At 36.7% G+C, this 72,089-nt stretch overlaps 2 protein-coding genes across 2 annotated transcripts; both read left to right on the top strand.

The window, feature by feature from the left end:
• The first annotated feature begins 23,280 nt into the window (after positions 1 to 23,280).
• Positions 23,281 to 26,537, top strand: LOC114273118 (protein Brevis radix-like 3). Its single transcript, XM_082885026.1, has 3 exons — positions 23,281 to 23,355; positions 23,464 to 23,865; positions 26,523 to 26,537. Exons 1-3 carry the CDS (start codon positions 23,281 to 23,283, stop codon positions 26,535 to 26,537), a joined length of 492 nt encoding a protein of 163 aa, XP_082741152.1.
• A 4,083-nt stretch (positions 26,538 to 30,620) lies between these two features.
• LOC114289169 (E3 ubiquitin-protein ligase XBAT33) lies at positions 30,621 to 45,368 on the top strand. Its single transcript, XM_028232842.2, has 10 exons — positions 30,621 to 31,046; positions 31,179 to 31,238; positions 31,638 to 31,709; positions 31,964 to 32,148; positions 32,707 to 32,867; positions 32,960 to 33,018; positions 33,102 to 33,148; positions 33,248 to 33,391; positions 36,938 to 37,029; positions 44,437 to 45,368. The coding sequence occupies exons 1-10, from the start codon at positions 30,870 to 30,872 to the stop codon at positions 44,976 to 44,978; spliced, it is 1,539 nt and encodes a 512-aa protein (XP_028088643.2). The 5' UTR covers positions 30,621 to 30,869; the 3' UTR covers positions 44,979 to 45,368.
• The last annotated feature ends 26,721 nt before the right edge of the window (positions 45,369 to 72,089 follow it).

Here is a 72,089-nt window from a genome sequence, read left to right as displayed (position 1 = left end):
ACATTTACATAACTTAATTTGAATAAACAATTTATTCAAAGTGGCAAAAACTGAAATACAAAAATTATATAAATAAATAACCATAACTACGGTAAAGAACAGAACAGAACAGAGGTCACAAAAGTGGCAATCAGAACAGCAGTCAATAGATCCATGACAAACAGAGGACCATAAAGTGGCCAAACAGAGGCCAATGGTTATTTAAGTCCCCTAAGGCATGAGACTCTCATGTTGGTACTTACAGAAAATAATTATTTATAAAACCATTGTCAAATAATTTTTAAAAGTTAAAAAAACTATCCATGGGTTTCAATTTAAGCAAATTGAGTTCAGAAAATAATTAATGTAATCAAAATATTAATATAATTTATAAAGCATAGATTGCGTAAAATAATTTATGGTAACTCAAAATATACGTAAAATGTATTATGGCGACTCAAGGTATAATATAACTCACCTTAATATTGACCCTTAGTCTTTACTTTTCTATAACAGCCTCGTTGTTAGCCACAAATATATTCCTTTCTTATCGAAAGCTTAGCGTTATCAACTACTAACGTTGGCTATTTATAGAAGAGAATGAGGCATGGTTTTTTTGAAGTTTTTTGTATTTTTTATTTGGCCACCTGTCCTCACAGGTGGCCTATTCTCATTGTCCCTACTTGGTGATTCACCTAGGCTACATGTGCATAGTCACCACCATATATGCTAGGGTGGTGACGGGCCACTGTAACCAAAAAAAAAAATATTATTATTTAATATATATAATTTCTAATTAAATTTCATTTTATCATAACATTTAATACTTTATTTTGCTTTTACGGAATATGTAATTAAACATTTAGGGTGTCAAAATTTTTCTCTCCTAAATAGAAGTTTGTCCTCAAACTTCACGTATCTTGATTTTCGAAGAGGTGTGGGTATTTGGCTCACATTTGACTTTTAGTTGCTCACGTCGCTTCTTCGATTCGATGATTTCTCCATAAAACTTTCACAAGAGGTATAGTCTTGTTTCAGAGAACTTGATCATGACGATCGAGAATCTGCACTGGTCGCTCTTCATAAGAGAGATTCTCTTGAACTTCCAGGTTCTTATAATCAACAACATGCTCTGGAATTCGAAGATATCGTCGAAGCATCGAAACGTGGAACACATTGTGGACATTGGATAGTTCAGGTAGTAGTGCAAGGCGATATGCTATAGGACCAATCTTTTCTAGTATCTCAAATGGCCCGATGTATTGTGGACTTAACTTTCCTTGCTTTCCAAATCGGATAAATCCCCTTGTTGGTGAGATCTTGAGGAACACATGATCCCCTGCTTGAAATTCCAAGTCTCATCCCTGTGTATCTGTATAACTTTTCTAGCGGCTCTAGGCAGTGCGAATTCGCTGCTGGATAAGTTGGATTTTATCACTTTTGATTTGCACGATCTCAGGGCTTAACAATTTCTTGTCTCCGACTTCTATCCAGTATAGAGGTAATCGACGTCTCCTTTCATACAGAGCTTCGTACGGTACCATTCCAATGCTTGCTTGGTAGCTGTTGTTATAGGCGAATTCTACTAAAGGTAGGTGCTCATCCCAGTTACCTTTGAGGTCTAGCACGCATACACGTAACATATCTTCCAACATCTGGATTGTTCTTTCGGATTGCCCATCAGTTTGCGGGTGATAACAGTTCTAAACTTCAGAGTAGTCCTCAAAGCCTCCTACAATTTGTTCCAGAAGTGAGACACGAAGCGAGGGTCTCGATCAGACACGATTGAAACTGGGGTGCCATGCAAATGAATAATTTCCTTGATGTATAAAGTGACAAACTTATTAAGGAGTACATGATTTTGATAGGCAGAAAATGCGCCGACTTCGTTAATCGGTCTACTATAACCTATATTGCATCATTCTTCGAAAATAACTGTCGTAGCCCGACCACGAAATCTATAGTAATGTGGGGAGTGATTGCAGCATTCCTGCAGGTCTCTGATGTTCTGCTTTAACACGCTGACAATGCAGACATTTGGAGACATGACTTGCTATGTCTCTTTTCATTCATGTCCACCAGTAGTGTTCCTTTAGATCCTGGTACATCTTTGTGTTGCCAGGGTGGACTGCAAACCTCGAGCTATAAGCTTCCATCAATAGCTTCTTCTTGAGTTCCGGAATATCAAGTACACAGATTCAATTTCGAAATTTTAGCACTCTATTGCTTAGAGTGAAATTAGGATCAGGCGTACTCCTTTGCTTTTCATACTTTTTCTTTAATAGTTTATCTTTACATTGGCGTGCTTTAATTCTTCAATCAAAGTGGGTTCCACGGTTATATTGGCGAGTAGTCCATTCATTTTGCGGGAAACGATGATATATGCCAAACTTCTAGTCGTTTTTCGGCTCAGTGCGTCTGCCACCATGTTAGCTTTGCGTAGATAGTGATGGATTTCTACATCATAGTCTTTCATAAATTCTAGCCACCGTTGTTGCCTCATATTTAGTTCATTCGGTGTAAATAGATATTTAAGACTCTTGTGATCGGTGTAAACCTCGCAGGTTGCATTGTAAAGATAATGACGCCAGATCTTGAGAGCGAAAATCACCGCAACTAATTCTAGATCATGAGTTGGGTAATTTTTTTCATGAGTCTTTAGTTGGCGTAACTTTTTCATTTTGCATAAGAACACAACACAAACCATTGTATGAGATATCACTATAAATTACGAAGCCATTTGCTCTTGTAGGGAGTGCTAGTATAGGAGTTGACACCAGTTGACTTTTTAATTCTTGGAAGCAACGCTCCTGTTTGGCAGTCCATTCGAAGAGTGTGTTATTCTAAGTTAGCTGGGTCAAAGGTGATGCTATTTTTGAGAAATCTTGCACGAAGCGTCGGTAATAACTAGCTAGACCTAAGAAACTTCATATTTCTGACACATTAGTAGGTCATGGCCAGTCCACGATTGCTGTAACTTTTTGAGGGTCAACCGAGATGCCATCTTTGTTAATAACGTGACCGAGGAAGTGTACACTAGTGATCCAAAATTCGCATTTCTTCAACTTGGCATAAAGTTTGTGATCACGTAGTGTTTGGAGAACCGTTCATAAGAGCTGCTCATGGGCCTCTGGTGACTTGGAGTATATGAGGATGTCGTTAATGACGATGATGACAAACTCATCAAGATAGGGTTTGAACACTCGGTTCATAAGGTCCATGAAAACTGCTGGAGCATTTATGATGCCAAAAGGCATGACAAGAAACTTGTAATGCCCATAACGAGTTTTAAAGGCAGTCTTTTCGATAATTTCCATTTTGACTTTTAGCTGATGATAGCCAGAACACAAGTCGATTTTTGAGAATATTTGGGCGCCTTAAAGTTGATCAAACAAGTCATCGCTTTACCGATTCTTGATGGTGACCTTGTTCAGCTCCCTTTAATCGATGCATAACCTTATCGTGCCATCATTTTTCTTCACGAACAATACTGGAGCTCGCAAGGGTGAGGTACTAGGTCAAATGAAGCCTTTGTCCAATAGTTCCTAGAGTTGAGTCTTTAGCTCTTTCAATTCTGTCATCGACATACGATAAGGAGCTTTTGATATTGATTGTACCAGGTTAGGTTTCAATGGTGAATTCGATTTCTTGATCAACCGGGATACTAGGTAGATCTTCAAGAAAGACATCTGGAAATTCTCAAACCACAGAAATTGCATCAACGGTGGGGGCCTCTTTTTGTGTATCGATCACATAATAGATATAACTACAATATCCCTTTCTTAGCAGTTGTTGGGCTGTCATAGAGGATATAATATAGGGAGGGGCGAAAATTCTGATTCCATCAAAGACGAGCTCAAGTTGGTTTGGTAGCCGGAGGGAGACCTTTTTGGCTTTACAATCGATAGAAGCGTAGTTGGCAGCCAGCCAATCTATCCCTAAGATCACATCAAAGTTTCCAATGTAGAGGGAAATCAAGTCTACGCATAAGGTTTTGCCTTTTAAGGATATAGTACATGATCTATACACGTCAGTACTAAGAGCGGAATTACCAGGAGGAAAAGACACAGACAGTGTATATCCTAAGGGTTCGGGTGTTAATGTCAATTTGGAAGCAAAGTGTGGTGCAACAAAAAAATGAGTTGAACCGGAGTCAATAAGAACATGAGCTAAATGACTACAAACAAAAAGTGTACCTGACACAACGTTTTTGGTAATTTTTGATTTTCCAGGTACCAAGGCAAAAGCCCTTCCTTGGCGTTTTTAGTCCTTCCTCTCTCCTCCAGGTCCTGCTGGTTTTCTGATTCGTCCAGAGGGGCTGGCGATAGGATTGGTAAGCTTTGGACAATCTCTCAGCAAGTGGCCAACTTGACCTCATTTAAAGCATGCTCCCCTGTCTCGATGGCATTGTCCCTAATGAGCTCTTCTACACGTAGGGCAAGTTGGAATGGTGCCACCTCTGGAGTTAGTAGAACGTTGATTACCTAAGCTGGTTGTGCCCGTATTCACCTTCTTGGGAGGCGTAACACCGGATCTTCTGTTGTCTCTTTCCCAGAATTGCTTCTTTTGGCTTGGTTCCCCGGAACGCGAGGTTTTAATCCTTTTTTCTGCAATGTATGCTCGGTCTACCACTTCCGTATAAGTTGGCAGTTTCAAAACCTTAAGCCTATCTTTGATTTCAGCATCCAATCCTACTTCGAATTTTCTTGTTTTTCGAGCTTCGGTAAGGATGACCTATGTCGCAAACCGAGCGAGTTGTGTAAACTTGCTCTCGTATTCGGCCGCCGTCATGGTTCCTTGCTTTAGATTTATGAATTTCGACACTTTCTGTTCCCATAACGAATTTGGGAAGTATTTTTCATAAAATACTTCAAAGAATCTTGCCTAAATCACAATTTCTTCTTTATCTAGAGTGAGAAGCCACCATTTCTGTGCATTATCTTTAAAAGTGAAAGTGGCGAAAGTAACCTTTTGTCTTTCGGTGTAGGGTAGGGCACGGAAAATCCTTTCCATGTCTTTAATCCAAGCGTTTGCTACCATTGGGTCTGAGCCATCGGTAAATGTGGTGGGTTTTAGATCCTGAAATTGTTTTATGGTAACCAAATCTTCTCGCCGTTCCAGTATCCCATTGTTGATGTTAATCTGCAAGGTTTACAAAAAGCTAATAACCGCTCTTTCTATGATTCTTTCCATCGACTCAGTGCCACTGATTGATGACTCGCTTCCGTTACCATTATTGGCCATTCTACAAAGTAATAAACGAGACATTACATTTATAATGCAGCATATATATTGCATGTCTAAAATACCAACTTTGTTATTTTTACAAATATAATATTACATCGTTATTCCAAAAATCAAAAATTTGTGTTAGTGTCTCATCCCTGTGATACAAAAACAAAAGAGGGATCAGAACTCATCATGGTTAGCTTACAAAAAGTTTTCTTCTACCAAATCTAGAGTGTGGGTCAAACGGGTCAAACAACCACGGGAAGTAGTGTTGCATAAAAAGCTTAAATTCCTAACTCAACTATACCACACCAAAACGCATCTATGCTGTCTGGACTGTGTAAATGGGGACGACTTGTATGTATCCCCAAAATGCTCAATCGACTATCCATCCCGGTTGCTCAATGTATGATAGGTCATTACTAAAATCAACACTTTGAATATTAATAATTTCCAACAGGTTAGGGACAATGGTAAAAATGCAGTTCTCGGGATACACATTTTCCCTTCTTGCCACAAAATCTGGGGGCAAAGGACCAACGATGTAGTGCATGCGGTCATAGCTTGAGGCAAGGCCGAGGACATGGGTGGATCCGAGAAATTGTTCGCACGTATAGGCACGGCGTTGCCTTCACAGTAAGTATAGTACATCAGTAGGATCAATCTGTATATAGATTGGTCGACTCATCAATTGGGCAAGGTCGGGGTGTAGTTTCCTAACTATATCCTCTGAGTCTTTCCATCCTTCCGGTAAGGCGGGGACGGGGTGCTCTGCTAAAATATCATCCAAATTGATAGCCCCAAGCTCCTCCCAAAATGCCTCATCCAAGTTAATCTCGGACATTCTTACATTATTAGAATAAATGTGAGATTTTATAGAAAAAGACTAACATCGCAAGTAAATATTCAGAAAAGGACTAATGTCGTAGGTAAATATTTATTTCTTTAATATATCTAACCGTTGCTCTGATACCACCTTTGTCACGACCCAACCCCACGGGTTTAGGGCTGGAATCGCAACTTACTAAATAATTCTAATCGTAACAAGTTAAATAGCGCAAGCGGAGGTAAAATGGAAGTAAGAGATAATTAAATAAAAAATTTATTATGCTGATAAAAGAAAGTACATTTATAAGCTTTTATTATTTTATTATTCAATGACCGGCCCTTAGTAAAAAAAAAAAAAACAAAAGGAAAAAAAGAAGAGAAAAAAAAAACGAAAAAACAGATCAACATCAAATTCTTGTGCGAGTTCCACTACACGAGATTACGGGTCTTTCTTACAACTCATCACCTGAAAGGGTAACAACTATAAGCACATAGCAGAATGAGAAATATTATGCCAAGAGTATAGGGAATACAAAATAATCATGTATACTTAGTTAAACTAAAACATTTACATGACTTAATTTGAATAAATAATTTATTCAAAGTGGCAGAAACTGAACTACGTAAATTATGTAAATAAATAACCATAACTACGATTCAAAACAGAACAGAACAGAGGTCACACAAGTGACAATCAGAATAGAGGTCAATGGATCCATGACAAACTGAGGACCACAAAATGGCCAAATAGAGACCAATGGTTATTTAAGTACCCCAAGGCATGAGACTCTTGGGATGGTACTTACAAAAAATAATTGTTTATAAAACCATTGTCAAATAATTTCTAAAAGTTAAACAAACATATCCATGGGTTTCAATTTAAGCAAATTGAGTTTAGAAAATAATTAACGTAATCATAATATTAATATAATTTATAAAACATAGATTGCGTAAAATAATTTATGATAACTCAAAACATACGTAAAATATATTATGGTACCTCAATGTATAATATAACTCACCTTAATAATGACCTTTAGTCTTTACTTTTCTATAATAGCCTCGTTGTTACCCATAAATATATTTCTTTCTCATTGAAAGCTTAACGTTATCGGCTACTAACGCTGCCCATTTATAGAGAAGAATGAGGCATGATTTCTTTGAAGTTTTTTGTTTTTTTTATTTGGCCACCTGTCCTCACAGGTGGTCTATTCTCGTTGTCCCTACTTGGTGATTCACCTAGGCTACATGTACATAGTCACCACCCTATATGTTAGGGTGGTGACGGGCCACTGTAATAATTAATTAATTAATTATTTAATATATATAATCCCTAATTAAATTTTTTTATCATAACGTTCAATACTTTATTTTACTTTTATGGAATATATAATTAAACATTTAGGGTGTCATACATTGGTCTCTGACTTTTTAATTGTGACATATTTGACCTTAAATTTTAATTCTTGTTCTAAATAAGAACAATTGAAAATGTTATTGTTCAATTTTAAGTGGAAAATTGTCAATTTGATAAAATATAAACTAATTTGACAAAAATAAATATCAAAAAAATATTTTTGAATTTTTAAAAATTATTTTTACTCACTAAAGATAAAATTATGTAAAATTAATAAATCCTTTAGACATCTATTTATTTATTTTAGCAAATTCATTTTTATTATGTGTTTGGATGATGATCATGTAATGAGTGGTTATTTTTATTTTCATTAAATTAGTTTCTATTTTTCCAAAAGTCAAATATGGTGACAACTTTGATATCATTATTAAACCAATCTATTAAATCAAAAAATTCAAAACTAAAAACATTTCATATATTAAATATATCAATTACACATTAAAAACTTAACAATCATCCATTATATGATCATCATCCAAACACATAATAAAAATTAATTTAGTAAAAAACAAATGTCTAAAAGATTGATCAATTTTACATAATTTTATCTTTGGTGGGTATAAATAATTTTTAAAAATTCAAAAATTTTATTTTTGTCAAATTAGTTTACAGTATATTTATCAAATTGACGACTTTGTCTTTGAAATTGAGTAATGATATCTTCAATTCTCTTTATTTGGAACAAGACTCAAAATTCGTAGTCAAACGTGTCACAATTGAAAAGTTATGGACTAAAGTGACACGAGTCCCAAATTATAGGGATTGTTAGTATAATTCGCCATTTTTTCAAACATATCAACGTAACATTCAAAAAAAATTTCTTAGTATATTTTTTTCAAACATAACACTCAATCAATGTAACACACAAAAACTCTTCAAAATACTTTTTTTCAAATATAGCATTCTAATGTAACACTAGAAAACCATACTAACAAAAATGTAATTTTTTATGCTCGATAATCAACATTTCAACCACCGATTCCCCTCAAAAGAATCTTTCACACCTCACATTTTCATTCCCATTCCAAAAACAAATTAGAAAATTGAAAAAATGAATCACAAAAAGGGATTCACTTTAACTCAAATGACACTAAATCAAATAAATATAATTTTCTATAAAAAAAAAAAGACTAATTAGTTCAGAAGAAAATTCTTAAAATTAAATGGATCAACATTCCATCATATAAGATTTATAGATAAATTTTCCAAGAAATAAGGAGTAAAAAGTGAAAGTAACAACATGAAGTGAAAGAAAAAAAGAAAAAGAAAAAGTATTTTTTTATTTGGTTATAAAGAAAATTTTGCAAAGAAAGAGAGGAAAATGAAGAATTCTAATTATCAGTAATCACATTTTAATAAACAAATTTAATTTATATATATATATATATATATATTTGCAAGAAACTAAAAATTTAATTACAAGCTATCATGGATGATAAACAAATTTAGAAAAAAGTTCTATTTTTTTTTGTCACATTTCCCTCAGTTTTCATCATTTTTCAATCTAACCAAACTTGACCTATAAATAAATAAGTCAAACCATAAGACTGTTATGTAACTGTCTATTTTTTATTTTTTTGGAGAAAAATCACAAAAGTGGTATTTGTAAAAAAATAATTATCAATCAGTAGTAAACTTTATAAATATTAATAATTAAAATCATAAATTTTTTCATAAGTTTGTAAGTATTTTCTTAAACTATCGCTGAATATTATTGTTATTTTTTTGGTATAAGAAAATAAATTTAATGAAATCATGTTTGACATAGTGAGCTCACATACTCTGAACTGGATTGGTTCAGCCCATTAGACAAGCCAATCTTTTATTACTGTTATGGTTATTATTATTATCAAAGTAAATTACACTCATCTTCTCTAGAGTTTGAAGCAAATACAATTAATTTTATATTTTTAACCTAATTATATTAGATTTTTTTGATATTTTAATTCACATAATACTTAAGTTTTTTTTATCAATAATTCTTGAATTGTATGGATAAAAAGATAAACTTATCATCTCTTTCTACTTACACAATTATTTTACCTATTCACACCCTCCATCTCATTACACCACTAAAAAAGATGTAATTCTCATTACACTTGTAATATATTACCAAAACTAACCCAAATTAACTATTTCATATCTTTACACCATTAATTTTTTGAGGGAAAATAGAGAAACATTAGAGGAAAAGAGAAGCAGAGAAGACAAGGGGTTCAATGGAGCCCACAGTGAGGTGTTTGTTCGATTATACAGTATTAGACAATTTACATTTTTTCGGTATTGTGTTGCCCGAAAAAATAGGTCTGTCCAGCGTTTTGTTGTTATACATTTACAAAGTCACTTTATTCCAAGCAATAATTTAGATATGTTTTGTAATACAATGCTAACGAATTTAAATTCATCTAATACCATGTTACCAGACAAACTTTTTTTTTCTCAGCAATATTTTTCCGTTCGATTGGATAATAACAAGAAATTAATTCCGATTAGTTGTGAAGTGTCTGTTCCATGATATATTGCTATACAAATTAGATTACTCTAGTGTCATGTTGCTAAACTATAATAGATTTGATTAGGTATTTGTCGTTGTACATTGAAAGATTGACTTTTTCCTTCAAACATCCATAAATCAAACACGCATCCATAAAATCATACATAAAAAATATCCATAAAATTATTCATTAGAAAATTAGTGTACGAATATCTATAAAAGCATCCATAAAATCTGTCATTGTTTTCATCTTTTAATCAAACATGTTGAAAAATCTAGAAATCCCCTAGATGTTGATTTGTGATTATGTATCAATTTTAAGCAGTGTATAACAATCCCAATCAAACAATCAAAACAAATCGACACAATGATTTTACGTAAAAAAACCACAATTGGACACCTCCAATTGTGACAAAAAAAACCACGGGCAACAGCCACAAAACAATCCACTAAGAAGATATAAAGGAATTACACAGGTATACTCTCAATTACCTAGCGAATCCACGCCCGAATTGAACCAACCTCTATGTGTCTCTTCCAACCCCGTCTTCACCTCGGAATTGTCTTGATGATGAGCCACTTCCGGAATCTACCAAAGTTTCAGGCTCGAATTCTTCAGAATCCACCGAAGAACAACTCTCTCTCTTTTGTGTAGAATAAACAAACAAACCATTGATGTATGCTTCTTAAACCATGAGTTGAATACTCAATAAAAAAACATCAAAGAAAACTAGCAAAATATCCTCAGATATAAACCTTAGAATCCAAAAAGAAGATCTGGAGGACTTGTCCAAGTTTTGGGAGAAGCCCAACTACTTATAGAAAACCAAAGTAATCCTAGTTCTGGAAGAAAACCAATTCCTTATAGAAATCCAAGAATCTGTGTTCGCAAGGTCCACTCGAGCGTGCTAATTCCCGCTTGAGCGGAGGCTTCAAAATTGTGTGATTCATATAGGGTTCACGCTCTTTCACGTTCGAGCGGAAGTTTCCACGCTCGAGCGTCGAATCATACCATCCAGTACTTTTTCAGGCAAAACAGAGATGCTGTGAGCTTGCAATCCCCGCTCGAGCGTCACTGTCCCCGCTCGAGCGGGACGACCAAAATTGAAAAATCTGGAAAACTAGATCCTATTACAACCTCGATTTTGATCCATGGAAATTGACAAAGGCACGATTCGGGTTAGATTCGCATCTAAAAACTCATAGCCTCACTGAAATAAAAATGCGAAAACAAATACAACTGAAAGGAGTTTTGTCAAACGGGATTGCCAAGAATAAAAACCTAACAATCTCCCCCTTTGGCAATGCCGTGACAAAACACACCTAACAAATATATCCTAATCACCCCAACCCATTACAGCCAACAAAAGCCAACTTCTTTCTCAAGGTCATGATCTGCAAAACAGTTATTAGTGCCATAATCTCCAAAACAACTATTAGTCCCACAAGAGTATATGAAAAAACAATAGACATATGACACGATTATCTTGAACCATGAGATGGAAAACATGAATAGATGAAAACTAAGACTCATGAAAAATAACTCTCAAACTACAAAAGCACGATCATAAACCACACAAGCAATGATATGACGATGTAAATACCAGGAACATGCAAGAAGGAAATAATTAGCAACCAGCGCATAGAAACATGCAAAACAACTATAGCCAATCTCCCTTACCAAACAAATCAAAGTGTACATGCTAACAAACTCTTGTAATGATAAACCAAACTCCCCTTCACTAAAAACAATGAACCAGAAGAAAAACAACAAAAATAATATGGTGGAACAAGCAAGAAATCTCAGATTTGTTCCTTAAAACATACAAGATTATCCAAGAACCACAATTACTAGTAAACACAATGTGCACAGTCTGTAGAAGATTCCTCATAAAAGAAAGTGCTGCATTATGTGAAAAGCATAGATCCCATGAGAAAAGTGTGTGTGTGACTCTTGGAGTTCGACAAACACTAGATTCAATCCTAGTAGTGATCTGAAAGTTGGACCTCCGACAAGAGAATCTAAGCACAACAAAGGAAAGTCAAACCACTAGGAATCAAGGGGTATTTGGTGAGTAAAAGTGGAGGCTCCCCCTCAATCAATGAATCTTTTTTTCTTTTTCTTTTTTTTCACACATTTTTTCTTTTCTTTCTTTTGCACATTTTTTTTCTTTTTCTTTTTCTTATTCTTATTCTTTTGCACACTCATTGGCGGCTAACACGCTCAAGAGTATAGAAACCGAACCAAAGAAGCATGGATATAATAAAGATGGCCTGGTTGGTGACTCTGAGGTAACCTTTTCCTCATAGCTGGACTACAAAGAATAGAGGGGAAAGCCGTGGAGATGCAAAAAGATGGAGGATGGTTAAGAGACTCAACATCACCCATGATATACTAGTATAGGTCAATTCCTCTAGAAAAGCAAAAGATTAATGACAGAAGTTTATAGAAAAAAAATAATCACTAAGGCGGAAGACTCCAAAACTTGCTAATCCAAGAGTGTGTACAGAATGAGACATACTAATCAAAAAACACACACTCCAAAATGAGTAATAACCACAGAAAACACACATATATTAACATGTAATGGATATTCTCATCAAATCCAATATGCACCAAGGACCACTCAAAAATTTCAAGCTTGCAAAACCATACTAAGAAAATCTTTTTGGGATTTTTTTTTTCAAAAATAAAGCAAGACAAAAAAACGAACAAGCACACATTTTTTTTTTCATTAAAAACAACACACAAAAACCTAAAAGGTAAAACAAATAAACAAATTAACACAAGTCAAATTTTCTCACCCAAACTGCTTTAGTACGAACAAAGTTGTGAGAATTGCAGTTCTTGGGTGGTGTCTTGACGTTGTGGTTCCTTTCCCCTGCAATAGGAACCCGTCTCGACATGGTTTCCAACTTCCTATTCCTAGGTCTAGGCAAACACACTTTCCCATGCAACTTATAACAATAAGGGAGAATATGACCATGCATACCACAATGATGACAAATAAAAACAGGGTGTACCTTCTTTTCTTTTACCTTACCAACTCTAGGAAGTTTAAGAAGTCCATCCTTATGTTGAATTTTTTGTTCCCCCTTTCCTTGAGTTCTTGAATCATAAGATGTGGAAGCACCCTGTTTTTGCTCTTTCTTATCACCAAAGCCAATGCCACTCTTGTCAGAACAAATTTGTTGAGACCCAATGATATTGTCCAAAGTCTTTGATCCTCTGTTCCAAAGACCAATGGTAGCCATAGCACACTTGTGCTTTTCCTCTTTTTTGATTATTAGTTCTTCCAAAGCAACTCGAGACATCTCGAGAGTTTCAATTTTTTCTTCATATGTTGCATAGATTTCCTGTAGCTCATTCCTCTCTGTCTCACAAGTCAAGAGTTTTGCACAAAGAGCTTGTCGATCATTAGAAATCTTGATGACTTCAATCCTAGCCTCGGAAATCTTCTCCTTTAGTTTGACATTCTCACTTTCACATGCTGTGAGTTTCATAGTGAATTTGCCATTCAATTTGGATAGCTTAAGAGATTCCTTATACAACTTTTCATAAGCTTATTCAAGCTCTTCATCATCACTTCCCGAGGATTCATCATCAATGGCATTCTCAACTAGGCTCTTCGGATCCTCTGTTCGTCCTTCAGTTTCAGAAGCCACCATGAAAGCAAGGAATTGTTTATGTCCCTCTTCGCCTTGATCTTCATTGTCACTTTCATCTTCATCAGATTCTGATTCATCATCCCAAGTGATGGCGAGGGCTTTCTTCTTCTTCAAACGAATGGGGCATTCTGAAGCAAAGTGGCCAAATCCTTGGCATTCATAGCATTGGAGTCTTTCAGAGTTCCCTTGTATCTTTCCTTTTTCCTTCTTGGCTATGGAATTAATTTTAAGTTTATCTTTGCCTTTGGATTTATGAGTATGAGTAGATTCCAAAAGATTAGGATTCTTTTTCAAAAAATATTTTTTAAATTGTTCAACAAAAGCAGCTATAATCTTGGAATCTATCTCACAATCCTCATCAGAATCATCTCCAACTCTATGAGCACTACTAAAAGCAATATATTTTTGTTTCTTTTTGAAATTCCTATGTGCCTCATAAGTTTGGAGATTTCCAACCAACTGATCCAGCTTGAGGTTGTCAACATCTTGAGCCTCCTCAATAGCCGTAACTTTTGGTTGGAACCGATCGGGCAAGGATCTCAAAAATTTTCCCACAACTTTGGATTCTGGTATTTTTTCACCTAAATTGAAGCTGGAATTTACAATGTCACTCAACTTCGTATAAAATTCATCAAAGGTCTCACTATCTTTCATTGAAAGGTTTTCGAAACTAGATGTGAGCCTTTGAAGTTTTGAGCGTTTCACTGAAGGAGTGCCCTCATGAATAGTTTGTAAGATATCCCAAGCCTATTTTGCGACTTTACAATTGCAAATACGACTAAACTCTTCAGGTGTGACAGCGCAAAAAAGAGAATTGATAGCTTTACTATTCCAGCTACTATTTTGGTAATCAATTGTGTCCCACTTTTCAATTGGTTTGGGGAAAGTTACTTCATCAACGGTAATTGTTGGTTCAGTCCACCTATTCATGACAGATTGCCAAACTTTTTCATCTATTGATTTAAAAAACGATCTCATCCGAGCTTTCCAAAAGGAATAATTGGATCCGTCAAGTAGGGGTGGTCGAACCATAGAATTTCCCTCACGAATTGAATCTATTATCACAAATCAAACAAGATCTCGTTCTAAAAGAATATTTTTTTAAAAAAAAAATAAAACGACCTGCTCTAATACCAATTGAAAAATCTAGAAATCCCTTAGATATTGATTTGTGATTATGTATCAATTTTAAGCAGTGTATAACAATCCCAATCAAACAATCAAAACAAATCGACACAACGATTTTACGTGAAAAAATCACAATTGGACACCTCCAATTGTGATAAAAAAAACCACAACAATAGCCACAAAACAATCCATTAAGAAGATATAAAGGAATTACACAGGTATACTCTCAATTACCTAGCGAATCCACGCCCGAATTGAACCAATCTCTATGTGTCTCTTCCAACCCCGTTTTCACCTCAGAATTGTCTTGATGATGAGCCACTTCCGGAATCCACCAAAGCTTCAGGCTCGAATTCTTCAGAATCCACCGAAGAACAACTCTTTCTCTTTTGTGTAGAATAAACACACAAACCATTTATGTATGCTTCTTAAATCATGAGTTGAATACTCAATAAAAAAACATTAAAGAAAACTAGCAAAATATCTCCAGATATAAACCTTAGAATCCAAAAAGAAGATCTGAAGAACTTGTCCAAGTTTTGGGAGAAACCCAACTACTTATAGAAAACCAACGTAATCCTAGTTCTGGAAGAAAACCAATTTCTTATAGAAATCCAAGAATCTGTGTTCGCGAGGTCCGCTCAAGCGTGTTAATTCCCGCTTGAGCAGAGGCTTCAAAATTTTGTGATTCATATAGGCTTCACGCTGCTTCACGCTCGAACGGAAGTTTCCACGCTCGAGCGTCGAATCACACCATCCAATACTTTTTCAGGCGAAATAGAGATGCTGTGAGCTTGCAATCCCCGTTCGAGCGTCACTGTCCCCGTTCGAGCGGGACAACCAAAATTGGAAAATCTGGAAAACTAGATCCTGTTACAACCTCGATTTTGATCCATGGAAATTGACAAAGGCACGATTCGAGTTAGATTCGCATCTAAACACTCATAGCCTCACTGAAATAAAAATACGAAAACAAATACAACTGAAAGGAGTTTTGTCAAACGGGATTGCCAAGAATAAAAACCTAACACATGTTATCACAATTCGTCTATATCAATAGTTTCAGTAGTTACTACATCAAAGCTGACAAGAGTACGGAATTGATGAATACGAATAGTATATGCTTTCTCTCATTCACTAGCACACGGGTGATGAAAATGAATCGAATTATTTGCTATCGGAGGTACTTAGATGACCAACTTGGAAATAAACCTATACCAAAGAAATCAATAAGTAGAATTACAAAATAAGACATGGCAATGATCAAAGTAGGCTCAGTAGTTACCTGCACGAAATGGTTTTCATTTACAAATCTTATGCATCTATCTCTTCGATCAGGTGTTGCAATCGGTACTGCTCTAAGTGGTAAAAATGTTGAGCATTGTTGAATGGATAAATGATAAAGAATGACGTGGTAATATGATGCTATCAAATGGTCCATGTCGGGTATAGTCATCCAATGATTAAATCTAGGGTCAGGTTTAAAGTAGGATAAGATAGAGGCAAGTTCATCAACCATTTCTTGTGAACCAAATAGTTGCACGTAGTACACTACATTCTAATACAGTTCAGTCAATAAGTTTTGCCTAACTTGTTACCAATCATCTTCACCTAAACTAATCAATCCAATTATTTCCCTGAACCACAATTGTCATTTGCTTGTACATCTTTTATGTGACGGATATATGGTCTCAACTTATCAGGAAATTGTTTGAAGTAAGAGATACGATTTGATTTAACCATTATCTCTTCGTGTCAATGTAATCAATATCTCTTTTTGTCGCATCATACTCTTTGACATGTGAACTAATAAGGATGTTTCCTTTTTGGATAATCTGCCAGCAAATGAGTGCCCTTCAAGATGTTCAGCAGGCAGATGATTGTGCACTCCGCATAAGACATGCAACATCCACTCATCATTTGTAGGTAATTTTTTCCCCTTTAATAGAAATGGACATCCACACTTTTTAGAACCTGTCAACCTCAATCGTTATTCCTTGATCTTCCTGTTGTCTCTACAGTAACCACTTCTTTCACAAGCAAGTGTAAGTCTTGGTTTTCTGTCATTACCTCCGGCATCTAATGTCTTTATAACAATGACAAACCCTGTCTTTTTCCCAACGTCAGAAGCCCATTTAATTAATACTTGACGATTACTAAAAATCTAAACATAATAAATACATTTACACGTCAAATTATTAATAAAACTCAATATAAATTAAAAATAAGAAAAAATTGTATTCATAAAAACACTTAACAAACCTCGTCTATAATGAATTCATGACTGGAGTTCACTAATAATGCAGTACTTGCGTTGTTGCAATGAGTATAAGTATAATCCTTCCAAGTAAAAAAATAAAAAAAAATGAAACTGGAAATACATGATAATGAGTAGTCGAACAAAATTAAAAAATTCGGTCTTAGGTTACTGGAAATGTATATTTTATTTGGCAATTGGTTACTAGACTTATATTTTTTATTCGGCAATGTGATGCCAGACTAGTTTTTTTTGTTCGATTTCGAAACACCGAATAAAAGTCAAAAAACAGTCTAGTAAAATGAAACAAAGACTTATCAAACAAATAAAAAAAACTCACAATTTCACTTTTTTGATGGTTCTTCATCACCATTGCTTCATCCATTGCTTTCTTTGATGATCAAAACACTATATGATTCTCACTTTTTGAAAAGAGATATGTAAGCAAAAAGAAAATTGAGAAAGGAAAAAGAAGAGTAGGGATTGAAGATCAAGGAGTGTAAGGAGATAATAAATATATTTAATTTTAGTGTTTTGTCCTTAAAAGTAATTTCACACATGAATAAAATTGAGAAAAAAGAAGAAGCTTATATGAAGGGTGTAAAAGAATAAAATAGTAGTGTAAGTAGAATCATTCTATATATATTCTCCTCCAGATTCTTTTGAAATGTAATGTTTTACAATATATAGTACAATTTCAAAAGTCTAATTGATGTATAGATTTTATCACATTGTGTATTATTATTTTATACTTTTTGTTTTGATTTTCTTTTTTCTTGGATTTAAAACTAATAATATTAATGGTGCTAATTATATAATGGTATTAAAAAGTGTAGAATGTGATTAAAAATGATGATATAAATTGTGCAGTAATACTAAAGACGAAGATATAGAAAAGTATCAAGAAAAATAATGTGTGAATCCCTACCATATAATAATTATTAGACCACATATTATTTTTTTTTGGTACCTTTTTTTCCTGAATTCTTGTTCTATAACATTATTCTTTAGTTATATTCAATTAAAAAAGAGCAATTGGAAAATATTGGGATAAATAAAAAATCTAGAAAAAATTTCAAGGGACAACAAAAAATGGTATTCAAATTTTAAGGGGATCAAATAAAATTTACGTAGAATTTAAGAATAATATACTAATTATATTATAAATACTCAAAATTATGTAAGGGTATAAGTGAAATTTTCTATTTTTGGGAGGGGCCGGAACCACCCCGGTCTTTTGACAGTTCCGCCCCTGTTTCTAGTAAAAAGTATATTTATTTTATATATTTCACTATCTGCATAGCATTTGCATTAGTTTTGATTGGTTTAACCTTACTAAAATGTAAGTCAATATAATTATGTGAAACTTTTGAATTAACTTTATTTTTCTAAAATCTCAATAAAAATAAGTATAATTTTAATTTACGCTTATTGTTATTGTTATTATTATATTTTTTACTCTTTAAGTTGGTATCTTTTAGATAAAATGTTTTATATATCATGAAGGCAAAGGTGCCGTTTGGTAACACTTACGTTTTCAGTTTTCAGTTTATATTTACAAAAATTTTAAAAACTCAAATAAAAACTTGTTTGGTAAAATTTTTGATTTATAAATCAGTGGTCTCAATTTATAAATTTGGCCAAAAAATGAAAACACAAAAAATGTGTTTCCATTTTGAGTTTTCAGTTTTTTTTTTTACCACCCACCACCAGCCATCATTTTCCACCACCAGCCACCATTTTCCACCACCGTCTTCCGCCTCCGCCACCACCACCCACCCCCACCCCCACCACCACCACTACTACCCACCACCCACCACTCGCCACTATCATCCACCGCCCGCCACCACTACCTACTTGCCACCACCACTCACCACCCACCTGCTACCACCACCATCCACCACCCACCACCACCACCGCCGCCACCACCATCACCCACCACCCACCTGCCACCACCACCCGCCACCACCACCCGCCACCACCACTGACTCGTTACCACCTATCACCTGCCACCGTCACCCACCCACCCACCCACCACCACCACCACCACCATCCGCCACCTACCCGCCACCACCCACCACTACCCGCCATCCGCCACCCACCTGCCACCACCACCTACCACCCGCCGCCACCACCACTACCACCACCACCACCCGCCACCGTCACCTACCCACCCACCATCACCACCTGCCACCACCCACCATCACACGCCATCCGCCACCCACCTGCCACCAACATCCACCACCCGCCACCATCACCACCACCACCCACTCGTTACCACCCACTACTCGCCGCCGTCACCCACCCACCATCACCACCCGCCACCACCTACCACCACCCGCCATCCGCCACCCACTTGCCACCACCACCCACTTGCTACCACCCGCCACCGTCACCCATCCACTCACCACCACCACCCGCCACCTACCCGCTACCGCCACCCACCACCTGCCGCCGCCACCCACTCGCTACCACCCACCACCACCACCCACCACCCACCGTCACCACTTTCCACCACCGTCTTCCGCCGCCACTTGCCACCACTCGTCATTTCTCACTTTTTTTATATTTTAATTTTTTTTTAAACATTTTGTCAATTACCAAACGCGTTTGTAGTTTATGTTTTTCTAAAAATAAACAAAAAATAAACAAAAACCAGTTTATAAAATTTTTGTAAATATAAACTGAAAATGTAAACGTTACCAAACACACCCAAAGTATCTTGCTTTGCAATACTTACGTATATGGTGTCAAATTAGATGAAGTTGTTGAAAACAGGTACTATTTTAGTTTAACCTCTGTATTTATTAATCAATTTATGAGTTCATACGTTTTTGCAAATTGCTTTTCATGTTTTGGTCATATGCTCATTGGATTCATTACATATTTTTGAAATGAAAATATGATGATATCTATCCTTGTATAGATTCGGTTGGCATATAATCTACAACTAACTCCCAACCATTAAGACCAACCTTAGATATTTTGTTAGGTATAATGACATTTATGCGTGAGTCAACGTGAGTGATTGAAGCATATGAAACCCATTTGGCTTAATCCTATTGTCTTGTTTGAATGTGATCCATTTAAAGTTAGGTACTTACGTATTGCTTTTAATAAATAAATTTATTATTTAATAGGTTCTATACTAATTAATGACGTTTTTTTATTAAAAGTTATTAAAAAATATCACTAATTATTAATTTTTAACGACAGTTTGAAATTTTTGTCACAAAAAATGTCACTAATTATAAGTTTTAGTGACAGTTTAAAAAAATATCACGAAAGGTCATTAATTTTTAACTTGCAGTGACCGTTTGAAAAATTTATCAGAGAAAAAAGTTACTAATTGTAAGTTTTAGCAATAATTTATAAAAAATGTGACAAAAAAAGTCACTAATTATCAATTTTTAACGACATATGTAAAAAATCGTCAGAATTATTTTAACGACGATTTTACTAGGGCTTATTAAGTCTAACTATTAAGACCTATTGATAATTTACCTTTTAAAATTGAGATTTTTGTATCCATAGTTCATATATATAATATTAAAAAATATTCTACTCAACGAATTTTAAAGGGTAAATAGTTTAAAAAATCAAAGTTAGCCCTATAATGGACCCATCAAATAAAGCTCTCTTAAATTGAAATGGCTCAGTTGAAAGATTCCAAACGCAATATTAAGGTAGGTTTAAATTGAGATAAGCAAGTTAAGAGATTCCAAACTCAATAGATGGATACACACTATGTGTGGGGCTTTCAGTCGCTAGTCTCTCTGAATCTCCTTACATTTAACAGCTCAGCTGCCATTTGTATAATACTAAAAGCTTGTTAAGGTTGTTTTTTCAAAAATGCTTTAGAGCTCTAATATAAGAGCTCTAATAGCTCTAATGGGAAGGTGGGACCCACTCTGATGTGATGTTTATGCCTTGTTTTGTTTTTGTTTTTTTTTTTTTTTTTTTTTGCTTTAACACATCACTAGAGCTCAAATTAAAGCTCTAGATTTAGAGCTCTTTAGCATTTCCCTTGTTTTTTTTTCACAAGACATTAATTGGTAGATAACCTACACTTGATATTTTGCAACTTGACCCTCCCAACTTCAAGCTATGTGACATACTAGCAAATAAAATAATTGTTAATGTCGTTTTCATGAAACATCACTTCCAACCCGATGCGTGATATAATTACACAAAAACATACATGCAACTCCTTGTTATTATGTTTTGGGCAAATCACTTGAACTTCCTTTGGTAATTGTTCAAATTACACTCATACCAATCTCCTCGTTGGTTTCAAAACTTAACTCTGTTAATGAAGGATGGGAAATGACAAAAATACCCTTATACCACCTACGTACCAACTTTGGATATCTACAAAGGTATGCAAAATAGAGAGGAAGAACTGGTGGATGAGGGGAAGATGTAAAATAATGATGTATTATTGATTGATGTCTGATTGTTGTTATATTGTATTACAAATCAGAGTGGCATTATATAGGAGAGGGTTTGGGTAGTAGGTGAGGGTGAATTGGTAGTAGGTGGAGTGTAGTAGGTGAGTGTGAATGGTAAATTCTAACAGCCCCCCGCAAACTCAAGGAGGATAGAAACTAACCAACTTGAGTTTGGAGAGAGGAATAAAACAAGAAAATACAGAAAAATAAAAACAATAGGAGACACTGTATGGTCGTGTCAGACCGTTGGTGAAGATACGGAAAGGTGGTGCCATAACGTTGTAGAGGACACTGGATGGCGGTGTCATAACGGTGTAGAGGACACTGGATGGGGTCATGTCGGACCGTTGAAAATGCTAACCGGAATCAAATGTCGGGACAGTTTATGGGGTCATGTCGGACCGTTGGAGATGCTAACCGGAATCAATGTCGGGACAGTTTATGGGGTCATGTCGGACCGTTGGTGAAGTTGCACCCTCAAAAGGCGTGCCCAATTTTATCAAAAGGCGTGCCATCAAAAGGCGTGCCCAATTCATCAAAAGGTGTGCCGGACATGATGGCGAGGCACGTGGGCGCCTTGGCTTGCGCGCCCGTGTGTCGTCTGTCGGCAAGTGGGAAGAGGCGCGCGATGCGCGTGGCTGCCTCGGCTATAAGACAGAGGCTGAGGCTGAGGCAGAGTCTGAGACAAAAAAACTGCGAGAGATATTCTGAGACACTCTGGTTTCTGAGAGAGATTTCTGAGAGAGATACTCTGTAACACTCTGTTGCCCAGAAAAATGGCTTCGTCCTCATCTTCCCGTGGACTGCTCACCCTCTTTCCCGACCTCAACGAGTCAACGAGAGAGAGAACTGGTGCGGTGGCACGGGAAACTCAACCAAGCGCCCCGGAGTTTGCTCCGTTGAACTTTCCGATGCGGTCGGTGGAGCAAAGAATGGCAGTGCAGTCAGATGTGGAAGTCAATCAGTATACTCTGAAGGTATGTGTGGAAAGCATGACGGCGGTCACAAACTTGTCGAACCGGCTGCAGAGTAGGACAAATGAGGTGCAGCATTTAAACTCCCAGCTGGCTCTGCTCCAACGCATGTATAAGGATGCGCGAGCAGAGATAAGCGTGCTAAGGGCAGAAAACAAGGAGCTGAAGCGGAAGGCCACCGTGATGTTCCGTTTTGGAGGTCCTCCATATGCTGTAGTGGAGGAGCAGGGAGAAGGCAACTTGCTTGGTGGTCTAGGAAGCACGGAGGCAACACCGTCAAGGGCCGCCCAGGATGGAGGCAAGAAGAAGAGACCGGCGGCAGAGTAGAAAAATCCCGCCTGTGGATGTGTGTTGTTGAATGTTGTTTTTTTTTTTTTTTTTTTTTTGTGGTGTAAAATGGTGATCGGGGTGAGCCCCGACATGAATAAAATAAGGTCGTCTTCTTCCTCTGTGTTGTTGTTTTTTTTATGTTTTGTTTTGTTTTGTTTTGTTTTGTTTTTTTTTTTTTTAAATTTATTTATTGTTTGTTTTTTTTTTTTTTTTTTTTGGTGGAAAAGGAAATAAAAGAAAGAGTGGAAATATCAGAAGGCGTGGGAATCGGAGAGCGAATAAATGGGATATAAAAAAATAAAAATAAATAAAAAAAATAGACAAAAAAGAGAAAGTGTACTGTCGGTGTTGGTTTTGTAGAAGAATAATAAGAATAAGAAGAGAAAGTGAGGTGTGCTTGAGTGTTTTGAGTGCAAAGAATAAGAAGAAGAATAAAAAGAAGAATAATAAAAAAAAGGTAGGAATGGGGGAATAAAATAAAAGAAAAGGATGATGAGGGCAAACTTTCGGTGGCTTGGTAAAAGATGGAGGAAAACAAAGATAAAAAAAAAAGGAAAAGAAAGGGGAGTGGCGGACAGGAGGGCATGGATGATGTTGGGGTAATATAATAATAGTAATAAAAAAAATAAAAGGTTAAACCATCAAGGAGTGAAACAGGGAGAGAAGGTAGAGAGAGAAACATTGATCAGCAATGGGTTCGTTGTCAGCACAGTGCGGTGAAAGCTCCGGGTGCCTATAAGCACTGCAAACCGTGTTCGGGTTCGTCGAATCACAACCAGAAAAGGAACTGTGCTGATGCGGAGGCGGCGTCGGTGTCGGAGAGGATTCAGCGCTCTTACCGAAGAACTGGGAGCTCTAGCCCGACGCCGAGGCTGTGGGGGAAGGAAATGGAGACGAGACTGAAGGGGCTTGCGAGCGGCGAAGCCACGCCGGCTTCTGGTAGTGGCCGAACCGAGTCGGTAGTGTTCATGGAGGAAGATGAACCTAAGGAATGGGTTGCGCAGGTGGAGCCTGGTGTTCGTATCACTGTTGTTTCTCTACCGCAGGGTGGGAATGATCTGAAGCGGATTCGATTCAGTCGTGAGGAAACAAAGAAAGAAGATTTTCTGGTATGTGTTGAAAAAAAAACTCCAGCGGGCAGCGAAGGCAAGGTTGCCGGCCGGCTGCCGCCGGAAAAAAAGGTATAGGCCTAAATCTTATGGCTCTGATACCATGTAAAATAATGATGTATTATTGATTGATGTCTGATTGTTGTTATATTGTATTACAAATCAGAGTGGCATTATATAGGAGAGGGTTTGGGTAGTAGGTGAGGAGTAGGTGAGGGTGAATTGGTGGTAGGTGGAGTGTAGTAGGTGAGTGTGAATGGTAAATTCTAACAGAAGAGACAATAAAGATTAGAAATAGAAAAAGAAAGAGAGAGAAACTAAGGGGAGGAGAGGAGGAAAAAAAAATGGAGTAGGGAGGGAAAAACTCTAAAAAATGATAGAGTGTACTTAAGGAAGACGGGAGAGAAAAATACTAGATCGACCACAATTTACTCTTATTCTTTACTGCATTCTCTGAAACCATAACCCTAACTAAATCTTGAAAGTGGTGTTGGAGGTTGCACTGGCTACAGTATGCAGTCACATTGTAGTTGTCAAAGAGTTAGATAGTGGGATGAATGGGGGTGTTGATATACACAGAGGAAAAGATAGAAGAGATAGTAGATAGAGGGAAAAGACAAGAGAAAAGACGTTGGGAGGGATAATTGAGTTTTTTTTCTTAATTTCTTTCTGTTTGTAATTTTTTCTTTTAATTATTTAAAAGTTAAGAATAAAATTGATGTTTTTATAATTTTTGATGACATCAGCAAATTTCCATTCACTTGTCTATAAGTTCATTAACAGTATAGATTTAAGGGTAACGTGATTAAATTTTTAGGAGAGGTTAGTGTCATTTTCTCATACTAGTGGGACAGAGTGTAATTTGGGAAATTACCAAAGGAGGTCCGTTTAATTTGCCCTTATGTTTTTCATTTGTTTATAATGTTTTATCCTTTTTTGGTAAAGAAAAAACTTTTTTCTTCCACTATTTGTAAGACTATTGGAATTTGTTATAATTTGTTATGGTAAATTACACTAATTTCTTTTGAAAATTGAAAAAAAATATATAATAAATCTCATAATTTTGGTATAATTACTTTTAGTAAATCTAAAAGGCTGGCTTTAATATAGATTTATTTGATAAGTTTTGTATAAAGAAAAGGTAAATTGGGAATTACTTAAAATGCATGGAATGACAAACAAATTTTTTGTTAGCGGTTCTTTAAGGGCATGGATATGCAAATTTAAAAAATTAAGGAACAACAATATAATTTTGTGAAATTAAGGGGTTAATATAATAATCCTAAATCTCATTGAATGTAAGTGTAATTTATCCTAGTATTTGTTTGAATTGAGCTTTTTTGAAATTTAAATTTAAGTAATTTGAGAGAACTTGAGGGGACTGTGGGGCTTACTATAAGTCATGTTTTGATAATCTGAACTATTCATTTTGTAGGGCTCTTTGTATATATCATTCATGAAAAATATTAGGTCGATTCGATAATTGTAAATTTTTTATTTTATCACATTTGTTTGTGAAAAAGTAGATGACAATTATATTTTTAAAAATAGACGATTAAGTTTTTTTTTAGAGAAAAACATATTAAATGTTATGATTATCAGATCAATTTTTTTTTTCATTGATACCATACACAGAGTTTTACAAAATAAATAGTTTATAGGATAAATTACACTAACACTCCCTAAGGTTTGGTTCAATTACATCCAACCCCATGACGTTTTGAAAATTACATTTCCATCCTTGTAGTTAATATTCTCATTTCACAAACCCACCTACTTATATAAAAAGGCAACAACTCCTAGTAGAAAAATAGAGAAAATTACATTGAAAAAAAAAAGTAAAGCAAAGGAAAAGAGAAAAAAAAAGGAAAAGAAAGTGAAGTAAGGTAAGAAAAGAGAGAGTGTATGGATTCAATCTCTTCATTCGTCTAAATAATTACAATGACAGGGACATCAGGAGGTGATATGTATTAAACCTAAATCTCAGGGGGTGTAAGTGTAATTTACTCTACTTTATATCATCACAATCAAACCTGTAGTGAAATCTACAAATCCCTCAAATTCTTTTAAGGGTAAATTACAACTACATCTCCGGAGGTTTGCTTAAAATATAAATCGCCCCATGTAGTTCTGGAAATTATATTCCACCCCATAAGGTTTATACTTTCATAACAAATAGACCATTTTATTAATAATTCATCAAATCAATTTATAATTTTTAATGATGTCAGAAATATATTTTAATTAATAATTCATATAATTGTATTATTATATAAGAGAAAAGTTAAGAATTTTATTTTTTCAATAAATTCTGTTAAATAAAAAAATTTGACAAGGGAGTAGTTGTAATTTTTCAAATTATAGAGGACAATTCGTACGTTAAGCAAACCTTAGAAGGTGTATTGGTAATTCGTCCTTCTTTTAAAGAGGACTGCTATTTACCTCTATTTTTCTTCTTAGAACCCCCACCTCCCTCATTTTTTTTAATTCCAATTTTGTTTCAACATAAAATTACACTTTTACACTCACTCCTAATCTTCTAACCCTAACCCTAACCTTAACCCTAACTGTAACAACCACCACCTTAATTACTTGCTAAATTATGTGATTAGTCTTGATTATGTGTTCTATGTTAATTATGTGTCATGTGTTAACAGATGCATGGTGAATAGGAATAAACCTGTCTAAATCAGTAAACCATAAGGTTAGAATTTAATATTTGGAATATGGAATTAAAGTCTGATTCACCGTAGTATGTTTCAATTTAGTGCAAGGAAATTAGATCATGATGGTAATTAAGTGAACTTGATTATGAATTTAAACTTGGAATTAATTAGGAATTATAGCAATGAGTTAGTCAACAAATAATATATATAAAAAAAAGGAAAATAAGATTTAGTGGGTTGTGTAGAGAATTGGAAGAGAGAGAGTTCTAGAGATTAAGAGAGAAAAAGAGAACCCTAAAGCTCAAGAAGCAGAAGAAAAGGAGAATTTGAGCAAATCTTCACAAATTTAACCATTTAAGGTAAGAATTTTTCTCTATTGTCTTGAATTTAAGTTGTGTTACTTATGAAATCATAGCATCTAAGTTGAATTAAGGAATTGGGTGGTGTAAGTTAATGTTAAGAACCCTAAAGGGCAAAAGTGTAAGAAATAGCTTAAGATGTTGTCATACATGACATTCTTCATGTTCAATCACTCGTTTCTTGCATGATTTTTGAAATGAGAAGGAACTTCCATGAATTTTGAAGGTTTGGAACTCAAATTTACATGGATTATGATTTTACCATTTTTATGTTAGATTTTGATCTTTTACTTGGAACCTTGGGTTTTGATTTAAACTTATGATTTTTATTTGAAGTTAGATTTGCCAAAGTCAAGTTGTTTTTGTGAATTTTGAGGCTTGAAATGCATGAAAAAGGAGCTAGTGTTTGAAAAGCTTGGGTTTCAAATACATAACAGATTTTCAGACTGCAACTCCACCTAGACCACTTGAGCGGCCTAGGCCACCGCACAAGCTGCCAGTCCTCCTTGGCTTAAAAATGCATTCTGCTTTGGCGTCACTAGTGCAGCCAAGGCCACCATACGAGCGGCCAGGCCACGACACGTGCGACAAACAGGGCAGGCTCAATTTTATTTTCTTTCCATTTTTCTGACTTTCGAGCCTCCATTTGCATGGTTTTCAAGTGTTTTTCATATGCATATGCATTTAATGAGCACAAAAGAAATAGAAGAACAAATATGAATGATTTAGTGAATAAATAATGGATAGGTTATGAACCGATTGAATGGATGAAATGTATTTTGAACTGTTGTACTTACATGTGTCTGTGTAGGTCAAACACCGCGTCCTAACCACGTGTTTCAAGGAGCTAACTGTAAGTAACAATGTTGTAAAGTTATGTTCAATTTCTAATTATTTTCTGAATGATATTATTAAGTTCTGTTTTTGAAATGATACTATTTACTGAATGAATGATTGTCTTGTTTTATGACATGAATTCGTGGCATCTATAACATATGTTACGGTTACTGTTACTGCTACTGTTACAGAGATCTTTGTTAGTTCCAATTCTTGGAATTTCTGTTTACTATATTGATGGCCATTATATATGACTACTCGGTCTTTATGACCTACTGTACTGTTCTGCTATTGGATGTACCACGTATAACTGTTATGATTTCATTATGACTCTGCAATGTATAAGATACTGCTTTGAGAATTGATTCACTGTTAAAACTGACTGTTTTCAATTACTGTAAGGATATCATTCATAAACCCCTTTACATAATTGTTATTCACTAGGTTCTAGCTTATTATTTATATATGTATGCAGGTGATCAAGTGCAAGACCGGACCTAATGGCATCGACCAACCCTCTATTTTGTGAAACTAATTGATGTGCCTCACTTCGAGGTTCCTACTGGTCAAGCTCTAAGGTTTTTGGGTGGTATGAAATTCACCATTTTGACGTTGTAATTAAGTGTAATAGTTTTGGTTGAAGGCCTTTTTGGTGTGACTGGGTTTTTTTTTTTTTGTTTATTGGGGTTTTCTTCCTAATTGATATTTTCTTTTGTACATAAGCTTGACATGGTCTATCATGGATGTGTACATATATGTATATAAAAATTCATTTTGTTTCATTTAAGTCTCATAGCTCGTTGAACGTTATAGTTTATTATTTATCGGCTTTCGCCAGCCCCTATTACTATAATACTATTAAGCAAGCCTTTGATAATTTCAGATTACTGGCCGGTTACCTTTCTAATCCCTTGGGGTGGGGGTTGAGTTGTGACACTAACGCCAATCCCATCTCTCATTGCTATCTCCAACCATGATCTTCTAATCTTAATCTCACAACCATCATCACCACTACCCTCCTTCACCACTTTCTCCACCTCCAGCTAGTCATCTCCTGCCGTGACAACCTCCTGCCCATTTGTGACCCACCCAACAGGCCTACGACTGGTGACCCACTGCTATTGCAAACCCCCATGACAACGAACCCATCGCCATCGCAGCCTCGCACGACCACCATCGTCGTTCTTACCTTTGCTGCGACCAGCTTCCCAACGCTTCTTCTCACTATCACAATCTTGATATTGATCTAGGGCTTGCCCCACCACCGTGAGCGCCTTCTTCTTTGCCGCTATTGCAAGACTCTTACAAACCCTAGATCTAGGATTTGCGCCGTTCTTCCTTCCTAGCTGTCATCGCCATTACCGCCGTAACCAATGCAAAGAAGAAGAAGTAGAAGGCAACAATGATAATGATGATGATCCAGGGTTCGCAACTCTTTCTTTTTCACACACTCTCTGTGATAATGATGGCGACGATTGAGGCGATGATTGTAGAAAGCAATAATGATGGATAGTGACAACGGTGGTTGTAAATGGATGGTGATAGAAGAATTGAAGGTGAAGAATGGTGGGGTTGTGAATGGATAGAACGACTGATAGTAGTGAGCAATGGTAGATCATGCTCCGATGGAGATGAAAGGGGTGTGTGATAGAGAAAATTAAGGTTAGAGTTATGGTTTCAAAAATTAGAGATATAGTTGGTATTAAGGTGGGATTTAAAAAGAAAATATAAGGAATTCATTTTGTTAGGTGGGAGTTCCAAGAAATGAGAGTTCAAAAAATAAGGTAGAAATAAATTGTAATCATTCTTGTAAATTCATATCTAAGGCCTCGTTTGGGAATAGGCTTTTTTAGTAACTTTTTGACTTTTTGGCTAAAATGTAATGTAAAAAAAATTAGTATGTTTGGGATGATTTTTTGACTTTTTACGAAAAGATGTGCAAAAAGTAGAGAAAAAATGGAATCTTTAACTTTTTGGTATGAATTGTTGGCTTTTTGGTTATTTAGTAACTTTTTGACTTTTTGACTAAAAAGGCCATTTGCCAAACGAGGCCTAAGTTTTAGTAAAAACTAACCCTGATATTTTTATTTTATTTCTATTTTTTTATTTTTTTATAAAGGGAAAGTAGAGCTGCCTAGACATTGGTTGGCACAGCCCCCCATTTCTTCTCCATTTTTGTTTCTCAAAGGAGAAACAAACCCAAAACAAAGGAAAACATCTAACACACACTCTCTCTCATCTGTGTATATATATATAATTCTTTAAAATGATTTAAATAAATATATTTTTAAAATCTTTCAACAAAATGTAAAATGATAAAAAAATAATATAATTTAAATAAAAAATAATCACCTTACTTGTTTCCACTTTTCAAAAAATACTTTTTAGAAAATTTTATTTTCTTATTTTCAGTATTTTTTTGTTTTTACTGAATTTTTTTAATATTTTAAACATTTTTTTTTACTTTTTAGACACACCTAACATAAATACACTTAAAAAGTAAAAAAATTGTAAAAAAAATCTTTTAAAAATTCACTAAATACCAAAAATACAAAAAAAATACAAGAATTCAGTATATTTTTTTGTATTTTTATGTATTTATTAATTTTTTAAAATATTTTTTTCACAAATTTTTTGCTTATTAAATACATCTAAGTAAGGTGCATCTAAAAAAGTAAAAAAAAATGTTTAAAATTTTAAAAATATTCACTAAAAACAAAAAAAAACACAAAAACCAAAAAAATCAATTTTTAAAAAACTTAATCCAGAAAATTCAAACCAAATATACTGAATATAATTATATATTTATCATATCACTCTTTTTATTTTTATATATATATTTTATAAATAATTAAAAAATTATTAAAATAAAAAATATGTGCTAAATTAAATTATGCCAAGGCAACCAACCACGTCTCCCCCAACACAAAATCACCCAAATCCAAATTTCAACACCACCAACCACCTCTCTCTCTCTGTCCTTTGTTTTCATCTCATCTCCGATTTATTCCCATGTCCTTTTCGAACTTTGTTTGACCTAATTCACCCCCTCTCTTGGCCTATAATGCATATACAACAATAGATACAGATATATATATATATATATAGAGAGAGAGAGAGAGAGAGAGAGAGAGAGAGAGAAATGGGGAATTCATTTGGGTGCTCGGCGTCGGGAGAGAGGTTGGTTTCGGCGGCGAGAGACGGAGATTTGGTGGAGGCGAAGATGTTGCTTGATTGCAACCCTTGTCTCTCCAAATACTCCACCTTTGGTGGCCTCAACTCTCCTCTCCACTTCGCCGCCGCTAAAGGCCACAACGAGGTCTCCCCCCATTTTAACCCTTTTCTTATTCCACCCCATTATTGTTTTTTTTTTTTTTTATCCATATATGTTTTGTTTTGTTTTTTTTTGTATTTGTATTTATGTAGTGTGTTTTGTTTTTGGTGATTTTAGATTGTTGCTTTGTTGCTTGACAATGGAGCTGATGTCAATTCCAGAAATTACTGTGGTCAGGTGCAAGATTCAATGTCTTTCTCTTCTGGGTTCTTTTCTTTAAGATTAAAAACATTGAATTTATATGAAAGTTAAAAAAAAAAAAATTGAAGAAATTATAATTGAAATCGCACATAAGGATAATTTGAGCATACAAAATGTGTGATATAGCTTTGCCAATTGAGTTTTGTGCTTTATATAATAAATAGAATAGATTAGAATGGATTGTTTGTAACTTTTGAGTTTGATCTGTGATTGTGAATGTGATTTGATAAATTTTGTGGGATCAGCTCGATTATGTTTTGGGTTCTGTAATTTTACGTGTAAGGAATTTAAAACTGGGCAATTTCTTAAATGAATGAGAATTGGTGGATCTGTATTGAATTTAATTGCTGAATTGTTATGAAATTTTATTTGAAGACGGCATTGATGCAAGCGTGTCGATATGGGCACTGGGAAGTTGTACAGACTCTCCTGCTCTTCAACTGCAGTGTGAGTTTTCCTTTCAGCATCTTTCTCTTTTCCATTCCGCATAGTATTGTTACCAAGCTGTAGTTGGGGCTTGAAATTCAAACGTTGATCTCTTCTAATGAAGAGACGGTTATAGATCACTTTTTTACAAGGCCCATGGTCAGTTTGCTATATCCCAAATTTTGTATCACTCTGAAGACCTTTTTATTTTACTTTATTTATAAATTAGTTAATTCTCCTTTCTGTGTATCACATATTTTACTCACTCCTTTCAGGTTACAAGGGCAGACTATCTCAGTGGAAGAACAGCTCTCCATTTTGCAGCAGTTAATGGGCATGTTAGATGCATGAGACTTGTTGTGGCCGACTTTGTTCCCAGTGATCCTTTTGAATCTATAAATGCTCAAACCAATTGTGACAGAGACAATGATTCCAATATGAAGTGCAAATATGACCAAAGGTTTTTGATTTATTTCTGTTTGTTTTTTCACTGTCAATGGCATGACATTAATCAATGTGGTGATGAGGTAAAATATGTTTAGATGTTTTGATTAGTAAAAAAGTAGACCAATAGTGGCTCCCTTGAAAGGAAGACTTAAAACGGATATGGATTGGGGACTAGAGTATCATAGATGTTGGCCCTAAATATAACAAAATCATGGACATTATTTCGAGGGAGATTCTTCCCAAGTTGGGCTGAATATATAAGCTATTCCTCCTGTTTCTCTGTTTATCAGAAGTGCATAAGCATGAGAAGAAAACTCACTGGTTCAAAATACACGAACAGTTTGTGGCTATCTACACGTTGCAATACAACTGGCCTTCTCTAAGTTTTGCTGGCAGAATTGTAAGCTAGATATTTGTATAGATTGATTTCATAAAGATGAAGCTGTTGTAAGTTTTAATATGCCTCAGCAATAATAATTATTTCAGAGGTTGTAGAGTCTTTAATTTTCAGCAGTTGATAACACCAAGCATTGTTCTATTCAGTTCAGTGATAGATTTATTTTAAATGCAGTGCACTGTCCAAGTTTGTAAATAAGGCTGCTGATGGTGGTATCACCGCTCTTCATATGGCTGCATTGAATGGTTATTTTGATTGTGTACAACTCCTACTTGATCTTCGTGCAAATGTTTCATCTGTGACATTTCATTATGGAACATCAATGGATTTGATTGGTAAGTCATTTGTTTGAGTTTCAAAAGCTTGTTTTGTGGGAGGCCTGTCTGTGTTTTTGACTTATAAATACTATGAATGTATCTCTTTATAGGAGCTGGAAGCACCCCTTTGCACTATGCTGCTTGTGGGGGAAATTTGAAATGCTGTCAGGCGAGTATTTGTCCAATTTTCGATGATTTCCTGACAATTGCAAGTACTGTTATCTTGAAGTGATCATGTTCTTGTATATATAGATCCTTCTTGCAAGAGGTGCCAGTCGGTTGACCTTAAACTGCAATGGGTAATGTTTTGTGAATGGGTTCTCATGTGTCCAGTGTTTGCTTCATGTACTTAACTATTTTCTCTTTGCATGTCTAAGGAAATTCATGCATTCTTGCAGGTGGCTTCCTCTTGATGTTGCTAGGACTTGGGGGCGTCATTGGCTGGAGCCATTGCTAGATCCCAATTCTGGCTCTACGATACCGATGTTTCCTCCTTCTAATTATTTATCCTTGCCTCTCTTGAGTGTACTTAATATAGCAAGGTAATTTCAACGAACAATATTATATCTACTTTTGAGATTAGGTCCAAAAGTTTGCTACCCACAAAATATTAATTTTGGAGAGATTGGTTTTCATTTTATTTTTTAAAGGTGAACATTAATTCATAGTGCTTCAGGATATTGTTTTGTTTAAACATTTTGTTTTGAGCTATAATTGGCAGCCCTGCTTATTGCATTTGAACAAAGTTTATTTATTTTGTGATGACAAAGGAGTGGAGAAATTGAAAATTTTAGAAATATTAGTCGTGATGGGAGGAATTTTGAAATTTGTTTGGATGAGAAAATTGAAATGAAAAGGAATGATGAAAGCAGGACAAGGACTTCTTTTATGGAAATATGAGAAAATATATAAGATCATGTGGTAGCTCATAGTTAATGCATGGGGACACTGCATAATGTTTAGTCGTCTGCATATTTTATAAAGACAAGATGAGAACTGATGCGGGGCAGGTACCTTTAAAAGGATTCCCTGTTCAGAAACACAAGAATTAAGTTGAATGTTCCACTTGGTAATAATGAAAATCACTTTAGAAAGTTCTAAGTTAATAATTTGGTAGTCAATAATCCGACTTAAGTGTTAGGTTGGCAACCTAGTTGATCTGTCAAGGTTGTTAGTATCTTCAATTAATAATATTGGCTTAGCATTATAATTAACATAATGCGTATTGAGATGAGTTGTCTTACTCAAATCAAGTCACACAGTTAACCCTATTTGGTCAAACCTCTAGTTGAGTTGAATTTTCGATCCTTTAGGTTAATTTGAACATGCCTAAGCCTGGTAGACTGAATGATTGGCAACTCTAATAGAATTTCACGATTAATAGTCCCCCTACATGTGTGATGTTGGAGGACAGAGATAGTTGGCTTCAATGCATTAGCTGTATTATTGTTGCTTTGATTTTGCTGCATGCCACTGATTCTTGGGTATTTTAGCTGAAAGGCTACATGGAAAAGGAGGAGAGAAAAATCCTGATTCTGGAGGAAGATAAAGCCTCTTTTTAGTTGGCATGGTCAAGGTTCTCGTACATGTCTCATTAAGCTTTCCTTTTGTGCTAACTATAAAATGTACGTATATACATATGTTTATATTTGATAAGTATATATATACGTAGACATCATGACTTGGAGTGAGTGCAAATGTATCCACTCCCAGCACTTGACAACCGAGAATCAACCTCTTCACAAAAATGTGGGGGAAGGGCCTTCTACACTGGGTATGACCTTTATATATTTGACTGGAAAGTGGTGTCACAATCCTCCCTGTTATACCCTATCATCATAGATGATTGACAGCGTATCTTTACAAAATCATGCAAACTATTTACGAATTCTGATTGGTGTTCATTGAAGAGCCTCTGATGCTTCTTATTTCATTATTGGGATCTAATTTATGTCCTTCACCAATGAATATATTCTTATCCTCTTTGCAAGCCACTGATTTCGTGGAACATCCACTTGTTTGTTGGCTTTACATAATAAAAATTGTTTCAGTTTTAGATTGCCTTATAAAATGTCGAGGTAACACATTGCATATATAATTAAATTGTAGCAATTTTATTTTAAAAGTAATAGAGCATTCTTGAGTGACTCATGAAGCAAAAAATGAAGCATCTCAAAAACTCATGCCCTTATTTTATACGCAAAATGGATGATGAAAAAAGGGTAAATTACAAATATACCTTCCTGAGATTTGTTTAAAATAAGGATTGTCCCTTGTGGTTCTACAAATTACAAATATCGCATAGTCATAATTTTTTATTTAATAGAATTAACAAAAAAAATAAAATTTCTAACTACTCTCCTATGCAATAGTAAAATTACTATAATATTAATTGAAATATATTTATGACATCAGTAAAAACTGTTAATTGATTTAATGATTTATTAATAGAAGAGCCATTTGTTATGTGATTAGAAATTTGAAGGGGTGGGATATAATTTTTAAAACCACATGAGGCAATCCGTATTTTAAGCAAACCTGAAGGGGTGTGTTTGTAAAATTGTATTTACCCAAAAAAATTATAATTCTATAGGAAGAATGCATTTTAGGAAGAGAAGAGCATGACTTAGCAGGTATGGGAAGTGAAAAATAAATATATTGTTATTATGATTTGGGTGCTTGACTTTAATTTATGAAACACTTCCGAAGCTTCACAAATCCTGTAGTCCATCTGAATCCTGATGCTTTCTGTTGAGTTTCCCTAGCCCTAGTATTTGCTTGAAAATGGTCTTAAAATTCAGGGCACCAGCATTTCTTCTAAGTGTATGGTTGAACCATTTCTTGGCCTTCAAAGATGAGCATGTTAGATACTTTGTGTGCCTCTGTGTAATTTGAGATGAAGAGCATGACTAAATAACCCAGTTCTTGCAGCTCATCTCACGAGATGCCTTATCGTTAAGGTACTAAAAGTTATGTCCTTGTTTCTTTATATGATCTGAGAATGGCACATCCTGTAGTATTTATGAGCTGTGCTAACTTTGATACCTGAGGTCACTATGAGGCTTGTGAGTCAAGATTGAGCTTATATAGAATATCAATGAAATTCATTTGGAAGATGAATATAGAGTATTACAACCTTGACAGCTTCTTGGATTTCTCTTATGCTCAAATCATCTATAACTGCAACTTCTGGCTATTTTGACACCGGAGTTCTTGAGGATAGTGCTATCATGACTCTTTGCCTTCATCACTTTATGACCTGTTCCTTAAGCCTTAGACAACAAAGGAAGATGGCTTAGTTCTGTGGACACATTTAATTATTTTGGTTTCGGACAGATAGTTTACAAAGTAAGGACCATCTAGTCAGGAAAACATGTGCATGTAACCCTTACATGTGCTGTGTCTTTGTTAATGGTGAATTGGTGGTTGACTGGAAGTTTTCTAATTCTGAATCTTAGATGCATGAAAATTCGAATGTCGAGATAAACTAAGACCTGAGGTTCATTTGTGGAACTTTGTCAGAGTTTGCCACAAGAAGTTATCAATCAGGTTATGAAACAGTTTTTTACTTCCCTGTTTAGTTGCACTTTGCTCTTTCTTCTTTGGAGTTCAAAATTTTGTTGCTGGATCAAAGTTTAGGGAAGTTATAAACTAAGTTGTTTTGGAGGTGTATAAACTTCATATTTAACTACACTGTGCTCATTGAAAATGGAATTGTGATAATTTCCAAAGTTATCGTGAACCAACTCGATGGCAAGTGCGATCTGCCCCCAATGCTGTGGCGTGGGTTTGGGTCATGAAAATCAGCCTATCCACAAGGAAATTGGGTTAAGGTTGCTACCTATTACTTCTCCTAGACTATACTGCAAGCAAGAGCCTTGTACACTGGGTGCAACCTTTAATTGATAATTTCCGTTAGAAGTTAATAAAGTTCATATTTTGGCTGTGCTTCCTGAAGTATCTAAAAAGTAAGGTTGATCTGTGTGATGAGAATTTTATCCCGTAGGAAGATAATTTTAATGAAAGAGAACCCTTTTGTATAATAGCCATTGCTGGACATCAATACTTTTTTTATTCCCTATCTGCAGAGAGTATGGGTTGCAAACATCAGCAACCTGCTGTGATGATGCTGAGATTTGTGCTGTGTGCCTGGAGAGAGCATGTACAGTAGCCGCTGAAGGTCAGCTCTTCTGTCTATATACTTCTTGTCACACTTTTTAAGGTTTACCTAGTGTACTTCTATTCGACTGCATGTTTTGGTTTTCTCTATGTCAGACTTAGCCAGAAAATGAATAAAAAAACTTACCGATGATGAGTTTTATATTTTTATAGTTATTTTAGTACTGATCTGTTGGGGTGATGATTATGGGAATATTATCCAAGATAATAGTCTGCCTAGTGTTCTCATAGCTAACAACTTGAGTTTTGCCATTAGACAACTTAAGTTTTGCCATTAGACAACTTAAATAAGTCTTTAATCCTTATTTTTATCTCCTTGAATTGTTTTTTGACATTTCGTTCTATCCAAATCTTAGTAGTACGGATATGGACACATGCTTGGACACTGATAGACATGGGACACAATGATTTTGAAAATTTTGCGATATGGACACGTCAGGGATATGGAATTTTTTATTTAATTCATTATATATATGAATATAAATTTAGAGCACTGAGATATTAAAGCCATCAATATATAAGCAAGCTTGTATATATATATTTTTCCACTTTCCTCCTCTTTATTTCCGTATGTTTTACTTTGACCACAAAGGCGAATCAACTTTTTAAAATTATAAAAGAAAGCCCACGAAGGTGTCTTGAGGCATGTCCAAAAGACAGGACACGACGACACACGTTTTTGTATAGTGTACCCAACGTGTCTTTCAAAAAATTAACAATTAAAAAAGTTGACATGCCACGTGGCGTGTTTGACACGTAGATTAGTTTGTTCGTGGTGTGTGTGTATCCGACACAAGACACAGACACTAACATGGCAGACATTTCAAAGTGTCCGTGCTTCCTAGATCCAAAGTTCAAGTCGAAATTCAAATTCGACTTGATATATTACTGGGTTGAGTCAGCTCGTAAACTTGAATTTTGAGAATCATAAGTTATATATGGTTTCTTTTTGCATTTAAGAATGGCTTAAAATGTTCAGGAATGAAAAATGTAACGAAAATCCAAAACATCTTTGCTTTTTAAATTTTTAATTTTCAATCAAATGGTTTTATTCTCTAAACTTCACATTTTGAAATAATATTATAGAGCCATTGATTTTATTATTTTATTATACATGTACTTTTGGGATAACCTGACTTGGTCGAGTATTTAGTTTGGTACGATAGAGTGGGGTTGGAATGGAATGTCCATTCAAGATTTGTATTCTTTTTCCTCTGTTTGGTACACGTTATTCAAGTGGGAATAGCCATTCCATTGAAATGGTCATTTCAACAAAGAGCAGGAATACCCATTCCTCTATCCAGCCCAAGGAATGTGCATTCCATTCTATTATAGAGTCTTTTCAAAATGAGTGTCACTATTACTACCATCCACTTTTGCCACCACCACCGCTGCCACCAACCACAATCCTACTACCGCTGCCACTGCCACCCTACCACTATCACCACAAACCATATTCACCATCCTATTATTATTGCCATAATCATCCTACCATCTCTGCCGCCACCTTGCCACCACTACCACTACCTATTACCACCATCCACTTCATCACCACCACGCTACCACCATCACTACCACTCTACTACTGCCACCACTAGCACAACCATAACCACAACCACCATCACCACCAACCACCTCTACCATCCTACTATTATTGTTATAACCAATCCTATCGGCCACAACCACCGCCATTGCCACCTTCCACCACCACAATCACTATTGTACCACCATCACTGCCAACCACCTTTACCATCCTACTATTATTGCCATAACCATCTTACCACCGCCACCACAACTACCAACTACCCTCTATTACCACCGCCACCTTACCACTACCACCATCACAACCACTACTCTACCTTCCTACTATTACTGCCATAACCATCCTATCAGCCACAACCACCGCCATTGCCACCTTCCACCACCACAATCACTATTGTACCACCATCACTGCCAACCACCTTTACCATCCTACTATTATTGCCATAACCATCTTACCACCGCCACCACAATTACCAACTACCCTCTATTACCGCCGCCACCTTACCACTACCACCATCACAACCACTACTCTACCTTCCTACTATTACTGCCATAACCATCCTACTTTCACCCCCACCCCCACCCCCACCCCCACCCCCACCCCCACCCCAAAGCAAATTACAACCACCACCAATGTTGCAGCTACCATCACCATCATCTCTCACACCACCACTTCCACAACTATCAAAACGATCCTGATTTAGACAATTTTAAATTGGTTGTTACTAGTTTGATAAATAAATAAAATAAATTATTCCATTCCATTAGTATAAAGTATAACCAAACATGAGAATGAAAATTGTCATTCTATTTCTACAACATTCCATGTGAGCCCCCAAACAGTGAAATGACCATTTCATTCCATTCAACCTTCTATTCCATTCCTGCATACCAGACATTGGGTTTTCCACTCTCTCTCTCTCTCTCCCCCCACATTAAGTCAAAAAGTAAAACTCAAAACTAAACAGAGTGCTCTAAAAAATGCACCATTTCTTAAATCATTGGCCATCTTGTTGTCTCTCAAAGCCTATCTTCTCCTCAAATCGAAACCGTCCTCGCCGGTGCTCATTGCTTTTGTCATATATTTTGTAAGAAATAATGTATAGAGAAAGAGAGAGAATAAATTGTATGTATTATTATTGATTGATATATTGATTGATATTTTCTGTATATTACAAATGGTTCCTTATATAGATGTAGGTGTAGTGGATGGTGATAGTGGTGTAGTGGGTTAGGTTTAGTGGAGTAGGTGAGGTGGTAGTGGTGGTAGGTGATGGTAAATTCTAACAGCCCCCCGCAAACTCAAGGAGGATAGAAACTAACCAACTTGAGTTTGAAGAGAGGAACAAAACAAGAAAATACATAAAAAATAAAAGAGGATAAGAGACACTGAATGGTCGTGTCAGACCATTGGTGAAGACACTGGATGGTGGTGTCATAACGTTGTAGAGGACACTGTATGGGGGTGTCATAACCATGTAGAAGACAGTTTATGGGGTCATGTCGGACCGTTGTAGCAGACAATGTGGTGACAGTTGTTGTGACAGTTTACGGAGTCTTGCTGGACCCTTGTAGAAACTAACCGGAATCAATGTCGGGACAGTTTACAGAGTCTTGTCGGACCCTTGGAAAAGCTAACCGGAATCAAATGTCGGGACAGTTTACAGAGTCTTGTCGGACCCATATAGAAACTAACCGGAATCAATGTCGGGACAGTTTACAGAGTCTTGTCGGACCCATGTAGAAACTAACCGGAATCAATGTCGGGACAGTTTACAGAGTCTTGTCGGACCCTTGGAAAAGCTAACCGGAATCAAATGTCGGGACAGTTTACAGAGTCTTGTCGGACTCCTAAAAAGTCGCACCCTCAAAAGGTGTGCCCAATCTTTCAAAAGGCGTACCATCAAAAGGCGTGCCCAATCCATAAAAAGGCGTGCCATCAAAAGGCGTGTCCACTTTATCAAAAGATGTGCCATGAAAAGGCGTGCTATCAAAAGTTGCGCCCTCAAAAGGCGCGCCTACTTCATCAAAAGTCGTGCCCGACAGAAAGCGTCGAGCCATCAAAAGGTGAGCCGGAGACGCGGCGAGGCACGTGAGCGACAGAGCGGCGTGTCGGCCGCGTCGTCAGTGTCAATATAAACCAATGCGGAGGCGGAGGAAACCAAACCAGACTGAAACCTCTGAACTTGTCATTCTGAAACAATCTGTAAATACTCTGTATCCAACCCTTCTCTGAAACACTCAGCAACATGGCCTCTTCTTCCCGTCCAGCTACCCAGAACATGGCCTCCTCTTCCCGTGGTCTGCTCACGCTCTTTCCAGAACTGAACGAGTCCACAAGAGAAATAACTGGTGCGATGGCCAGTGAACCTCAACCAAACACCTCTGGTTTTGCTCCATTGAACTTTCCGATGCGGTCGGTGGAGCAAAAAATGGCGGTGCAAACTGATATTGAGGCCAATCAGTATACTCTGAAGTCATGTGTGGAAACCATGACGGCGGTCACAAACTTGTCGCACCGGCTGCAGAGCAGGACAAATGAGGTGCAACAGTTAAACTCCCAGCTGGCTCTGCTCCAACGCATGTATAAGGATGCGCGAGCAGAGATAAGTGTGCTAAAGACAGAAAATAAGGAGCTGAAGCGGAAGGCCACTGTGATGTTCCGATTTGGAGGTCCTCCATATGCTGCAGTGGAGGAGTATGGGGGAGTGAACGTGCTCGGTGGACAAGGAAACACGGAGGCAACACCGGCAAGGGCCGCCCAAGACGGTGGCAAGAAGAAAAGACCGGCAGAATAGGCGAGAAGAAAAATCCCACTGTTCCGATTTGTGTTGGTTGTGTTTTGTTTTGTTTTGTGTTTTTTTATTTTTTTATTTTTTTATTTTTTATTTTTATGGTGTAAAATGCTGATCGGGGTTGATCCCCGGCATGAAGAAATGACAAGTTTGTAAAATGTTTTTTTTTTTTTTTTTTTGTGTTTTTGGGAGTGTTTTGTTGAAAAAATAAAAATAAAATGAAAGAAAACAAGGGAGAAAGAAAATAGATAAAAAAATATTTATAGATGGATTATATGAAAAACATCAGTGCGATTGTTTCAAAATAAAGTGGGGTATTTAAAAAAGAGGAAAAGTGACTTGGAAAAAATAAATAAAAATAAGTGATTTTTGAAATCAAATGGAGAAGAGAGAGGGACAAACCCATGTGATAAAGTGGAGAGAGAGTCGGTGAGTGGGGTGCAAAAGGTGAAGGAGAAATGATGGATTGAAAATGGTTTGGGTCAAAAGTGGACACTGTTAGTGGGGAACATGAGTGCATTGATTATTTGATATAATAATAATAATAATAAAAATAAAAAGTTAGAACAGTTGGAGAGAATGAGTGGAGTATGGTAAGGGTTTCATCCAAAGCCAAAATTCCTGCAGCAAATCACTTCGCAAATCCTAGCATGAGTTTTTTCTCTTTCCAGGCTTATTCATGAATTTCCTGGTGATTTCAAGAGCCTCTGGTGGCATTGTGGCAGAGAACACCCCAACCTGGATTTTGGGTGGCAGCAACTGAGAACACCCCAACCTGGATTTTGGGTGGCAGCAACTGGAAAATATCATAGATCTGATTTTTAAAAACCTCGTGACAGCATTTCATCAGCTTCATCCAAGACAAACATTTTGATGTAAACAGGGCGAAGTGATTGTCTCCGCAACATGTCAAACACACGACCAGGAGTACCAACAACAACATGAACCCCACTGGAGAGAATGCGCTGATCTTCGCGCACACTAGTCCCTCCAACACAAGCATGAACCTTCACACTTTGCTGGGCAAGTTCAAGAGTGGGTGGAAGAACCAAAGCTTGGCACTCAACCAAGCTATAATCTAGCTGCTGCAGAATTCCAGAGCAGAATGTTGCAGTGTTTCCAGTTCCAGACTGTCTCGTCATATGAGGTGAAGAATTCTTCTCCATCAGCCTCACACATGACTACAGTTGCACAAATCTTTGTTGATTTTATCAGCGGAATAGGTTGAGGTCCGGCGGGCGGCTAAGGTGAGGTTGCCGCCCGCCGGGGAAGCAAAAATACTAGGTTTTAAACCAGCTCTGATACCATGTAAGAAATAATGTATAGAGAAAGAGAGAGAATAAATTGTATGTATTATTATTGATTGATATATTGATTGATATTTTCTGTATATTACAAATGGTTCCTTATATAGATGTAGGTGTAGTGGATGGTGATAGTGGTGTAGTGGGTTAGGTTTAGTGGAGTAGGTGAGGTGGTAGTGGTGGTAGGTGATGGTAAATTCTAACATATTTATATTTAGTTAACCATCCAAGCCATCATGCTATCATCTACTCCTCCATAATGAATACCTTAAACTTGTCATTAAAGCAACATTCACAGTGACTTTTCGATTGTCTTGCAATTCATTCATCTGGGCATTCTAATTTTAGCAACTCTTTTTATAGGGATTTTGTTTTTCTACGATATCATAATTCATTAGCATGAACATGATCAACAGGTAGCCTTTTCTATCATATTTCCTTCTAAATTTATTGCTATTGGAAACTTAACCTTTTTAAAAAAATATATGTATATAATTTGAAGATAATTCCATGGACACTATCCTCAATCTCTCCTTCCAATGGATGATAAATATATACATACATATATATATATATATATATGTCATGTTAAAAAATAGTTTCCTCAGGTACCTCTTTGACTTCAAATCGCTGATATTTCTTTTAATTCTCGTCTTGTTTAAATTACATTTGTCTGAATTGTGAGTCTTCTGATATTTAAACTACATTGTTATGTACCATCAATCTTCCAATTTTAAGGCATTGCTACAGGAATGTGAGTCTTCTGATATTGCATCTTTCCCTAGTCCAGTATATTTAACTATGAGTCTATGACTATTGTCCACAAATATCATACATTAAAACCTCCTTTAATAATGCATCCTGTTTGTTCGTTGATAACCAGAAGATAAAGTAAGGGTTCAAAGCTGACTTCTAGCCTATTATGAAGATTCTCGTTTGGCATGTAATAGTTTTAGCCTAAAAGCCGAAAAGCTACTAAAAAAAATAAAATAAAAAAGCTACTAAAAAAATAAAAAAGCCTATAACCTATATCAAAAAGTCAAAAATTTCATTTTCTCTCTACATTTTGCATTTCTTTTCGTAAAAAATCAACAAGTTATTCCAAACATACTAGTTTCTTTTACCTCATATTTTAGTCAAAGAGTTATTAAAATAGTCTGTTCCCAAACGAGGCCACTCGTCTTTACTTGTGTGGCCCTTGTGCTGTATATGTCTTGATCAAGGCAATAGAAAACACTCGTTTTCTTTCAAAATCTCACTGCACTGTCTGTTATCAATCCTCCTGTGTCTGTAAGGCATGGATAATTGGTTTGGTCTTTTTGGCATGAAGCCAAATTAGTTGGAATAAAGAATCTGGCAAATTCCTAATTGTGGCATATTAATGTTCCAAGTTTTCTTTCCTCAAGTTCCTCAGCAAATGGTTAATTAGTTTTTGCTTGCTTGGAAGGCTAAACTCTTAAGGAGTCCTTTTTTATATATATGTATATATTATAAATTCTTCCAATGTCAATTTGTATTTGATACATTCTATTTTCCTATCTTTTTTTTGGGTTAAAAATGTTAGTCTGTTTGCTTAGGCACATTTTCGTTAAAGCCACTCTTGGACCCTTGATTTCGTTCTCCAGAACTGCTATTATATTCATAGTTACATCAATTTAAAATAGGGTCAATTACATTCAACTCTTTTAACTATTGCTGAATATCTCTTTACACCATTAACTTTAAAACCGTACGGTTGGAATATTCAACTGTTATCTGCATTTTCAGGTTGTGGGCATGAGCTTTGTGTAAGATGTGCACTCTACCTTTGCTCTGCCAGTAATATCTCTTCCGAATTGCTAACGCCACCTGGGTCCATTCCATGCCCTCTATGTCGTCATGGCATTACCTCTTTTGCCAAACTTCCTGGATTTCCGGTAAAGGAAATCAAATTTCATCTATCCCTCAGTCTCTGTACTCCGTGCATGCTTCACCCTCGTGAAGCAGATCGTTCAACACCACCAACCTCTACAACAGAGATTCGAAAGAATCGTGTGGCTTCTGTTTCTTCTGATCTTTTCTGCCCTGTCACGTGTAGTCCATTTCCTTCCGTGGCTGTTCCATTGTGCACGTGTAGTGATGAACCGTGTCCTTGTGAACCCCGAGACATTGAAACACGAGACGAATCTCCGCAACGCTCACGATCTGCATCAATGGACCAGGACAAACTGGAAAGTATGAGGCTTGAGAAAACGAGTTGCTCAAGCATGTTTTGGAGCAAAAGAAGCTGCAGCAGAGAGCATCAGTGCAATTCTGAAATAAATGCTTGACACTTGATGGTTGCGACTGTTGGTCTTCCTGTTTCCAAGCACCAGTGTTTTTGAATCCGTGTTTGATTCTGCTTTCTGTTTGGCTGGTGTTTGATGCTGGGATTGTTGGTCTTTCCATTTCCAGACACGGGTGTTTTTGAATCTGTGTTTGTTTCTGGTTTCGATTTGGCTGGTGCATGATGAATCGGTGATGGATTTGCTTCTGGGATTGCGGAATTTTTACCATGTTTCAGATTTACTTGGTTGTGGTATGTAAAGTTTGTATGTTGGGGTTATAGAGTCATATTGTAAACAAATGTTATTGTAGGGAACTACTCTTTTTTTTTTTTCTTTTTTTTTTCTCCTTAATCATGGATTTCTTATATATATATATATATATGGTTCTGAAAATGGGTTTTTTTGGTGTTTTTTTTTTCTTAGTATTTGGTGGTGTTTGTAATTTTTTTATTAATTGATGTGACATTTATCATATTATTATGAGGGGATTTTTTTTTTTTTTTTTTTTTGTTTCAGATATTAAAATTTCATTATTGTATGTCAGTTTATTTATAAAAATTAAGTTAAAAATTTGCTTCTAAGTAACCCCCAAGCTCTCTTCAAGGAAAGGGAGAGAAATGCCACAGGTGCTGGCATACCGGTTTTACGGAATTATGTGACTCGGTATATACCTTAACTAGTTCCCTAAATTTCATTGGGGGTGTTTGCAAAGCCAAGCAAATATTAAAAAATAGATCTGTGAGACGAGGAGGTCAACTAGTAAGAACGATACTAGCTATCAAGCAAACATGTAGGAGACTTGAGCGAATAATGAAATGAAACATTTTATGCATCTTGTTGAGCTATTAGAATGCACAAAGAAACAGCAATTGATGCCTTAAAAACACATCTACTCTTGGGGTATAATAATAAAGGAGCAAATTGCTTGGCCCAATAAAAGCAGTAATCATAAGATAAACGGTGGTGTTACATACACTAAATGAGTATATTAACTAATGTATTAATATTATTATTGATTTCACTCATTATACAAATTATAAATATTAAAAATCTCTTAAATTATATCACATCATCAATTGATATATTAGTTAGTACACTAATTATTGCATATACTATTATTATACTATAAATGAAATTGGTTTGACCAGTTTTGTGGCTTGGTGGAAAATAAACTTGGCTCAAATTCATTCATTTTTGTGTGATCCCATTAGTTAAACATCACCTATATATGTGGGATGGGTTAAAGCACTTTACTCTTTATTGTTTAAATATAATTAGAAAACTTCTATGGGATTTTAGATTAAAGTGAAATTGTTAGGTTTTTCATCCAAACTAACCGAAGGTATATCACACACACTATTTTTTAGAGTGAATTTGGTTTTCTGCGAAAAAATAAAGTGAAATTAAAACAACAAAAATATAATTTTACCTCTATCTTCTTCAAACCTAAAATTAGATTAATATGTTAATTAAAATAAAATAAATTAAAATATAATTAAAGATTGATCTAAAGAATAAAATATAATTAAATAAAAATATAAAACAAATACTAATTAAGAATTGATCTAAAATATGATTAAATTAAAATTAGATTAACATGTTAGAAATTACAACAAATAATTAATAAATTAAAATTAATTGTGATATCAAATATAATTAAATTAACATTAGATTAAAAAGTTAGGAATTACATTAAATAATAAAATATTTAGGATTAATTGAGATATAAAATATAATTAAATTAAAATTAGAATAAAAAGTTAAGTATGATAATAAATAAGTAAAACATTATAATTATTGTGATTTAATTGAATTAATGTTAGACATAATAAATGATAAAATTTTGACCTAATAACCTTGAAGTTATGAGTTCAAGTCACAGAGCAATTATTTTGTGTATGATGCCAAAGATTAGATGTGCACCCATTATTGTGTATTATTTGAACGTTGGTTTAGTGTTAGACATAATAAATAATGTATATGAGAGACAAGAGAGACAGAAAATATATATATATATATATATATATATAGGAAAAAGATTCAGACTCCCTTTGGAGTTACCCCCATGACCTCCTTTGCTTTTGATTGGTCAATTTTTTTTATTTTTTATTTTTTATTTTCTTCTCCTCGTCCAACCACCAACCCTCACATGTGTGTAGAGGGTGGTGGAGGTGGAAGTTTTGAAGGGGTCTCAATCATATCCCATATATATATATATATATATATATATAAAATTTGAAAGTATTATAATCATGTTAGGAAAATGCGATAGGTCTTAAATTTTTTATCAAATGAATCATCAAATGTTTCACATGGATGTGGGTGGAGCTCATAAAAAAGAGCCTCACAACCATTTAGGACATTTAGTCATTCATTCGGTAAAAAATTTTGTATCCCTAATATTACCCATCATGTTATATTTATTATTAATAATGTTAATAATTACATTTTAATTTAAAATCACATAAGATTTTTTATATTTAAATCGTACTTTTGACTCAAACAATAAGGGATCAAATGAATTTTACCCTAACATTTTCCCCATGATAGTCATTAACTTGTAAGGTGAGCGAATAAAATAGAACTCATCATTATTACTCGAGGGTTTGTAGACTAGTAGTTGTTTTGGCGAGTCTATGTAATAGATACAACAGCGCTACATACACCCACTGGGGGTCGCGCCCCCAGTGACGTGGCGCGCCCCCAGTGGCTGAAAACTTAAAAAAAAAAAAAAAAAAAAACAATTTTTTTTTTTAGACCAATCCGGGGCCGACACCTCACTGGGGGTCGACCCCCAGTGGGGGTATGAAGCTTTTCTGGTAATAGATAAATCAAAACAACAAGAGAAGCCGTCATTTTTAAAAAATCAACATAAAAAGTAACGAATTCAACTGTTTAAATCAATGAAAATTATAGGGACATTTTTTCATAATTTTTTTTAATTGTTTATATTTCATTTAATTCACATTATTTTTTTATGATCTAATAAGTTTTATGGGTGATATAGTTACTAAAATACTCTTAATAAGAGCATTTCCAACGGTGAACTTCTTTTTTCATCAAATCTGAGGAAAAAATGACGATTTTCTTAATTTGATACCACTGGCTCCAACGGTGAGCTTTCATCAAATTTGTGCCGGGATAACCGGTTGGTCGACTGGTAAGGGCAAAATTTTTTTTTTTTTTGGAAATTGTTTGAACTTTTTTTTGAACTGTTTGAACTCTTTAGTGGTCGACCGGTAAGGCAATTTTTTTTTGAATTGTTTGAACTTATAAATTTGAACTGTTTGAACTTTTTAGTGGTTGATCGATTGGTCAACCGGCTGGGCAATCGGCTGGTTGACCGGTTCCTCTCCCCCAACCGTAACAAACAGTAATTTGCTGAAATCTGGGCGTGTTCTCAGTTTGGTGAAATGTTTGGTGAATTCTCGATTTGATACCGATTTGGTAAAACCGTTGAAGCTCCAAACAGTAACTTTTTCACCAAATTTCAAATTTGATGCCAGGTTTGGTGAACCGTTGGAGATGGTCTAATATTCACATTTACAATGTAAATGTTCCGTGATGTGAATGTTCCGTGATGTGAATGTTACCATGTCAATGTGAATATTTACACGGCAATGTGCATATTCACAATGTAAAATACCAATGTTCACATTACCAAATTGCTAACCGTTTAAAAAATATTTGTAAGGGTAGAAATATCTATGAAATACTTTAAATATGATAATTAGAATTTAGTAGATCAAATAACTAAATAATAGGATCTATCAGAATATAAGAATATCTTATGGACTAATTGAGATATAAACACTTGAAAAAGAATTTTTTAATAAATTTCTCAAAATTAAATTAAACATCACATGTACTTATCCGAGGGCCACCATGTAATTTTCCCAAGAAACAAAACTCTGGGTGTTGTGTGGGGTTCTGAAGATGGGAATGTGTCCTTTCTGAAACTCTCCATCATATATGTGATCTGGTCGGTGAAAAGCAAGGGTTTCATTGGCTGCATTTTATTTAGGTTATGTTTGGCATCTTTTTTTTGACTAAAATAGTCATAAAAAGACAAAATAATTTTTTTAGTTTAATAAGATAAAACCTCACATTTAAGTCATAATCATTTCATTTCCCTTCTCACAAAAGTTAAAAAAGTCTATCCAAAACGAAACTTTTTAGTCCAAGGCTTAGCAAAAAAACCAACTCATATCTCAAACGAAGACTTAGGATTTGGAATTTAGAGTATATTGAATTAGAAAAATGCGTGGTAACTTGAAATTGGAGGGGGCTCGAATGCCTCGTTTTGGCACAATTTTTTCTTTTTCTTTTTCCCTTCTTCTTGAAACTGGTTTGAGAGAAACAGAGAGGCATGAGAAAAAGAGGAGGAGAAAGAAATGAGAAGAAAAAAAGAAGAGGGAGAACAAAAGCTTGATCTTCGGCTGAACCATGATCTTTGGCTGAATCACAACCCAACCCACCATGATTGTAACAACCCTCATACTGTTTACCGATTACTGACTGATTGATTACCGATAAACACCGATTACCGTTAAACTGAATTGATTATGACTGATAATTGGACTGATTAAAAGTACTGAACTGACTGACTGAAACTAGAAACCGAATTGATTGAGTATATGCTAGTTAAATTGCATTCTATCTGTTTGATTGTATGATTATCTGTTCATACTTATATGTTTAAACTGCTAATTGAGGCCTTATCGGCGGCCGAATCTGAAACCGATTGATGTTCCGTGACCCTCATAATTTATGTGATTTTATAGTACAATTATCTGAAAACTGATTAGGTATGATTAAATTAGATTAAAATAAGCTAATTAAAGAGTTGGACTTAATTACCGTTTTGCCCTTGAGTGGGCCACTACCTCTACACTTTGAACTCATTATACTTGAGCCAAAAACATTTTCCATCAGCCACATCTCTTGTTCTAGCCGACCTTGAGGAAGAGAGAGTGAGAGTTTGTGTAGTTCTTGAGATTTGGCTTAAGCAACTTAGAGAATTGAAGGTTGATTGTTGCTTTGTGGTCCTACACTTGTAATTGAGGCTCTAGGTAAGAGAACTCACCCTTTATTGATGTGTTTGAGCTAGTTCTTGCATGGTTCATGTTAATTTGTAGAGCTAAGTCATGATTTGGTTCATTAATGGTGGATTGAAGCTCATTTCTTGCATGCATGTTGGTATTGTTGCATTTTGAGGTTGATTACATGGACATTAGTGCATGCATGCTCATATTGTTGGTATAGACCATGTTTCCAACTGGTTTGAAAAGAAATGAGCTCATTTGATCAAGCTTTGGAGCTTTAATTTGGTTTAAAACTCATACATGACATGTTTGAATGTTATTCTTGAAAATGGGTTTGAATGTGGTTTTAATTGACTCACCTTTGGGGCTTGAATTCATAAATTAAGCTTTGAAACTTGTTATACATTGAATTTAGTGATGTTTTCCAGAAATTGGGCCCAAGAGGTCGAGTTTGGAGTGGTAGAATGCTTGGTTTGAGCTTGGGAGGCAAATCTGGAAATTCCAGATTTGGCTTCCTCGCTCGAGCGAAGGATTCCCCGCTCGAGCGAGCACCTTTGTCCAGGGCTCCGCTCGAGCGACCATCGCGCGCAAAATCTCAGCATCCAGTACTTTTACTGTTTTGCAGACCGCTCGAGCGAAGGATTCCTCGCTCGAGCGAAGCCTTTGATTTTGGACTTACGCTCGAGCGGAGAAAGTCTCGCTCAAGCGAGGCTCCTATTTTCAGCAAACTTTGCGAAATGCTTTCTAAGTGTATTTTCGCATCCTCATCCCATCCTAGGCATTCTTAGGCCTAGTTTAAGACATTTAGATGAGGATATCGTTGTAGAACACACCAAGGCAAATTAGGGATTAAGTTATAATATTTCCCAACTGTGTAGCTTAGTGTGTGTTCAACCTGTGAACTGTGTAGGGTTGGCAACTGGGGAGACACGCTCTAGCATACTGTAGCCCAGAACTCTGTGAGTAACAATTGTGTAAAGATATGTTCAACTGATATCTTTTGAATACTGAACTGAACTGTTTACTGAACTGGTATTACTGAATGAATGTATGTCCTTTATTTCTGAACTGTACTGTGGCATCCTTAGTACCTACGGTTTACTGTTACTGTTACTGTTACAGAGATCTCTGTCGGTTCCCTCGTGGAACCACTACTGTTTACTGACTGATGGCCATCATTACTGTTTGGTCTTTCAAGACCTACTGTTACTGTTATGCTAATGGATGTACCACATATGACTGTTTACTGTACTGAACGACTGAAATACTGATTGAATTGAACTGTTTTCATTACTGTAAGGACATTCATTCTAAACCCCTTTACGCTTTATGTTATTCACTGGGCTTTAGCTCACTGCTCATATATATATGTAGGTGTTCAGGCACCAGACCGCAGCTAGAGGCGTCAAGGTTACTCCAGTTTTGTCAAGCCAGCCTTTGTGCCTCACCGTGAGGTTCCGAGTTGCCATGCTATGGCTTGGGGGTGTTTTGTTTGTTTTTTCCCCCCTTCTGTACTGTTTTACTGTTCTGTATAGACCGAGTGTTACTGTACTGTTATCTAGGGTCGAGTCCCTAGTCTGAATGATTGTAAATATTGTGTATACTGTTCTGTACTGTTTATGTATAAATGTATGAAAAGCCTTTTTGCATTCAGACTGTCACAGCTCAATGGACACTATTTATTTACTGTATTGGCTTCCGCCAGGCCCTGTACTCTGTTTTACTATATTACTGTTCTGCAGGCCTTCGGTAATCTCGGATTACTGGCCGGTTACGGTGCTAAACCCTTAGGGCCGGGTTTGGGTCGTGACAGAGTGGTATCAGAGCGATACTTACCACGAGTTATACCGCACACACCTGTCCAAATGAGCTATAGGGTGTCCTAGAAAAGTTATTAGGGCATCTCATGAGCATGATAAGTGTGTGGTTATGTTATGACTGAATGCATGCTAATGTGGTAAACTGGTAAACAAATGACTGCTTATGTTTAAAACTGTTATAACTGCTTATAGTGGAATGGACAATGCAAATGAACCTGAGTCCTCATCTACTGAGGCAAGAATGGAAAGAATGGAAAGAATGATAGAACTGATAACTGCTAGACTGGAACAACAACAGAACCAACAGCCCCCACCTCCTCCTCCTCCTCCGGTACAGCCGGAGCCTAATGTGAATGTGAATGTGAATGATGGGGATATTATTGCTCTCACCCATAAATTCAGCAAGATGAAACCGCCATCCTTTCAGGGAGGCCTTGAACCGTTAAAAGCTGAAGCTTGGGTTCTGGAAACAGAAAAATTATTTGAAGTGTTTCCGTGCTCAGAAGCGAATAAAGTATTGTTAGCTACCTTCACCCTACAAGAAGAGGCTAGAAGGTGGTGGATGTTGATCCGCGACACAAATACTGTTATGACTTGGGCTCAGTTTAAGGAGTCCTTCTTTGAAAAGTATTTCCCTCAGTGTGTCAGGGATAGAAAAGTGACTAAATTTGAACAGCTGAAGCAGGGCACAATGTCCGTTGCAGAGTACGAAACAAAATTTACTGAACTTGCCCGTTATGCGCCGCACATGGTGGATACTGAATATAAGAAGGCCAGAAAATTTGAAGGCGGCCTTAATGTTGCAATCCTTGACCGAATAAATGTCTTGAAACTACCGACTTTTGTGGGTGTTCTCGACCGGGCGTTGATGGCCGAGTCGAATATTGCAGCAGTGAAATAATCTGAAACACCAACAACTGAATGGCATGGTAAAAGGCAGGGTTTCAAATTCAAGAAAGGCAAGCACAACCCAGCCAACAAGAAACAGAACACGGGATCAATGACTAGCCCCAACCAAGGGAGTGGGTTCATTCCACCCTGCTCTGTATGTGGTAACAAGCATAAAGGGATTTGTCACAAATTATCTGGAGCCTGTTACAGGTGTGGCAAGGTGGGCCACATGGTTAAAGATTGCCCTTCTGCTCCTCAAGGCAATAGCAAAGCTGCAGCCAGCGGCGCAGCATCAAATGCTCCACCAAAGCCTAACCCTAAAGCTACCGGGAAAGAGCCTGTGAGGCAAGGCCGAGTGTTCGCCCTAGTACCGGGAGACGTGCAAAATACTGAGACCGTTGTGTCAGGTATCCTCTCTATCTGTACGCAAAATGCATATGTATTGATTGATTCGGGGTCTACACATTCTTATGTATCGCATGCTTTCTCACGGAAATTGAATAGACCCTTAGAACCTATGAACTATCTGCTAGCCGTATCATCACCCGTAGGGGGATCCATGACATGTGCTTATATGTACCCCGCATGTGAAATTATTGTTGGGGATATGCATCTGTTTATTGATTTACTGCCATTGAACATTGATCATTTTGACGTAATATTGGGGATGGATTGGTTACAAAAATATCATGCCACTATTGACTGTGTGACCAAGCAAGTTGTTTTCCATCCACCTGGTCTGCCTGAATTCGTGTTTAATGGGGTTGGAGTAGTACCTCCCCCGTATCTGATTTCATCTGTGAAAGCTGTAAAATTAATTAGAAAGGGGTGTAAAGGATATCTGTGTTCTGTACTGACTGTGTCTACTGATGATAGTGTTAAAACTGATGTGAATTGCATTCCTATAGTCAGAGAATTTCCAGATGTTTTCCCAGATAATCTTCCAGGAGATTTGACTGACAGGGAGATTGAATTTACTGTTGATGTGATTCCCGGAACACAGCCGGTTTCTAAAGCTCCTTACCGAATGGCTCCAACTGAACTGAAAGAACTGAAATTTACTGTTGAATTTACTGTTGAATTTACTGTTGGTTTTGATTTTTGATTTTGGGTTTAGTTTTGATTTTGATTTTGATTCTTTAGGTTTGGTTTTGATTTTGGATTTTGATTTTGTTTTCGATTTTAATTCTGAATTTTGATTTTGAACAGAGGAAGAAGAGGAAGAAAAAAGAGAGGGGAAAGTAAGAAGATGAAGAAGAGATTCTGAGTTCAGAGTTGCTGGAAAGAATAGAGGGAGAAGAGGATGGAAAATGAGAGAGGGAAGGAAGAAGAGGAAAAAAAGGAAGAAGAGAAGGGAATAAAAAAGAAAAGAAAAGAAAAGAAAAGCAAAGAAAAAGGTGTCAAAACAATGTCATTTTGTCACTTCGAGCCATTTGGGCCAGGAAAAATTCAAGCTATCTAGCAACTCTAATTGAATTAAGCATTAAACTTGGAGGGATAAGAGAAAATCAAAAATTGTTAGAGACCCTAAAAATTTTACCAAAAGTTCTATCAAATGTCTCACACGGGTGTGAGACCCACATGAGACCCACATTGTGTGGATCTCACACTCATGTGAGACATTTTATAAAAACTTTGGTAGAATTTTTGGAATCTCTAACATTACTCTAGAAAATTTAGTAATTTAAGGGTCACATTTAGGGATGACCATTTTAAGAGGACTGTTATTAGCACTTAATTTTTTTGCATTTTCGATTTCTTTGAACTCCTACCTTAAACTCTAAATTTTAATACGATTTCTTTTAATACTCTTCTTAATACTAATTTTTTTCATATCATAATATCATCACACCCAAATGTACACTTACCTAATTTTGCATATCCTCTCTTCTTTTCCTCTTAGTAAATGATGAACGATTAAGAAACGATTGAGAACAATAAACGATTGAGAGATGAATTGACTATCCCTCTTTTCTCATTTTCTCATAAATGATGGTCTCTTTCTTCTTGTCACTGTGAACGACCGTATTTCAGTCAGAAATCTCGTCAGAAATCTCTTCGACGGTCTTCTTCTTTTTTTCTCAAGTAACCTCCAACTCTCCATTACATATTATTTTTTTGTTTATTTCGGGGTAAAACCCTCAATACAAGAGATTTTAGAGGAAAAAACCCTTAGAAAAAATAGAAATAGGGAAAAATCTTACAAAATGGAACTGTTCGGCATTCCAGTGCCGAACAAAATGTTTATGTTCAACATTGTATTACTGAACTAAATGTTTCTGTTTAGTACTGTCTTACTAAACAAAACCTTAAAAATTAACAAATCAATGCTGAGCCGAAAATGACCTACAATCGTAAATACAAGATAGATAAACTTACTAATGCAATGTCAACCTCATCAGAGTTGTTGTCATCGTCCTTAATTGCTCTATAAGTATCAACAAATGGTGAAAACAACACCACAAATGTAGAAACTCAGAGTTTGTAATAAGATTGTTTGTAACGTTAACTGATTTGGAACACCGAACACATTTGAAACTATCGAACAAAATGTTAACTGATTAGGTGGTTTCAAATGTTTTTCATTAAAGATGAATATGTGGGTTTAGGATGGTAATGAAAAAGAATACGATTAGGGTTTAAATTGCTAAGGAATATTTATAGATGGCGATGGAGGTGGGTGTACAATATTGTAGAGTGTCATTCTAATTGTTTTTATTTGGTGATGAATGTTCCATTAAAAGTTATCATTTAATGTAATTTTATTTTAGGGTATAATTATAATTAAAAAAAAAGGTGAGAATTGCGAAGTCCAAAAAATTAGGTAGGTATTAATAGCAGTAGCACTCTCATTTTAATTCGATTTGCGGGCTTGTCCATACCTGTTCGAATGGGGCAGATTTTATCTGACCCGACACTTATGTGGGGCAGAGGTGGATTATATTTTGATCACCTACAACAGGGGCGGGACAGGGGCAGGTATTGCCTCCCTCGATCTAAACCTAACCCTATATAATTTATAATATATAAGTATATATATAATATAATTAGATATAAGAAATGAATACTAAAAGTGTGTGGTTCTGTTTAATATAAATAAATAATAATCTTAGAAGTCTCATTATTTATATATATGGAAATAAGAGAAATTATTTAATGTGTTAAGGATTTAAGTGATTTTTAATTTTTTTAACTATTTAAAATATGATCAAGTATTCGGAGATATTTACTGAGATGGAGATGAGATTGAAAATTTTCACTTATAGCGAGGTTGGGGTGAGGCTAGAGCCAAGTGTCACTGACAGGAAAAATCTGAAGCTATCCCTCACTAAGGAAGACCTAGGAGGCTCTGGAGATTTCTGGAAGATTCTAGAACTTCCTAGAGTCTTGAAGAGCATTGTATACAACTCTAGAATCTTGTACATAATACTTGTGTATTCTAGAATAGTCTACTAGATGTAGTAGGAGGAAGTGTCTAGAACACTCTCCATCCTTTTTGTTCTAGAATGTTCATTGTAGCCTATAAAAATGGGAGGGCCTCATTTGCCCAAACCACCAAGAGTTGTAAGCTTTCTCTCAAGTGTGAATACAAAGACATTCTCTCAAACTCTCTTGTGTTCTTAACTTCTCTTTCCTACAAGTGTGTGAGTTAGTCTGACTTAGCATCATCAAGTGAGACTTGAGATTGTCTAAGTGCCGCACGGTTAGCTTGGAAACAACCAAATCCGTGACAGTTGGTGTCAGAGCCGGTTCAAGACAAGGAAGAGAAGACAACAATGTCATCCAGTGTAGAGGAAACTGTTGCTGAGCAGGCTCGTGGAAGGGAACCCGCGAAGGGAAGGAAGGATAAGTCACGAGATGCTGTTGCCACCATGGATGCACAGCTTGCCAAGGTGGAGCTAGCCGTGGGCGACTAGGGGGAGCGTCTTGATGTGTTGGAGCAAAGCCTTGAACAAGAGGTGGAGGGTCTCGAGGGAGAGATCAAGGAACTCCACGATGGCATGCTTTCCACCATCAACTCCGTGGTACATGATTCACAAGTGGCCAATGACTCCTTCCAAGCCAAGGTGTTGGAGATGCTCGCACAGTTTGAAGCCCGCTTGGAGGAGCTGCACCAAGACGTGGCAATGTGCAAGAAGGCCATAGCTGGGGGAGCTGTGACTTTGCCGGGGACGTCCAAGGTGGAGGTGCCGAAGCCAAAACCCTTTGATGGAAAGAGGGATGCCAAGGAGGTGGACAACTACTTGTGGCACATGGAAAGGTACTTCGAAGCGATGGCGGTAATCGAAGAAGATGCCAAAATACGGACCGCAGTCCTTTATCTCACCGACACAGCAACACTATAGTGGCGTAGGTACGTGCACTATAGCTACTTGGGATGATTTTAAGAAAGAACTTAAGAAACAATTCTATCCTGAGGATGTGGCCTATCAAGCTAGAAAGAGCTTGAAGAAGCTTAAGCACACATCGTCTATTCGGGACTATGTAAAAGAATTCTCTACTCTCATGCTTGAAGTCCCGAGTATGACTGATGAAGAACTACTCTTCAACTTCTTGGACAACCTATAACCATGGGCGGAGCAAGAACTGCGTCGCCGTGGAGTGCAGGATCTTGCCTCGGCTATGGCAGTAGCAGAGTCCCTCATTGAGTATAAAAGGATAGATAACAAGGCCAAGACATCCAAGGATAGCTATCATAAAGGTGGGGGAGATAAGGACAAGGGGTTCCAACGAAAAGAGGGGCACAACAAACCCCCTACTAGCAAAGAAGGGAAAGACAAAGCCAAGTATCAATTCAAGGACAAAGGCAAGTTCAAGCCCAAGACCAACTGCTTCTTATGCGATGGGCCACATTGGGCAAGAGAGTGTCCCAAGAGACAAGCCCTCAATGCCATGATCGAAGAGCGAGAGAAAAAGGAAACTCCCTACATGGGATCTCTACAACTTCTCAACGCCATCAAGTCGAAGCCAACTACATCGACCCAAGGGGATAAGGGTCTAATGTATGTAGAGGTGTGCCTCAATGGGAAGACCGCTCATCCTATGGTGGACACTAGAGCTACGCATAACTTTGTCTCTGTGGATGAGGCAAAAAGGCTAGAACTCAAAGCCACCATGGAGTCAGGTTGGCTCAAAGCAGTCAATTCGGAGGCTAGGCCCCTACATGGAGTGGCACGTGGAGTGGACATCGGCATTGGCACATGGAGTGGCAAGATTGACCTTACTGTGGCACCCGTGGATGATTTCAAAGTTGTCATTGGCATGGACTTCTTGGGGAAGGTCAAGGCAGTCCCACTACCATTTCTACGTTCCATGGCCATTTTGGAAGAGAAAGCACCATGTGTAATGCAGACTACAGCTGGAAAAGGGTTCAAGACCCCAATGCTCTCAGCCATGCAAGTAAAGAAAGGGTTCAAGAAGGGAGAAGTGACCTACCTTGCAACCATGGCAGAAGAAAAAGAGGATGTGCCTAAGGGGTCCATACCCAAGGAGATAGAAATGGTACTCCATGAGTACAAAGAAGTGATGCCGCCCAAGCTACCAAAGAAACTACCACCTAGGAGGGAGGTGGATCATAAGATCGAGCTGGAGCCAGGCACAACACCACCCGCCAAAGCGCCTTACAGGATGGCACCACCAGAGTTGGAGGAACTCAGGAGGCAACTAAAAGACTTGTTGGATGCTGGCTACATTCAACCATCCAAAGCTCCCTATGGTGCTCCAGTGCTATTCCAAAAGAAGAAGGACGGTTCTCTTCGCTTATGCATTGACTATTGGGCGCTTAATAAGGTAACTATCAAAAACAAGTATCCTATTCCTTTAATTGCTGACTTATTTGATCAACTTGGAAGAGCTTGATACTTCACTAAACTAGACTTAAGATCTGGCTACTACCAAGTAAGGATAGCTGCTGGGGATGAGCCAAAAACTACTTGCACTACTCGATATGGCTCATTTGAGTTCTTAGTGATGCCATTTGGCCCCACCAATGCCCCAGCTACATTTTGCACTCTCATGCACAAGGTCTTTCATCCTTACTTGGACCGTTTCATAGTGGTCTACTTGGATGACATCGTGGTCTATAGCAATACCTTGGAGGACCATGTAGATCACCTACGAACGGTGTTCAGAGTGTTGAAAGAAAATGAGCTCTATGTGAAGAAGGAGAAGTGCTCCTTTGCAACGAATGAGGTATCATTCTTGGGGCACAAGATTAAGGATGGGATGCTCATGATGGAAGAAGACAAGGTGCGGGCTATACAAGAATGAGAGGCTTCTACCAAAGTGACAGAGCTAAGGTCATTCCTTGGCCTTGTCAATTATTATCGGCGGTTCATGAAGGGATATTCAGCAAGGGCAGCACCACTCACAGATCTTCTAAAGAAGAACAAGGCATGGGAATGGTCAAAAGAATGCCAAGATGCCTTTGAAGACTTGAAGAAGGCAGTGACAGAGGAGCCAGTATTGGGGCTACCAGACCACACCAAGCCTTATAAAGTGCACACTGATGCTTCTGACTTTGCCATTGGAGGCGTGCTCATGCAAGATGGACACCCTATTGCCTACGAAAGTCGCAAGCTTAATGACACCGAACGGAGGTACACGGTGCAAGAGAAGGAGATGACGGCTATCATCCATTGCTTGCGCACATGGAGGCACTACATATTGGGCTCCAAGTTCATAGTCAAGACAGATAATGTTACCACTAGCTACTTCCAATCCCAGAAGAAGTTGAGCCCAAAACAAGCTAGATGGCAAGACTTCTTGGCAGAATTTGACTATGTCCTAGAGTACAAGCCCGGAAAGGCCAACCTTGTAGCAGATGCGTTGAGCAGGAAGGCTGAGCTAACTGCTATTGTGAAGCTGAAAGGGGAGTTGCTAACTTTAATCAAGGAAGGCATGGAGCATGACCCCTTGGCCAAGAGCTTGGTAGCAATGGCCAAAGAAGGCAAGACGAAGCGGTTTTGGGAAGAAGGTGGCATCCTTTATACAAAGGGGCGACGTGTTTATGTTCCAAAGTAGGGAAACCTACGGAGGAACCTTATCAAGGAATGCCATGACACCCAATGGGCTGGCCACCCAGGACAGAAACGTACTCGAGCGTTGTTGGAATCAAGCTATTATTGGCCACAAATGCGGGATGCGGTAGAACAATATGTGAAGACTTGTCTTGTGTGCCAACAAGACAAGGTGGAGAATCAAAGCCCAGCAGGATTATTGGAGCTGCTCCCCATACCTAGCAAACCGTGGGAAAGCATTAGCATGAACTTCATAGTGGCATTACCCAAATCTGATGGGTGTAAGAGTATTTTAGTGGTGGTAGACCGCTTCTCCAAGTATGCAACATTCATAGCTACACCCAATAAATGTTCTGCTGAGGAGATAGCCAAGCTATTCTTCAAACATGTGGTGAAGTATTGGGGCTTGCCACAGTCCATCATCAGTGACCAAGACCCAAGGTTCACAGGCAAGTTTTGGACGGAGCTATTCAAACTAATGGGATCGGCACTACATTTCTCTACTAGCTTCCACCCTCAAACGGATGGACAAACTGAAAGGGTGAATGCATTATTGGAGCTATACTTAAGGCATTTTGTGAATGCCAACCAATATGATTGGGCCAAGTTACTTGACATAGCTCAATTCTCCTACAATCTACAAAGGAGTGAGGCAACTAACCGGAGTTCGTTCGAGCTGGCAACAGGGCAACAACCCCTCACTCCACACTCTTTGGAGACCCACTCAGCAAGGAGTCCATCGGCCTACAAGGTTGCTAAGTCATGGAATGAACAAGTAGACGTGGCACGGTCCTACCTCGACAAGGCAACCAAGAAGATGAAGAAGTGGACGGATGAGAAGAGGCGGCATCAAGAGTTCAACATTGGTGACTTGGTGATGGTGAAGATCTTGTCTAGCCAAAACAAGTTCACCTGAGGCCTACATAAGGGGCTTGTTCGCTGCTATGACGGACCGTATCCTATAATCAAGAAGGTAGGTAAGGTTGCTTACAAACTTGACTTACCCCCAAATCTCAAGCTTCACCCAGTCTTCCATGTGAGCTGCTTAAAGCCCTACTACAAAGACGAGGAAGACCCGGATAGAGGCAAGTCAAAGAGGGCACCATTGGGCATTAAAGCAACTTATGACAAGGAGGTAGAGTCCGTCTTGGCAGACCGGATAGTCCGAAGGCAAAACTATGCCCCACGTCATGAGTACTTGGTAAAATGGAAGGGCTTGCCTGATTGTGAAGCAAGTTGGGAACCGCGAGGAGGCATTGTGGCAATTCGAAGACAAGATACAACGGTTCCATGAAGAAGACGCGACGAGGACGTTGCTGCATTAGGTGGGGGAGAATGTCACAGACAGGCAAAATCTGAAGCTATCCCTCACTAAGGAAGACCTAGGAGGCTCTGGAGATTTCTGGAAGATTCTAGAACTTCCTAGAGTCTTGAAGAGCATTGTATATAACTCTAGAATCTTGTACATAATACTTGTGTATTCTAGAATAGTCTACTAGATGTAGTAGGAGGAAGTGTCTAGAACACTCTCCATCCTTTTTGTTCTAGAATGTTCATTGTAGCCTATAAAAGGGGGAGGGCCTCATTTGCCCAAACCACCAAGAGTTGTAAGCTTTCTCTCAAGTGTGAATACAAAGGCATTCTCTCAAACTCTCTTGTGTTCTTAACTTCTTTTTCCTACAAGTGTGTGAGTTAGGCTGACTTAGCATCATCAAGTGAGAGTTGAGATTGTCTAAGTGCCGCACGGTTAGCTTGGAAACAACCAAGTCCGTGACACAAGGGAAGGGTTTGAAAGTGGAAGCGAGGACGGTACATGACAAACCATCCCTAGTCATATTGAATTTAGAGAAAAATCATAATGTTTAAATAGAAGAACTAAATGTTTAACAATCATATTAAAAATTAGACTAATCGAAGGACTAGCTTTCATAGTTTATCTTACCTTACATATATACACATATTAACATTAATTAAGGGTCTTCATTTGGCTCTAAGGCATGTGGGTTCCACCTAGGCTAGGCTAGCTGGCACGCGTTGGGCCTAGGCCTGACCTTTGAGTGTTGAATCCTAATTTGACCCACGAGCTCGATACAAAATAGAAAAATATAAGAAAAAATTAGGAAAAAAAATGTGCAAAAGCAAACCTAAATCTTGATTCGGTGAGTCTAAACTTATGAGCCAGCCTGTTAACATGTTTGGGCCAAGAACCTTGGGCGGGTTTTAGCCTAAAATTTTTAAATTTGTTTGGATCCAACCCAAGTTGTTTGGAAAAACCGTTAAGCGAGCTTGGACGCTATTTTTGTAATCTCAACTCGTCTGATGTTGATTACTGCACGTGGAGCAAGCGTCAACATTTTACGTATTAAATAACCAATAAAATAATGTGTTTTTGATTTATCAATTAAGGAGTAACATTTTTGTTTCGATGAAAGTGTTGTGTTAAATGGTTTATTTGTTAACTGTTACGAGTGAGTTAACGTCTGATGCATTAGAGAGGGATTTTTTGGAAAGTTAGTAAAAAATCAACTTCTAACTTTTTATTAATTTTGGGTCATATTATCTCTCACATGATTTACTCACAAGAAGATAAAATAAGTTTAAAAAGTCAAAAAATTAATTTTTTACCAACTTCTTAAAACACTCCAGAAAAGAGGAGGAGAAGGGGGGGGGGCAACACTTACATGTAATGGGATCTTGGGGTGAGTTGTTATACTTTTCATAATAGTCAATTATTTTATTGTCATTACATACACATTTATACATATATTTAAGTAGATTTTACTATAACTTAACAAACATGGTAACACACATCACTTATGACCAATCTTAACAAATAAAATTAAACATTCAATTTTATAAATCAATAATGCTTGAGACCACTAAAAGTGGTGCTCTAAAAGCACCACTAGTGATGTGGTAGTGGACAGGGCCCACTGCTTGTGTCTTGTTTTTTTTTTTTTTTTGTTAAAGTGCTTGCCAACTCATTAGTGTTGCTTTAGAGCACTACTTTTAGTGGGATGTATCATTACCGTTTATAAATTTTATTATATTACACATAATTTTGTACCTACAATAGTACACACAATTTTAATATGAGTATTAGTGGGAGATGCTTCACAAAACCAATTATGTCATCGTTTGGAATGTGGGTTGACTTTCTGATTTTTTAGCTATTTTAATCTGGAGCTAAAAAGTCTCGTTTGAGATAAGTTTTTTTTTGTTATTTTAACTTTTGTGAGAGAAAAATGAAATAATTATGATTTAAATGTGATATTTTATTTTATTAGACTAAGATTTCGTTTTTTTTTTTTTTTGGTGAATACTAAACTTTCGTTTGACATAAGCTAAAATGAGACTTTTTGGCTAAAATAGCCACAAAAAGACAAAATATATTTTTTAGCTAAAAAATCAAAAAAAAGTTGAATTATAATCATTTCATTCTTTTCTTAAAAAAATTCAAAAATCTATTACAAACGAGATTTTTTAACCTTAAATTAAAATAATCAAAAAAATTACAAAACTAATTCGTAGCTCGAAAATCTCTGGGCTCGAATGACTTGATTGCCCAAAACAACATCGTTTTGGACAGTTTTTTTTTTTTGCTCTCTCGTTTATATCTGAAACAGAGGAGGGGCAAGAGAGAGAGAGAGAGAGGAAGAGAGAAGAGAGAGGGAAACAGAGAGAGAGAGAGAGCTCCACCCACCGGCGCCATCACCGGTGATGGTAAGGGTTTTGCGACGGTGACGGTGACCTTGCGACGATGAGCAACTTCCTCTGTTCTTCTCTCATTTTGGATGTTGATGATGAGGATGATCTGGTGTTGATGTTGATGACGATGATGATGATGTATAGATGTCTCTCATATATATATATATATATAGATATGTATGTGTATAGATGATGATCTTGTGTTGATGATGATGATGATTTGGCTCATTTTTTATGTTGATAATGATGATGATGTATAAATCTCTCTCACATATATATATATATATATATATATATATATAAATTTGGTGTTGATGATGATGATGATTTGCTTGTATCGATCTCTTTGATATATATATATATATATATGTATATATAGATCTCATATTGATGATGATGATGATTTGGTTTTGATTCTCTCTTTCCTCTTCTTTTTTCTTTCTTTCTTCTTCTTCTTTGTTAAAGAAGAGAATACACAAATCACAACATAGAAAGGAAAATATATATATATATATATATATATCAAAATGACATCGTTTTGATTTTCAGGCCAGTCGAGTCACATTAATTTCAAACTACGTAACGGAATTGAAAAAATTAAAAAATCATTCCATATTCCAAACGAATATGCCAAACAAAGCCTCTGTTTTTTTTTTGGGAGGCTAACAGATACTTCACTCCTATACTATGGATTGGATGTACAAGGTTTGGGATCACATTAGACCTATTATTATTAATTTCTAATAAAGATTCAGCATGACACGACACCTAAACCCCTAAAAGTACACGCAGTACTTTACCCAGACACACACAAGCGTAGTGTAGCCCTGCCCCCACCGGATACGATCCTTTTTATCTCGATAAGTTATTTAACTTCTAGTTATATGGTTTTCTAAATATATTGTTATTGATAAAAATAATACAATTTATAATTTTATATTTAATAATTAAAAAATATAAAAAATATATTAATTTATAATTAGTCAAAAATATAAAAATATTAATTTATAATTGGATCAAAAAAATATCTTTCTCCCTATATCGTGCCCATTGCATTGTTCTCTCTCTCTCTCAGCTTTCTTTCTTCTGTCTCTGTTTATCATCAGATCCTTAAAGACAGAAAACCCAAAAGTTGAGTGGTCCCCATGCACAACACAAGTCTCCGAAGCCTAGTAGAAAAGAACACTTACCTACGTACTCGGAAAAATGTCTTTTTATATCCATCAAAAAAAAAAAAAAGGTTCTCCATTCATAATGATACGGTAGAATAAGTATTAATCTTTAATTTGTTATATGTTAATGATATAATGCTTAACTCTTTCTATTATATTATTGTTTATGAGCAGAAACATAATCACAATTTTATGTCGGCTGAATATTTAGAAGTTGTTTAGAGTGTCTTAAATAAGTATATTTTTTATACTAAAAAGTTGAGAAAAAAAATATGAATGTTTGGGTTAACTTTTTAACTTTTTTATGAAAAAATATGTATTAAAAAAATGTATAAATAAGTGTGTAGGAGAAGAGAGTGAAGTAGGCTGTACGGGTTGGGCAGTGCAATCGCTTGGGTAGGAAATGAGAAAAAATTGCCTCATTTTCAGGCTTTGATTAGATGGTGTTGTTCGGTCCGTAGGGCCCACCACGAGTCCTGTTTTTCTAATCGGAACCGTTCAATATTTAGAACTCATTAAGTACTATATGTTTGTTAAAAATCACGTTGATTGGATATCGATAGCTATCTAATTGTGTTAGTTTTTTTTGTCAACGGTTAACTATAACACCATCTATTTTTTATACAAAACTGATTTGATCATGTAGTTAGCGATATCCGATAGACATGATTTTTTACAGGCATATAGTAATAGACGAGTTCTACATATTGAACGGTTCGAATTATCAAAACAGAACCCATGGTGAACTTTACCATCCAACTTAGTGAATATACATATGCAATTTTTTTTCCCTTTCACTGCCTTTGCTTTGACGTCAGTACCTAGAGTGGCGTGAAGCTGATTTGTAATTCCATATTTGTATATTAATTTTTTTATATTTTTTTTGGTGAATAGTGATAACTTTTTAACTTTTTTGATAAATTTTTGACTTTTTAACTTTTTTTAAAGTTCCCAAACCAGGCCTTAATTTCTTTTTCATTTACAGTAGATGGTTTTTTTTACTAATTTTTTTATTAAAAAATCCATAAAATATATTTTTTCCATCTAAGCATTATCCAATTTTTAAAAATCATACATAATTTTTATATACATGGGTGCATATTTAAAAAACTAATTGTATATTCATACACAACATATTTAACAATTAAAATAAATCTTAATTAAAAGGTAAATGAGACATATACACTTATATATATATATATATAAAGTTTAACAATACCTAACAATACTTCATATATTCTTAAGCATTGTTGAAAGGGTAAATTTGGCTGGGGTAAAAGTGTAAAAATAGCCCGCGACCTGGGGTAGACCCAACCCGTTTAGGCTCGTTTGGGCCCTAGCCGAGCCCAAGCCGAGCCCCTGGTGCAATCATTTTGAAACCCGGCTTGGCCTAGCCCGTGAGCCAACCCATCAGCCCGCTTAAGGCCCACTTAAGGTCCGGCCCGAGGCTCAATGTCTTTTTTAATGAAAAATAATAAAATTTTAGAAGAAAAAATTTTAAAAACACAAAAAAAAAAAAAAAATGGGGCCTACCGGTCCGGCTCAAATTTTGACGGGAGCCCGTGAGACCTAACATGGGTCAGGCCAGATTTACACCCCTACTAGAGGCCATGAGCTAATTTATGTACAATATAAAAGACTTATATATATAGATTTTTGTTTTTGATGATTGAGTATTTGAGCCAGTTACACGTACCTCAATAATCTCGAGGGACCAATTCTACCGCTCACTTGCGAATGTCCTATTTAAAATCAAGGCAAACACCCTATATGGACCTAGCGTCAAAGAACTTATTGGGACTAGTGAGTATTGAATTTGAGACCTACTTGCCAACTAGACCTATCCTTGAGGTTCACTTATATATACATACATATATATATATATATATAGATTAACACTTACGAAACGACAACTTTGGGTAAGGCAAGAGGCCATGGCCACCTACAATCTTATCGTCGGCCCGTCCTTATTTATGAGTTTAAAAGTATAATTCTTTAGCATTTCTCATACGTACTCACATAACAACATTAAATGAAAGACCCATACATACGGGGAAGTTATTTGGTGGTCTTGAGACATAACCACGTAGTGTTTCAAAGATATTGTGATTGGTAAAGATGAAATCAATGATTTTGTGTTACCTCATAAGGGAACAATAAGAGACATGATGGTTGATCAATAATACAAGTAATGTCCTTAAACTGCCAAATAAATTTTTCACAGACAAATTTCAGTTCAAGTATAAGTACTGACCCAGGTAAAATACAACAAATGAACTTGCTTGTCTCTAGTTATGTTATGCTTATGAGGTCTGTGTGAGTGATTTTCTGACCACACTGCCCGCTTAGTAACCAGCTGGAGAGCACCGGCAGAAGAGATGGCACCTGGCTGACCTGCAACAGAAAGAGAAGATTCCGGCGGTCGTTCGTCCACCCGGGGGCACTCCGACGATCAAGTCAGTATATCTCTCAAAGATAAACCAAGTGCTAAACTCACAAGCTTGAGTATCAAAAGCATACCTTAGACCCATGGGAGTGCCTTTCTTTTATAGCCAACATAAACCTAGTCCCAATAGAAGCCTAATTTCTATGGACTCAGGATTACTGCTAATCTTGGACTCTCAGTAAGATTAGGATAGACTCTCTAAGAGTCTTATTTTAATACAAACTGAAGTCTTCTCTCATTCTAGGGCTCTTGCCCCTCATCGGCTTATCTCAGATTCCAATATCTTCAGAAATAACCTCAGCCTATCCGAGATGACCTCGGTATAATAACCAGGACACGTAGCACCTCGGCTGACACGTCGGCGTCACCTTGGCCACGTGTTGGTACTCAGAAAATATATCCCCACAACTGCCCCCTAGGTTCTATTACCTCGACATTCTGAGCTGATGGAACCTACACTGTTCGTTCATCTGTGCCCCTCTGTCCAAGATCAAACTCGCCGACCTCAAAGTTCCCTAGACTTTACTGTCCACTTCTGTCAAGTATCAAGCTTCATGCTTTCCAAGCTGCTCGAGATCACACCTCCTAGCCGAGGTTCTTGTTCTATTAATTCGTAAACTCCAAGAGCTTTGCAACTGCTCCACTTACATTCTTCGGTGGGCTTCCGACTTCCAGTCATCTATTTGACTTCGGCGATCTTCATATCGGCGTTCATTTCTCTTGGTAGGTTCATAAACTCTTTTATTAAGCTCAATCTTTCATAACTCTTCTGAATCCGTTTACTTGCCCTCTGCTGTCTTCTATTTTCGTCTGTTTTCAAGTTTTGAATTGTTTGAACGCCTGGCACTATTCTTGTCATATCCGCTTTCTGTTGCTAGCATCGTGTCTAGGTCATTACTTTCTTGTTCTTCACATACTTACTTAGTGCCTGTGCACTTGGCTTTATTCTTGAACTTTGTCGTCTTCTTGACTCTGATTTTTCTCTTTTTTCATTCAATCCTCTAGCTTTTTCTCTTTCTAGCTCTTTTGCTTAAATCCGTCATTGTTATAAGCTTTCAAGCTCTGCAACTGTTTTCGTTCCTCTCCTCCGGTGAAGCTTACGTCATTTTGTCATTTTTGCATCCGTCGTCAGATTTCGGCAATTCTCATTCCGGCTTCCCTCTTTCTGGTAAGCCATTGTTCCTCCTGGTTTTATTTCTTGTTACTTTCCAAAAAGCTCTGTTTCATTGTTAATCACCATTGCTGTTTTACCCGTTGTTTCCAAATCATCTTCTTGAATACACACTGTTCACACATCTGTTGATTTCTGCCACTGTTTTTGGCTTGACACACCTGTGCAACCTTTTTGTCTTGATTTCCTGATAGCTTCATCACCATTCTTGATTACGACTTACATTCTTATTTCTGTTTTCTGTGTCTTTTCCCAAATTCTTGCTTTCAATCCTTGCCTTTAAACTCCGAGGTGCCAATCGCCAAGAAGAGCTTTGATCAAACTCTTCGGGAGATCGATGCTGAGCTTGAGGCCGAGAAGGCTGCTGAGAAGTCTTCCCAACTGTCTTCTATATCCTACCATTGATGCCGAATAGTTTTGTTTCCTTCTTTTACTCCTTGTACCTTGTACCTTCTACTTTGTCCTTCTTTGTATGCTTTTAATCCGGTCGACGTGCCATTTTTGTAGTCTGAATAATTTATTTTTCAATATTTAGGCCGAAGTGCCTTTTTTCTTCTTTAAATGCATTTCTCTAATTTCTTCTTTGAATGAATGTCTTCTTTTTTCTGCTCTTGTATGATTCTACACTTAGAATAATTTGCATGTCTTCAAAGTACACCTTGACTGTGTAATCTCTTCGGGTAAAATACCTCTGTTACAACTTCTAATCTTGCTCATCTCGACCTTGTTGTACCACTTGAAAATATTGTAACAAATATTTTCACAAGTGTTGCTTAGAACTTGTCACTTTTTCAATGTCTTCTATCAAGACTTCAGTTTTCCATATTTCAAGTTTTGACAACCTGATAGTCTCGCTAAGTACGCAGATATTGCTTGAGCTTGACTTTAACTTGTAAATTTTTCTCAAAAATTTCAACAAGTGTTTTAACCATCATCCTTTATCATAACCTCGGCTTAACTTCAGCTTATAAATTTTTCTCAAAATTTCAACAAGTGTTAAACTATCTTCCTTTTGATATGACCTCGGTTTAACTATAACTTGTAAATTCACACAGAATTTCAACAAGTGTTTAAACCAATCTTCTTCCGATATGATCTCGGTTTAACTTTAACTTGTAAATTTACACAGAATTTCAACAAGTGTTAAATATCACATCGATTTAACTTCAACTTGTAAATTCACACAGAATTTCATCAAGTGTTAAACATCATCTCGGTTTAACTTCAACTTGTAAATTCACACAGAATTTCAACAAGTGTTAAATATCACATCGGTTTAACTTCAATTTGTAAATTCACACAGAATTTCAACAAGTGTTAAATATCACATCGGTTTAACTTCAACTTGTAAATTCACACATAATTTCAACAAGTGTTAAATATCATATCGATTTAACTTCAACTTGTAAATTCACATAGAATTTCAACAAGTGTTAAATATGACCTCGGTTTAACTTAAACTTGTAAATTCACACAGAATTTCAACAAGTGTTAAACATCATCTCGGTTTAACTTCAACTTGTAAATTCACACAGAATTTCAACAAGTGTTAAATATCACATCGGTTTAACTTCAACTTGTAAATTCACACAGAATTTTAACAAGTGTTAAATATCACATCGGTTTAACTTCAACTTGTAAATTCACACAGAATTTCAACAAGTGTTAAATATGACATCGGCTTAACTTCAACTTGTAAATTCACACAGAATTTCAACAAGTGTTAAATATCATCTCGGTTTAACTTCAACTTGTAAATTCACACAGAATTTCAACAAGTGTTAAATATCATCTCGGTTTAACTTCAACTTGTAAATTTAACTTCAACTTGTAAATTCACACAGAATTTCAACAAGTGGTAAACATCATATCGGTTTAACCAACTTGTAAATTACTACAAATTTCAACAAGTGGTAAACATCAGATCGGTTTAACCAACTTGTAAATTGCTACAAATTTCAACAAGTGGTAAACATCATATCGGTTTAACCAACTTGTAAATTGCTGCAAATTTCAATAAGTGGTAAATATATTATTCTTCTCTCTGCCCCCTGCATGGCTTCCACATACTCCTTTGCGAACCTTATAAAAGGTCTTCAACCTGGCTAACTGCAATCTAACCTTGTGTGTTTTCTTTTTTTTATCTTTTGGGATCTGGGATCTGAGATCTGCTCACTGAGCTCTTCTCTTCTCGGACTTAAGTGCCGAGATCTTGTCTACTAGAATCTTGGATCTGCTCACTCAGGTTGAGCTCTTCTCTTCTCAGGCCTACTCATCTAGGCCGAGATCATGTCTTCTAGAATCCGGGATCCAGGATCTGGAATGCGGGATCTGCTCACTTAGGATGAGTTCTTTTATACTTGAATATTATCTCCTTGGGAGCGCTCATGCCTCCTGTCTTTGCATCCCTTCTGGAAGGGTCGTCGTTCCTCCGCAGGTATCTATCCTTCCATACCTGGAGGTCATCTTCGTTGTAGTATCCGCTTCAATCTGTTGTCTTTGGTGCATCACCTTTCTGGCCGGCGTCTTTCACTCCGTGACTCTGGTCACGAGTTTCTGTGTTGCGGTTGTCCCCTTCAACGTTGAGGTTAATAGGTCTCCCACTCCTAGAAGGAGCATTGTCTCAAATCTGATCCTTCTGTCCGTCATTGGCCATCTATTCTTCTTTCTTTCATTGGCCATCTACTCTTCTTTCTTTCCCACAAACGATGCCAAATTGTATGAGTGATTTTCTGACCACATTGCCCGCTTAGTAACCAACTGGAGAGCACCGGCAAAATAGATGACACCTGGCTGACCTGCAACAGAAAGAGAAGATTATGGCAATGGTTCGTCCACCCGGGGGCACTCCGACGATCAAGTCAGTATATCTCTCAAAGATAAATTAAGTGCTAAACTCACAAGCTTGAGTATCAAAAGCATACCTTAAACCCATGTGGGTGCCTTTCTTTTATAGCCAACATATACCTAGTCCCAATAAATCAGTTGAAATTCTGTGTGAATTTACAAGTGTAGGTTCCATCACCTCAGAATGTCGAGGTAATAGAACCTAGGGGGTAGTTGTGGGGATATATTTTCTGAGCACCAACTTGATAAATTCACACAGAATTTCAACTGATTTATTGGGACTAGGTTTATGTTGGCTATAAAAGAGAGACACCCCCATGGGTCTAAGGTATGCTTTTGATACTCAAGCTTGTAAGTTTAGCACTTGATTTATCTTTGAGAGATATATTGACCTGATCGTCAGAGTGCCCCCGGATGAACGAACCACCGCCGGAATCTTCTCTTTCGGTTGCAGGTCAGCCAGGTGTCATCTATTCTGCCGGTGCTCTCCAGCCAGTTACTAAGCGGGCAGTGTGGTCAGAAAATCATTCACACAATTTGGCGCCGTCTGTGAGAAAGAAAGAAAAATAGATGGCCAATGAAAGAAAGAAGAATATATGGCCAATGAAAGAAAGAAGAATAGATGGCCAATGACGGACAGAAGGATCAGATTGGAGACAACGCTCCTGCTGGGAGTGGGAGACCTATTAACCTCGACGTTGAAGGGGACTACCGCAACACAGAAACTCGTGACCAGAGTCACGGAGTAAAAGACGCCGGCCAGAAAGGTGACGCACCAAAGACAACAGATCGAAGCGGATACTACAACGAAGATGACCTCCAGGTATGGAAGGATAGATACCTGCGGAGGAACGAAGACCCTTCTAGAAGGGATGCAAAGACAGGGGGCATGAGCGCTCCCAAGGAGATAACATTCAAGTATAGAAGAACTCATCCTAAGTGAGCAGATCCCGAATTCCAGATCTTGGATCCCAGATCCTAGAAGACATGATCTC

The sequence above is a fragment of the Camellia sinensis genome, chromosome 8 (assembly GCF_055761805.1).
Source record: "Camellia sinensis isolate YWXY chromosome 8, ASM5576180v1, whole genome shotgun sequence".
Taxonomy (NCBI): Eukaryota; Viridiplantae; Streptophyta; class Magnoliopsida; order Ericales; family Theaceae; genus Camellia; species Camellia sinensis.
The sequence above is the reverse complement of the archived record's forward strand: the minus strand, read 5'-3'. Positions and strand labels throughout refer to the sequence as shown.

What these genes read in the sequence shown, in the direction of transcription:
- LOC114273118 (XM_082885026.1), top strand. Translation starts at nt 23,281, where the DNA reads ATGGAGGAAAACAAAGATAAAAAAAAAAGGAAAAGAAAGGGGAGTGGC. An exon ending in AGGGCATGGATGATGTTGGG is followed by an intron (nt 23,356 to 23,463) that starts GTAATATAATAA and finishes GTTCGTTGTCAG; the next exon opens with CACAGTGCGGTGAAAGCTCC.
- LOC114289169 (XM_028232842.2), top strand. Translation starts at nt 30,870, where the DNA reads ATGGGGAATTCATTTGGGTGCTCGGCGTCGGGAGAGAGGTTGGTTTCG. An exon ending in AAGTGCAAATATGACCAAAG is followed by an intron (nt 32,149 to 32,706) that starts GTTTTTGATTTA and finishes TTTTAAATGCAG; the next exon opens with TGCACTGTCCAAGTTTGTAA. An exon ending in TTGACCTTAAACTGCAATGG is followed by an intron (nt 33,149 to 33,247) that starts GTAATGTTTTGT and finishes GCATTCTTGCAG; the next exon opens with GTGGCTTCCTCTTGATGTTG.